Source organism: Gossypium hirsutum, chromosome A08 (assembly GCF_007990345.1).
Source record: "Gossypium hirsutum isolate 1008001.06 chromosome A08, Gossypium_hirsutum_v2.1, whole genome shotgun sequence".
Lineage (NCBI taxonomy): Eukaryota > Viridiplantae > Streptophyta > Magnoliopsida > Malvales > Malvaceae > Gossypium > Gossypium hirsutum.
The window spans coordinates 79,371,076-79,443,164 of record NC_053431.1 but is presented as its reverse complement, the minus strand read 5'-3'; the positions used below and the strand labels follow the sequence as shown (position 1 = coordinate 79,443,164).

General features: G+C 34.5%; 2 protein-coding genes and 1 long non-coding RNA gene across 5 annotated transcripts; 1 reads left to right on the top strand and 2 right to left on the bottom strand.

Moving 5' to 3' along the window:
- Positions 1–26,133: 26,133 nt before the first annotated feature.
- LOC107946879 (luminal-binding protein 5) lies at positions 26,134–29,772 on the top strand. Its single transcript, XM_041074483.1, has 8 exons — positions 26,134–26,349; positions 26,940–27,207; positions 27,296–27,510; positions 27,605–27,847; positions 27,929–28,408; positions 28,500–28,654; positions 28,761–28,843; positions 28,923–29,772. The coding sequence occupies exons 1-8, from the start codon at positions 26,292–26,294 to the stop codon at positions 29,419–29,421; spliced, it is 2,001 nt and encodes a 666-aa protein (XP_040930417.1). The 5' UTR covers positions 26,134–26,291; the 3' UTR covers positions 29,422–29,772.
- Positions 29,773–31,922: 2,150 nt separating this feature from the next.
- LOC107946869 (glutamine-dependent NAD(+) synthetase) lies at positions 31,923–37,519 on the bottom strand. Its single transcript, XM_016881366.2, is given in 14 exon segments — positions 31,923–32,382; positions 32,462–32,590; positions 33,002–33,097; positions 33,222–33,389; positions 33,563–33,739; positions 34,014–34,152; positions 34,670–34,805; positions 34,989–35,157; positions 35,254–35,388; positions 35,738–35,841; positions 36,028–36,204; positions 36,207–36,250; positions 36,478–36,783; positions 37,139–37,519. Coding segments are annotated over 14 exon segments (2,190 nt in total). The 5' UTR covers positions 37,333–37,519; the 3' UTR covers positions 31,923–32,166.
- Positions 37,520–40,764: 3,245 nt separating this feature from the next.
- LOC107946861 (uncharacterized) lies at positions 40,765–48,040 on the bottom strand. 3 transcript variants are annotated; one of them, XR_005899533.1, is made up of 6 exons: positions 47,338–48,039; positions 47,202–47,259; positions 46,759–47,119; positions 46,533–46,590; positions 42,725–44,407; positions 40,765–42,640 (listed from the first exon to the last, which is right to left on the bottom strand). It is a non-coding gene; the product is annotated as an uncharacterized lncRNA (long non-coding RNA). The 3 variants fall into 3 exon arrangements; XR_001697019.2 differs by having other exon boundaries at positions 40,798–42,640; positions 42,725–46,590; positions 47,338–47,537; positions 47,830–48,040; XR_001697016.2 differs by having other exon boundaries at positions 40,776–42,640; positions 42,725–46,590; positions 47,338–48,040.
- Positions 48,041–72,089: the final 24,049 nt, after the last annotated feature.

Here is a 72,089-nt window from a genome sequence, read left to right as displayed (position 1 = left end):
TAATAAATGGTTTAATTGATTTAAACAACGATTTTGGTCCACGTAAATCAAGAAAACAGGTTCGGGAGTCGATTACGCACGAGGAAGGATTAGCACCCTCGTAACGCCCAAAAATTGGTACCTAGTTGATTAATTAATGTCTTAGTGTCAAAAATTGAAAGCTTGAAAGACACTGAAATACGATCCTTCTTCGTAAAAACGCTAATTTGAAAATGACCAAATAAATTAAAACAAATGTTAAAGACTTTCTCATCTCGAAGTAATAAAATGTCACGCCCAGTAAGTTAGGACACTATATCTCAAACTTCGAGAATGAGCTTGCCTTTATTTAAAATTCATATATTCTAAAAATTTTTAAAGGTTATTCGGTCATTTAGGATAAACAAGAAAAGTCGAAACCCAATAAGTTAGGGCACGTTTTCTCGAATTTCCTAATACCAAATATTGCATTTATTTTAAAACAAATTCTTACTTCGAGGTGACAAAGTGTCATACCCAGTAAGTTAGGGCACAACACCTCATACTTCCGAAAGTAAGTATTATTTATTTTTTTTAAAGAAACTCGTATAGCGATTTAAAAGAGTATTTTGTTATTTAAATTTAATGAGAAAAAATCGAAACCCAGTAAGTTAGGACACAATTTTCTCAAATTGTCTAAATACGAAACTTGTTTTGTTTTAGAAAACACAATTATATGCGTCGAGTAAAGGACCAACGTAATCATAATCGCATGGTGAAATAAGAAACGAGTTGCAGTATTAACATGCATAATAATAACAAAGGTGGTGATATAAACAACAATTATAATGACAAAATAATATGGATTCGCAGATATATTGAGACATATAAGAATAAACGAATAAACATAATGAAATAATGATAATGAGAACAAAACGAAATAAAAATACAACGATAAAGGAAATAACAAAGCAAATTATAGTATAAATTAGATTTTAAATCGGGGGTAAGCAAATAAACATATGAGTAAGTAAACAAACTTATAATAAATAAAAAGCATAAAATAGTAATAAATGGTATTAACAAAATATATAGATATAATTACAATAACAATAATGGTAATAAAAAATAAAAAAAATAGTAATAATAGCACGTTAAGTTGTAACAGTAAAATAATAAAAATTGTGATAAGAAAAACATGATAGTGAAATAATAATGTAATAATGTTAATAAAGATACAAAATGATAATAAGTAAAAATGCCAATGAAGATAATAATAAAAAAAGCAATAGTAGAATAGTAATGTTCATGCGTAAATATAAAGATAGGTATAATACATAAAATATAAATATAAATATAAAGAGAGAAATAAAATTAGATAAGACGAATATAAATTAAGATATAATAGCAATAATAATAAATATTGATAATAAACAATAATAAAAGGAATAAAAATAATAGTAATAATAAGAATATTTAATAATATAATAATAACAACAATATAATATATACATGAAAAATACTGATAATAGTGCAAATAATAACAAAAATAATGAAATTAACTAATTTAACAGTAAAATAGTTAAATAATAAAAAAGGATTAAATTGAGGACTGAAACAAATTATTAAGTATAAATTTAGATAAACAAAAAATGATTGCAAACTGAATTAAAAGTGGAAGGACTTATTTGGCAAATAACCCACTATAGCAAAAACGCGCGGATCTTAGGTAAGGCGGGTTGGGTCGCACGGGTATGGCCATTGCTCCGGCGAGGTTTCAGTCCGGTCGCCACCGTGGACCACCGCCATCGCCGCCGTCGCCGGCCACCGCACACAGTGGCCAGAAAATATAAAAGGTACGCTTCTTTTTTTATATATTTTTTTTAAATATTTTTTTGATATAATCTAATATATTGTATAGGATAAGATAGATTCAAAAATAGAAAGAAAAAAAAGGAAAAGAAAACCTTAGCCCGATTTTGAACCTCCTTTCTATTTCAATTGCTTTCGTTGTTCTTTTTGCTTTGAATTGCTGCTGTTTTTATTTAATGTCCCCTCTTTTTATTGATGAAGAAAAAAAAGGGTCTTTTACATTGTGTTTTGATGGCTTTTATAGCCTTGTTACATGATTTATTTTATATTATCTTTCTTCCTTTTCTAAGTGCAAGTGGAGTGGTGGCATAGTGGTGTAGGTGGCCAAGGTGGGTGGCCAACAAGGGTGGTGGAGTAGGTGGGATTAGGGTTTTCTTTTTCTGATTTTTTTTTGGGGGTTGGGTTAGTGTTTTGGGCTAAGTTTTGGGCTAAGAGTTTTGGGTTTGTATTGGGTTTTAATTGGGTAGTTGGGTTATGTTTATTTGGGCCCAAAATTGGGCTTGTACATTGATCAATACAAAAAGCACTAGATTTTAAAGCAAAACAACATCTAAATATGAAAGAAAAACAGCAAGCAAGCAGATCAAAAATAAATTCATCGTGCAAAGGTCTTATTTTTTTAGTTTACTTTTCTCTTCATTTTTTCCTTCGAATATATATATTTCTTTTACTTTTCTTTTTAAAAAAAATAGCATATATATACAGACATATATAAAAATATAAAAGAAAATAAAAAAACGTACCTTTTTTATTTTTCGGCCATCGTGCGCGGTGGCCGGCGACGGCATTGACGACAACGGGGCTACGAAGGAGGCCGGCCGACTCCCTGGCCGAATTCTGGGTTTACCCAGAGAGAGGGGAGAGCATTCAAACTCTTTTTTTTAAAACACCTAAAAAATGAATTTTTTTAGAAAAAATTTTGATTTTACAAACCTCATGAAACGGCGCCGTTTTGGACTTAATCCCCAGTGCTAAACGACATCGTTTTATCCCTTTACCCATGCACCGACCCGACTTGACCCGACCCGCCTCAGGATCCTCATGTTTTTGGAAAAGGGGGAATTTGCGCGCGTGGTCCTTCCTCCTTTTTATTACTTTGTAATCAAGTATTTTTATTTTTCAATTTTGGCCTCGAATTTTGCCTGGATTTTGGTTCGGTCCCTACCGAAACTGAGCGTTTTGGGGGGTGGGAATTATTTCCCTTTTGGTCCCTCCATGTTATTCGCGTGTTCGGATAGGTCCTCTCTTTTTTTTTATTTCGAAATCGCCCCTAACTTCATTTTTAGATTTAATTTAGTCATCTTCGTTACTTTTATTATTTTATTATCAATTATTAATATTAGTATTATACTTGTATTTACATTTATTTTATTCAATTATTATTATTACTATTATTATTGTTATTATTCTTATTATTATTACCACCATTTTTATTTTTTTTACTATTATTATTATCTTAGTGTTAAACTAACTGATTTCATATTATTATCATTATATATCTTCTTCTTTTTTGCGTTTATTTACTTATTACTTTATTATTAATTAATTTAGTATTATTATTTATTATTTATTATTATTATCCTTTTTAACATGTCATCATTTTCTTGTTAATACATATGATTATTACTCTTGTTATTACTCTTGTTAATATATTATTTTCTACTTTGACTTGTTGTGTCATTATTATTATTATAATTTTTTTTCACATATATTTTATTATTTATATTATTACTATTATTAACGCTCTTATTATTGCTATTATTATTCCTTTTACTATTACTATTATTATTACTATTATTACTATCCTTTTTATTTTCATTTTTATTAATATTATTATAATCTTATTTTATTACAATTATCATTTTTTAAAAATTATTGTTACTATTATTCTTTTACCATTTAATACATTATTATTACTATTTTTGTTATTATTATTATATTTTCTTTTTTTATTTACTTATACGTTATTATGTTTATATCAACTAATTTAATATATATATTTAGCACACTTATTTTGATTATATATCATTATTCTTATTATTATCATTCTCATTTTTTTTATTTGTCATGTTTTATATTTTTTATGTATTTGCTTATTTCATTTTTCTTATGCATTTGTTTACATTTTTATATTACTAGCCTTGCTTCTATTTCATCTTTTTATAATTGCTCATATTATTGCTATTGACACTGTCATACCTATTATTATGTTATTATACGTATTAGCACCATAATTTGCTTTTATATTTCACTATAAATCACGTCATATTTTCACTCGATACATTAAAATGTTGTTTTAAATAAGCAATATTTCGCATTTTGAGATTCGAGAAAATCGTGCCCTAACTTACTGGGTTTCGATTTTTCTCATTTAACTTAAAAAATAAAATATTCTTTTAAATCGCAACGCGAGTTTTGAATAAAATGCTTATTCTCGGGGATACGAGGTGTTGTGTCCTAACTTACTGGATATGACATCTTGATACCTCGAGATAAGATTTTTGCAAACAAAGGCAATATTCGGTATTTGAAAGTTCGAGATATAGTGCCCTAACTTACTGGGTTTCGATTTTTCCTCGTTTACTCTAAATAATCGAATACCCTTTTAAAAAAGGGTTAAAATACACAAATTTTAAGTAAAATGCAAGCTCATTTTCAAAATTTCGAGATGCCGTGTCCTAATTTACTGGATGTGACATTTTTTTATTTTGAGATGAGAAGGTCTTTAACATCCGAGTGTTTTTTTACAAAAAGAGGGATCGTATTTTAAAGTCTTTCAAATTTTCAAATTTTCGACACTAAGACACTAATTAATCAACTAGGTACCAATTTTGGACGTTATGAGGGTTCTAATCCTTCCTCGTGCGTAACCGACTCCTGAACCCGTCTTTCTAAATTTCGTGGACCAAAATCGTGGTTTAAATAAATCAAATCTTTTATTAAAAACAACCACTTTTACGAGGTAACCGACTCCCAAACCCTATTTTTTCTTTGGCTTTTGACGTAGACCTAAACTCGCCTTCATTTTGTTTAAAAAAATAAATTTTCTTTTAAAAAGGAGGATTTATTAGGTGTCCGATCACACTTAGAAAAAGGACCGGTGGCGACTCATTCTTTTAATAAAACTGAAATTCTATTTTCAAAGTTTTCAAATAATCGCCTCAGCTAGCGACCAAAGCAAAATTTTACGTCGTTACAGCTGGCGACTCCACTGGGGACTTATTTTTGAGAGTCGAGTCGAGTTAAACGCGTGTCGTCAAAATTTTTGAATTTCCTTGTTCAAATTAATATTTAGTTGTGATCTTCAAATTTTGTTTTCAAAAATCATGTATTTGTATCATGTTGTAAATATTTTTTTTTCTAACTTGTTTTATCCTTTTGCTTTTCAGCTCTAAGTCTTTATAGTTTTAGCTTCTTTTAGTTTTAAATAAAAATGAAAAGGTTTGTGAGTTTCTCCCTACACACCAAGCACTTGCATTTTTGCATAACATGAGCTCTCTACCCGAGCTCCGTCCGCTTAAGTGGAAGTAAACGCTATGCCTTCGTGAGTTAACTCGTCCCTCCGCACAGGCTAGTGAATACTTCCGGGTTACATATGACTTATGCTTTCGTGAGTTAACTTGTCCCTCCGCATAGGCATAAGTAAATGTAATCCCTCGAATTGAACTCGTGAGCCTGTGATGGCCTACGACCGAGGCTTTGTACTAGTCTTAGTAGATGATAGTACAAACAATTCGAGTATCTGTCTAAAACTGAAATCGTATATAGTAAATCATACAAGCCACATAACTAGAGCCATGCCGAACCTCCGTCCATTAGTAGTCACCAAAATAAGTATACGAGAGAAATGACTCTTACCTTTCATTTATACTTTGCAAAGGAATCGGGTCTATTGGACCAGGTAACTTAATTTGTTAGATTTTCCATAGTTTTTCTTGAATTCATATTTGTTGTGATTACTAACCAAGGTTGTTTGTCTTTATCTTTATTTTTCATCATGCATTATAGGTATCATATCTGGAGGGTGTTGATTAAAGACCAGTTGCCAAAAACGGGTTTCTAATGGAAGAGTTGATTATAGAAACAACTGAGAAAAACGTTGTGGTCTGAGATTGGTCTCTAAGAACCCAGAAAGAAAAAGGGGACAGTCTAATGGAAGGATGTATTCCCAACCTACCCGAGCACGTAACTGTGAACATTCGTCAGAATAACCTTGATGAATTGACTCAGATTTTGAGATGGTGGGATTTGGACACTAGAGGCATCTTCACTGAAAGGTACGGGGATATAGCCAACCTGATCGCCGTCAACATAGATGAAAGATTGATTCAGGCCATGATCAGATTCTGGGATTCGGCTTACCAGTGTTTCATTTTCAATCAAGAAGATATGACCCCAACCGTGGAAGAGTACGCTGCTTTACTTTGTATTAATAATGTGCAATTCTACAGGATTTATGTAAAGAAGCCCAAGCCGATGACTTTAAAGAAAAAGCTGGTAAAGTTGACTGGCTTGACCGACACGTGGGTCGAGAAACAAATAAAGAAAAAGAATGAAATCAGCTGTATTCTGAGGTTTTCCCTGTGGGATTTAGTCCTAAATCATCCTGATATTTTGAAGAGAGTAAATCTGTTCGCTTTGGCCATTTACGGATTGGTTGTCTTCCCAAAAGTTCTAGGACATATAAAGGTTGCAGTAGTGGACTTCTTTGAAAAGTTAAAACAAGGAATCAACCATATCCCAACTATTATGGCCGAGACCTTCAGATCCCTAAGCAGTTGTAGGAGGAAAGGGGAAGGACGCTTTATCGGATATGCGCAATTGCTTAATGTTTGGATTTTGAGCCATTTCTGGAAAGTAAAGCGCACATCGTACCACATGTTTTCAAAAACCTTCGCCCCGTTGAAAGCTTATCTTGAGAGAGAATGGCCAAAGGAGTTTTTCAGAACCTTCAAGCTGAAGATGTAACCTAGAGAGCACCGTGGATCCGCCCTTCGGTTCTGTTATACAAGGTTGGAAATCAAGATTGGGTGCCACTGCTCGGATTATGGAAAGGAGTAGGTTATGCTCTGTTATTGGCCCAGAGGCAGTTTTTTTCGCGAAAATTCATACCCGCCACTAGAGGATTAGCATAGTTTGAATTTGCTTTCGCAGGCGAGGGTTATATGAAAAGGGTCCGAGATACGGCGAAGTCTTGGAAGAAAATTCATCTGATGGAATTGGCTCTATACGCTGATACTTTCACCCAGGATTATGATGTATGGAGAAAACAACGAGTGAATAGTCAGCAAGTCTCGTCCAGAAATTATACCTTCCAGAATCCTTTCTCGGAAGAAACACCATCCGAGCTAGAAATGGCAAGACTGGAATTTGAACGAGAAAAAGCCAAGATGTCACGGGACCTTGGGGCTCTTCAAGAGAAAAATTACCAGCTGAAGATTGATGTTCAAATTAAAAGATCCAGAGCCGAGAAAGTTCAAAGAGAAGCTGAGATCGTAAGAAATGATTTAAGAGATCTTCATCTGGAAAATAAGAAATTAAGAGGCACTATAAAGAATAGTGGGTTGGGCAAGTCATTAGCGGAATAGAAAGAAGAATTAAGCAACATCAAAGGCGATATGGAATTCTGGAAAGGGAAAGCGAAGAAAGAAGAGGGAAAAGCTGCGCGGGCTATGTTAGAGCTAAGAAAGAAGAATACAGAATACGAAACTGTGTCTACCGAATTAATAGCTAGTCGATCTGAACGTCGAGAGTTGAAAGAGAAAATATGGGAATTAGAAGAGACGTTGCAAGCTTATCAACAACAGCTAGATACTCTCCTAGAAGCCTTGCAAGAAAAGAATAGTCAGTATGACAGATATACTCGTGCCTACGAAAGAACCCTCTATGAAAAGGATGAGAAATTGAGCTATTTGATCAATGAAATTCGTAAAGTAGCCATGCACGTGGTACAACTATCAGATGAAGCCGAATTTCTCAGTTGCCAGTTCCCCCCGAGCCGAAGATCAAACATATCGAAATTCTTAGAACGAGTGAAGAAATATAGTGATATAGCCAGAAAGTTTGTATGATGACGACAAAATGTTTTGTAAAAGACTCTTTTGATAAATGAAATGCCTAACTAGGGGTTATCTTGAAATCAACACTAAATTCTTGCATATACATTCATGACTAACATTCACTTGACATTTATTCATTCATTCATTGCATGTACATATCACCCTAATCATTCACTGAGGCTAAAATCGTATAATCCGCAGCTGCGACACTACAAGCCTGGAATCACATTACTCATATAGGACGCGTCGACAAGTTAGAGTGATGGAGGTTGAATTTAACGAAAGGATTGAGAGGATGGAAAGAATACAAAGAGAATTATAGGAACAGTTGGCAAAGTCACAAAAAGAAACCAGAGATCTGATGGTGAGATCTCGAGAAGAATCGCTCGAACAAAGGAACCAAATGTCCAGGATGATGGAAATGATGTCGACTCTGGTAAAAGGAAAGGGACCTATGAACCCTGACGTTGTGGAACCACAGTCAAGGGTTAACCTCGATCAGGATCCGCCCCATCCTCCAGGATTTACTCCACCGCACTCCCACGCAACACAAAGAGGGTACGCTCAATGGGAACCTACAGGCCTGGAGTAACGGCCTACGCCACCTGCTAATCTAAGGCAAGGAATGTTCGTATCAAACCCGGGGGCTAGTCCTACTGACCCACCCATTCTAGATTTAGACGATCCAGCAGAGATAGCCAGGTTGAAATTGGATGATCACGATGTAACGGAGAAATATAGGAGCCTAGAGGAAAGGCTCAAGGTGATAAAAGGCACTGAAGTCTTCTCTGCACTGAGCGCTAAAGAGCTCAGTTTGGTACCTGATTTAGTTTTGCCTCCAAAGTTTAAGATACCGGATTTTGAAAAGTACGATGGGACAAGATGCCCAAAAGCACATCTCATCGTGTTTTGCCGGAAGATGACCGGCTATGTGAATGAAGATAAGCTACTCATACACTGCTTTCAGGATAGCTTAGTCGGATCAGCTCTTCGATGGTATAATCAGCTTAATAGAGAAAGGATCCAATCATGGAAGGATTTAGCGTCAGCGTTCTATGAACAGTACAGACACGTATCTGATATGGTGCCTGACCGAATGACTCTGCAAATGATGGAGAAGAAACCAATGGAGACCTTCAGGCAATACGCTCAAAGGTGGAGAGATATCTCGGCCCAAGTGGAGCCTCCACTGACTAAAACTGAGATAACTATCCTTTTCATCAACACGTTGAAAGCGCCATTCTATGACAAGTTGGTAGGAAGTGCCACAAAGGACTTTGCAGATATTGTGATATCCAGAGAACTTATTGAGAATGCCATCAAGAATGGAAGGATGGAAGGTTCTGACAGTTCAAGAAGGGCAGCACCCGTAAAGAAAAGAGAGCCAGAAACCCATATGGTGAGAGCTGAAAGCCGCTATACTCCAAACCCATACTCAAACCAACCACGACCGCGATATCACTCATCCCCAAACGTCTATTTTCCTCTCTAAAACCCTTACTACCAAGCACCACCTCCTTCCTACCCCGTATATGCCACGAACAACCAAAGACCCGTCACCACATTCCCACAAAGTACTGTACTCGCTCAAAGCCAACCTAGAAACGAACCAAGACCAACAAGGCCTAATCCTGAGAGACCGCAATTTACTCCTATCCCTGTGTCGTATGGGGAATTGTATCCAAAACTTTTGGAGAAACAATTGATATCTCCCCATTATATGGCACCCCTGAAACCTCCGTACCTGAAATGGTACGATCCTAACGCTAGTTGTATATACCATGCTGGAAATCAGGGGCATTCTACGGAGAATTGCCTTGCCTTTAAGAGGAGAGTTCAAGGACTCATTGATGCGGGCATCCTGCGATTCGATAGTGCTAGTAATGCAACTGGGAACCCGTTCCCTGACCATGCCGAAGAGAATGGGAACGCGATAACGGAGGAAGATAAGTGGCAAACAAAAAGCTATGTTTCTGAAGTAAGGACGCCTCTGCAGAAAATCTGAGAGGTATTGGTTGAGAAGGGATTACTTTGTCGCACCGACAAAATTCTCGGAGAAAGAGGTCAAGGTTTTTGTGATTTCCATGGTCTTGAAGTGCATAACATTCAATCCTGTGAAAAATTTAGAAAATTATTACAAGATATGATGGATAATAAGGAGATTGGGATCTTTAATAAAAGGGAAGAGGCCGATGAAGGAGAAGCATGCGCCTCTGACAATCAATCGTTAGGTCTCCCGTATAGCGCCGATCGATTATTCGTAATTTATTACGATGCAAGGAAGGAACCGGTGAAACAAAAGATGATCATTAAAGTACCATCTCCTTTTCCTTACAAGGACGACAAGGCGATATCGTGGAAATACGACATCAACATCGTTACATCTGAAGGTGAAAAATATGAAGCCACAACTGGAGATGTTGGGGAGGTAGGCCATTTTACCCGCAGTGGGAGGTGTTATTCTAAAGAGATTGAGCCGATAAAGAAAAACAGTGACTGGAAGCAAAAAGGAAAGACAGTGATGTAGGAGGCCAAAGTCGAGCAGGAAACTCTACCCATGCAAGAAACTAAAAAGCCTATGGATGAGGAGGAAGCACAGGAGTTCTTGAAATTTACCAAGCACAGTGAATACAATGTAGTGGAACAATTGAATAAGCAACCAGTACGAATCTCAATTTTATTTCTACTGTTAAATTCAGAGCCACACCGGAACGCTTTGCTGAAGGTGTTAAATCAAGCTTACGTAGCAAACAACATATCTGTTGAGAAGCTTGATAGGTGAGTGAATAATCTGAACGTTGACAATTTCATCTCTTTTAGTGATAATGAGATACCGCCAAACGGTAGAGGCTCAGTGAAAGCACTGTATATTACGACTCGCTGTAAGGGCTACATAATATCGAACATACTCATCGATAATGGGTCGGCACTCAACGTCATGCCTTTGGCCACGATTTCCAGAATTCTGATGGATCTATCCTATTTAAGGCCCTATCATTCCACAGTAAGGGCATTCGATGGGACAATGCATGAAGTCATGGGAAAGATTGAGATCCCTCTAGAAATGGGTCTCTACATTTATAATGCCGAGTTTCAGGTCATGGACATCACACCCTCGTATAACTGCCTTTTGGGAAGGCCCTGGATCCATTTTGCTGGAGCAATTCCGTCATCTCTCCATCAAAAAGTAAAGTTTATCATGGATGGCTGTTTGGTCACTGTCGAGGGAGAAGAAGACATTGTCGCATCTATCTATGCCGATGCACTGTACCTGGAAGTGAGCAAAGATGCAATAGAATGTTCCTTCCGATCCTTTGAATTTGTCAATGCCATTTTTGTCGCTGAGGGAAATAGAATTCTAGTGCCAAAACTGTCAATTGTGGGAAAAGGAGCCCGAGTAAGGAAAGGTTTGAGAAGGTATCTACAAGGAATAGTCATGGCTCTAAAGCCAGTGCACCACAAGGCCCGATACGGTTTGGGGTTCCAGCCAGACATACGATAGAGAAGAAAACAGTTGCAGAAAGATCGAAAAAGGTGAATTACAAGAGTCTTAGGCCGAGAATTAGAATGAAAGCCCATAACGTACCCTCCTTTTAAAAAAACATTTACATCTGCAGGAATGGTATACCCCGGGCAAGATAATCCATCAAGCACGCTGTTATTAATTGAAAGAGGTCTTTAGAATGTCAATATAAATGTCATTGACAAAGGAAATGACGTAATTAAAGATGTTTCAATGATACGCCCTTGTCCTTCTGGATTTTTTTTGAACAATTGGACTGTTGTGGATCTCCTTGTAGTTTCTAAGTCTTCTCCAGAGTAATGCTCAATGTTAACACTCTTCTTTTTGGGTGCCCCTAAGTAATAGTAGGGATTCTTTTGTAAGAGCTTATGTTTTGGCTCTTTATCATTTAAATGAACATTAATGAAGATGCATTTAGTCATGGTCTTTACATTCTCATTAACTTCATAATTTTCCCTCTTCTCACAGCCTGTCATTGCATATATCTCACGTCATACCATGCTTGTTGGTCCCAATACTTTGATGTTCCTCTATAGTTTTCTTTTCCATTTAATTTTCAGCTGTTCAAATATCAACGATATGAACAAACCCGTTACAAATCTTAAAATCGATTTCGAAAAGGCTATTTGTTTAGGAGAGCTCGAAGCTGAGGAAAATGTTGAAGACTATGTCTCGTCTCCTGACTTACTAAGAATGGTAGAACAAAAAGATAAACGGATTCTACCTCATCAAGAATCTGTTGAGATAGTAAACTTGGGAAATGAAGAAAAGATGCAAGAAGTGAAGATTGGGACCTCCATTTTAGATAACACCAAACATGATTTGATCGCTTTGCTTCATGAGTACAAAGATGTGTTTGCATGGTCATATCAGGACATGCCAGGATTGGATGAGGATGTAGTGGTCCATAGACTCCCACTGAAACCAGAATGCAAACCCATTCAACAGAAGCTAAGACGAATAAGACCTGAAATGTTGTTAAAGATAAAAGAAGAAGTCAAGAAACAATTTGATGCTGGCTTCCTACAAGTCTCCAAGTATCCATAATAGGTAGCTAACATAGTCCCAGTACCGAAGAAAGACGGTAAGGTACGAATGTGTATGGATTATCGCGATTTGAATCAAGCAAGTCCTAAAGATAATTTTCGTTTGCCACACATCGATATATTGGTGGATAACATAGCCAAACATTCATTGTTTTCGTTCATTGATGGATTCTCGGGTTATAATCAGATAAAAATGGCTCCTGAGGATATGGAGAAAACTACTTTCGTAACGATGTGGGGAACATTCTACTATAGAGTGATGCCGTTCGGATTAAAAAACGCTGGGGCAACATATTAAAGGGCCATGGTGATGTTGTTTCATGACATGATGCACAAAGAAATAGAAGTCTACGTCGAAGATAAGATCGCCAAATCCAAGGGGGAAAGAGAGCATGTTGGGAACCTCAAGAAGTTGCTCGAAAGACTAAGAAAGTCCCAGCTAAAGCTTAATCCAGCCAAGTGTATGTTTGGGGCTACATCAGGAAAATTGCTAGGCTTCATCGTCAACGAGAGAGGTATTGAAGTGATCCAGATAAGATAAAAGTCATACAAGAACTACCACCTCCGCGCACGTAAAAAGAAGTCAGATTAGGGAGGTTGAACTACATCACTCGGTTCATTGCTCAACTTACCAACCAGTGTGACCCAATTTTTTGACTCCTTCAAAAACATAGTCCGGGAGAATGGAACGAAGAATGTCAAGTGGCTTTTAACAAGATAAAACAATATTTGTCTAGTCCCCCGGTGCTGGTACCGCCAACTCCAGGAAGACCGTTAATATTGTACCTGACTGTGTACGAAAATTCAATGGGTTGCATACTGGGGCAACATGATAGTCAGGGAAGAGAGAAAAGGCGATTTACTATCTCAGTAAAAAGTTCACAGAGTATGAAGCAAAGTACTCGCCAATTGAAAAATTCTGTTGCGCTTTGGTTTGGGCAGTTCGGAGGCTCAGGCAATATATGTTGTATCATACGACATGGTTAATTTCGAAGCTGGACCAAATAAAGTACATGATGGAATCACCTGCACTCTCAGGAAAAATGGCACGATGGCAGATCTTACTATTGGAGTACGACATCGTCTATGTGAGTCAAAAGTCAATAAAAGGAAGCGCAATAGTTGACTTCTTAGCAACTCGAACAATGGATAAATATGAGCCATTGATATTTGATTTCCCGGATGAAGACTTGATGTGCATTACAGAAAAAGAGGGCGAGTCATCAAAAGAGAAGTCATGGAAGATGAGCTTTGATGGTGCATCGAACGCATTGGGGCATGGGATTGGAGCAGTCTTAGCATCACCAGAGGGAAACCATTATCCGTTCACTGCTAGGCTGAATTTCTTCTGTACCAATAACATAGCAGAATATGAGGCCTGTATCATAGGACTTTGTGCAGCTATTGAACGAAACATCGAAATCTTAGAGGTGTACGGGGACTTAACGTTGGTGATATACCAAATCCGTGGAGATTGGAAATGAGAGATTCGAAATTAGTCAAATATAGCAACCTAGTGGCAAGACTGATCAAAGAATTTAAAGAAATAACTTTTAATTACTTCCCACGAGAAGAAAACCAATTGGATGATGCCCTGGCCACTTTGGCTTCAATGTTTAAAGCAAACAGAGAAATAGAAATAATACCTCTTCAAATGAGCATATATGAAGTCCCTGCACATTGTTTCAGCATTGAAAAAGAGCCAGACGGACGGCCATGGTTCCATGATATATTAGAATATGTCAAGAATCAAAAGTATCCTGAACAAGCAAACGAGAACGATAAAAGAACAATCAGAAGAATGGCAGTAGGATTTGTTCTCGATGAGGGCATTCTGTACAAAAGAGGAAAAAATCAAGTGCTCTTGAGATGCGTAGATGCTGGTGAAGCCAGAAAAATACTTGAAGATGTCTATGAGGGAATCTGTGGGACACATGCCAATGGTTTCACTATGGCCAGGAAGATTATGAGACTCGGTTACTACTGGTTGATGATGGAAAGCGACTGCATTAGTTTTGCAAGAAAATGCCACAAATGCCAAATTTACGACGATAAAATTCATGCAGCCCCTTCGCCCCTTCATATCATGACTTCTCCGTGGCCTTTTTCTATGTGAGGCATGGATGTTATACGGCCAATTTCCCCAAAAGCTTGTAATGGACACCGATTCATTTTTGTGGTTATTGATTACTTCACAAAATGGATAAAAGCCACTTCGTTTGCCAATGTGACGAAGACTGCAGTTTGCAGGTTTTTGAAAAAGGAAATCATTTGTCGATATGGTTTTCTTGAAAGAATCATTTCAGATAACGCCTTGAATCTAAACAACAAGATGATGAAAGAAGTGTGTGAGCAATTTCAAATAAAGCATCATAACTCATCACCCTATCGCCCGAAAATGAATGGAGCTGTTGAAGCGGCCAACAAGAATATTAAGAAGATTATTGGGAAAATGACCGAGACATATAAAGACTGGCACGAGAAGCTACCATTTGCTTTGTATGCATATCGCACATCTGTATGGACATCTACGGGAGCAAATCCTTTCTCTCTAGTCTATGGAATAGAAGTTGTACTACCTATCGAAGTTGAGATCCCTTCTCTACGAGTCTTAATGGAGTTGAAATTAGAGGAAACAGAATGGGTTCGAGCTCGATATGACCAGTTAAACCTCATCGAAGAAAAACGTTTAAAGGCAATTTTTCACGGACAGATGTACCAGAAGAGAATGACCGCGGCCTATGACAAGAAAGTACGGCAAAGAGAATTCTACGAAGGAGAACTCATGCTGAGAAAGATTCTTCCAATACAAAAAGACTTCAGAAGAAAATGGGCACCAAATTGGGAAGGACCATACGTCGTCAAGAAGGCATTCTCGGGTGGAGCTTTGATTCTCACTGAGATGGATGGGAAGGAGTTACCAAATTCAGTGAATTCAGATGCTGTGAATAAATATTATGCTTGAAAAAAAGAAAGTTAAGATGAAAATCGAAAAGGGCATCTTTTAAAAAAAAAAAAAGATCAAGGTGAAAACCCGAAAATGGCGTCTTGATTAACACAAAAGATTAGGATGAAAACCCGAAAGGGCGTTCTAATAAAGCAAACACTGGGCTTAAAAAAAAGAAAAAAAGAGAGAAGCAAAGCGTTTTGAACGGTGGGTCAAATAGTGATACTACAATATTTGAAGCATTTCTGAAAGCTCGAAATCTTCTACACAAGAAGCCACACTTGAAAGAATTCTTGATTAAGAAACATGAAAGAGTTCATGTGTTGAATAACTAGAGCATTTGTATCCGTTGAATGTGATCCCCTTTCTCTTTATGATACTTTTACTATCCTTGGTTAACTTTCTTTGTTTGCTACCTTTGAAATAAATAAATGTGAGGTATCCCTTTCGTCCCTGCTTGACCATTTTCATACATCTCATTATTTGGTTTATTTAAATGATAAATAGTGAAATGACATACTCTAGACAAAAGAAATGTTGAGCATTACCCGGATGAAAATATGATAAGTACAAGAGCCTCAAAGTAAAGACAAAGTTCAACAAGGGGCAAAAGAGTGGTATCTGAGAAATACAAATTACTCATAAAGCTGGAGAATAGGTACTAGGCCTAAAGAGAAAGTCAAGAATTGCAGCAATGAATGCAGATCATCACGAAAATCGTGACAAAAAAGGACATACGACAAACATGCCTAAGGCGCATAGCATAATCATGTAGGCATAAAGCCATTTAAGACAAACATGTGCATATCATGATAATGCCATGCATGACATATACAAGTACTCCAGTAGAGCAAGAGGATGTGATGATAACTGTACTGAATCAAAGGAAAAGACACCTGAGTTCCACCAGATGACATGTTTTGGTATTCTAATGTTTTTATTTCGGTTTTAAAAAATCAACTCATATTGTGAGAGCTGAGTTGAGCCTCAAGACACGTTGAGGTATTTTCAAATTCTGTCTTTCAAAAAAATCAACTCATATTGCGAGAGGTAAGTTGAGCTTCAGGACACGCTGAGGTAATTTTAATTTCTATTTGTCAAAAATCAACTCATATTGCAAGAAGTGAGTTGAGCCTCAAGACACGTTGAGGTATTTTCAATTTCTTTCTTTCAAAAAATCAACTCATATTGCGAGAGGTGAGTTGAGCCTCAGGACACGCTGAGGTAAATCATCAAAAAAATCAACTCATATTGCGAGAGGTAAGTTGAGCCTCGGTTCACATGCTGAGGTATTTTCAATTTCTGTTTTTCAAAAAAATCAACTCATATTGCGAGAGGTGAGTTGAGCCTCAGGACACGCTGAGGTAATTTTAATTTCTATTTTTAAAAAAAACTCATATTGCGAGAGGTGAGTTGAGCCTCAGGACATGCTGAGGTAATTTTAATTTCTGTTTGTCAAAAATCAACTCATATTGCAAGAAGTGAGTTGAGCCTCAGGACACGTTGAGGTAAATCATAAAAAAAATCAACTCATATTGCGAGAGGTGAGTTGAGCCTCGGTTCACATGCTGTGGTATTTTCAATTTCTGTTTTTAAAAAAAATCAACTCATATTGCGAGAGGTGAGTTGAGCCTCAGGACACGCTGAGGTAATTTTAATTTCTATTTTAAAAAAAAAAACTCATATTACGAGAGGTGAGTTGAGCCTCAGGACCCGTCGAGGTATTTTCAATTTCTACTTTCCAAAAATCAACTCAGATTGCAAGAGGTGAGTTGGGCCTCGGGTCTCACGTCGAGGTATTTCAATTTCTGTTTTTCAATTTGTGTTTCAAAAAAGTCAACTCGTATTGCGAAATGTGAGTTGAGTCCTAGGTCACACACTAAGTTCGCAGGCCGATCTATTTTTGATTCTCAATAAAGAATAAAGATTGGAGCTGATTGAAGACACCAGATTCTGCCTCCCTAAAGTTGCAGTGGAGCAGGTCGAAGTTACAAGTTTCATTTTCCTGAAGTCGTAGCGGAGCAGATTGAAGATACCAGATCTCATCTCTCTGAAGTTATAGAAGAGCAGATCATAATGAATTTTATATCCCTAGAGATGCGAGTAGATTGAAGCTACAAGATGCGGTGGACCGAAAAGAGACTACCTGAGCAAGAAGAGCACCCAAGAAGAGATGAAATTTAATATTTTTATTATACGTGCTTTTTGTATTTTGCTATTATTATTATTAATATTATTATACAATAGCGTATACTTTTTATTATATATGTATATATATTTGTACATAGTCTTATCTTTTTTATTACTTTATTTCAATTTTTTTATTGTATTTGTTTTTTCGTATTTCAATATTATTATATAGTAGTATATATTTTTTATTACCTATGTACATGAATGTATATAGTATTATTTTTTAATTACTTTATTATTTTTATTATATTTTATTATTCTTTTTTTATTTTAATATTATTACTATTATTATTATCATTGTTAATATAGTGAATATTTTTGTTATGTATATATATGTATAAGTATTTATATAATAGTATTTCTAATTACCTTATTTTAATATTATTATTATATTATACACTTCCCTTTTTATGTTTATTTATTTATTTATTACTTTATTACTAATTATTTTAACTTATTAATTATTATTATCATTATCGCTATTGTTATTACTTCACTATCATAATATAATGTATCATTAATATTACTTTTATTTTCATTATTTTATTATTACTATTATTCTTTATTGTCATGGTTATTATGTTCATTTTTTATAGCTATTATTTTTATCACTAATATTATTATTGTTATATTTATTATTTTTTACTTTTATTATAATTACTATTGTTATTATTATTGCTTTTCTTTTATACATTTACGTCTTATATAATACATTGATTTTATTATTTATTCGTTTATACTTTTATGTAATTTTAAACTTTGGATTTTATTATTATTATTATTATTATTATTATTATTATTATTATTATTATTATTATTATTATTATTATCATCTTGTATCATTATTTTGTTTCACATAATACTTATCTATATTTATTCCATTATTATTTTATCATTTTTTACTTAAATTATAAGTTCGTTTACACATATTACATAATATTTGTTATTTTTATTGTCATTATCATCATCATTAACATACATATATACGTGTGTATTTTTCATGTGCATATTAGTATTTTTACTATTACTACGAATACTATTCCTTTTATTATTTTAGAACATTATTTTTATTGTGAATATTATTGTTATTTTTATGCTAATATTATATTTTAATGTTTTTCATTAATTGTATCATCGCTTGCATTGTTTACGATTTCCTATCGCAAATGATATTTTTTATGTTTTCTAATCAACTTCAAAAATAAATAAGGCAACGTACCGATTTAACATTGAGTCGTCGGTTTCATCGATATGTTAGGTGAATATCAATCGGCTTGTGTTAAAAACGGAACATCCTTCTCAAAAGAAATTGAGATTGTAAAAATTCTCATGTTTTGATCGGATCATGATTAAATATTACATTGAACTCGCATTTTTGAAAATTAAGACAACACATGCTTAATGAGATACCAATTTTGGGCGTCGCGAGGGTGCTAATACCTTCCTCGTGCGTAACTGACTCCCGAACCCTATTTTTTCTCTGGCTTTTGACGTAGACCTAAACTCGGCCTTCTTTTTGTTTAAAAAAATAAATTTTCTTTTAAAAAGGAGGATTTATTAGGTGTCCGATCACACCTAGAAAAAGGATCGGCGGCGACTCCCTCTTTTAATAAAACTAAAATTCCATTTTCAAAGTTTTCAAATAATCGCCTCAGCTAGCGACCAAAGCAAAATTTTACGTCGCTACAGGGCTTAGTTGGGTTCGGGTAGCTGACTTGGTTATTTGGGTCTGGGTCTGTTTAGTTGGTTTAGGCTTAAGGCTAGTTTAGTTTAAGGTTAGGAAATTTGAGCTTAAGTTTAATTGGTTGGGGTTTTGAGGCCCAGGTGAAATTGGGCTTGTACAATAATAATAATAATAATAATAATAATAATAATAATAACCGATATTTTAGACCTAAAATCTCAATTAGTTTGACTTTGTTCATAACTTACCACGTTATTATGGTAATTGCAAGTTCTGTAAGTATTTAAAAATAACACTTACTTAAATCAATACCGATAAATATGCATATTTCTAATAGTTAAAATACTTAATATTTGATGTCACACAATATATTGTTTATAAATTCTCTGAGTCTCCTCCAATCTCATCTTAACACATTCACCCTATTACTCTCTTCAAACCTCAAGCATATAAACTTTAATGTTTTTCATAAATTTGTATAGGTTCTTTTATCTTCAAGCTCTTACTTGGGCATCACAAGCATTTCAAAAATTGGTTCAGAAGAAAACAAAATAAATAACATATAAGTTAGAAATATGTGTCTTAACGTTACCTACATAAGAGTACAGAGGCGTAGTAAGCAAAGCTAGACACGGAGGGGCTAAATTACGTAGAGTTCCCATTAACCAATTAGGGCTATGTTGGTTAGCTGCCTATAGTCTAAAAATCTAGAATTAATAATACGAAAAAATCCTAAAAATCTAGACTTGACCTCATCACCAAATTTCAGGTTTGGGAGTACGATTACGTATGGAGAAGGTTATAGCACCCCCACAACGCTTATCCGAGGATAGTCCTACGGGGCCTTAAGAGCTAGATTTTTTTTATGTAAGCACATTAATGTCTTAATCTAAGCTAAAATCTAATGGAAATCTTAAAAAAAAAACTCTAAAAGAAACGCCTCTGTTTACTTGTAGCTCGATTAAGATGTGTTCACCAAACTTATCTAATTTGAAACTTAAATTAGAGATTTTTCCTTTTAACGAGAACCTTAAAGGATACCTAAATAATTCTAGTAAAATTCTTAAATTCCTAAAATTAATTCTATTTTAGAATTCTAAAAAAAAACCCTAGAAATTACCAATGAAGTAAGAGAAATATTAAAATATAACTACAACTTATTTGATCTTTTATTATTATTATTATTTTAAAAGATTTAATTAATAACGTTGAACCTATTAAGATCTTACGAAAGTATCATATGTCGAGTTTATGATTTATCTTACTTTAAAATTCTTAGTCTAATATTTAAATTCGTCAAAATCCTAAAATAATAAATCTTAAATTATATTTATTAGCTTTCTTAAAAAAGTTTCTAAAATAAAATATTTAAAAAGACCTACTCATGATTTGCAATTCACCTACAAAAATCTTTAGTTTTAATCTTGAATAAAGTTCTAAAAAATATTTATATATTAACTTAAGATTATAATCCTATACAATATTTGAAACTAATTTAATACTCTAAAAAATATCTTACATATTATTTATAATTTTTCTAAGGTAAATGATAGGTAAGATCTTAAGAACTAACCTAAATCCAAATGTAAAAGTCTTATGGTTTCATTAAAATATAACACCTACTTAACTAACTTCATGTCAACAATTATAGGATGAAAAAATGACCTAAAGTTCCCTCTTTTAAAACAAATAGTAATAAAATAGGAAAATTAATTAAATTGGCTAAAAGTTAATGAAAAGTTAAAACTCTTTCAAAATGACAATAATAAAAATTAAAATTAAAATTAACATGATATAATAATAACAATAATATATCTTATTCATAATACAACAAAAGAATCAAACTAACATAAATAAATAATATTAAAATGCATGTAAGGGAAATGTGTTAAAAATATATATAAATAGACATTAAAATAAATAAAACGAAGTAAGAATAAATAAAAATTATATAAGTATGAATAAATATAAAACATTAAAATAAAGTGCATAATTAACATTAAATATATAATGTATAAATGCAAGTGAAATGGAAGATATAAGTGTAAATTATTTATTAAAGATGGAAACAAAATGACATAGCCTGATTTTAGGACTAAAAGATAAAAAAATGTGAAAGACAGATGACTGATGTAACAATTAATTTGCCTTTAATTTTTAAATTCTGGATTAAATCGCATGTTTAAATAAATAAAAATATTGCGGGTGTAAATAGGTTAGAGAGCGAGGATGATGCTACAAAAAAGGGGTATTTTTTGTAAATTTAAAAAGTAAGGGGGTGAGAATAAATTACCCATTTTTAGCACCTATAAATGAAAAAAATTATTCATTCATTCATTTTAACCTCATTGTTTTTCAAAAAAAAAAAACCTCTTCCTCTTCCTTTTCCAACTTCTATGTTGGCCATGGCTCCACCACCGGAGAGCCTAACGGCTCTCCGGCCTCTGGTGGTGGGCCGTCGTATACGGTGGCCAGAATTTTTTTTTTTTGCAAAATCAAAGTTTTATTTAGAAAAAATCATTAAACTTCTTAAAAATCAAAACATTATTTTGAAATAGTTAAAAAAATCAAAACTTTGTTTTAAGAATTTAAACTTTCTAAAATGATTTAAAAAAACAGATTTTTATTTTTCAAAATTTAAACTTTCTCTTTTTTTTTAAACACTATTTTTCTTAAAGATTAAAGTTTTTATTTTGAAGTAATTGAAAAAAATCAAAACTTTGTTTTAAAATTTTAAACTTTCCTTTAAAATAACTAAAAAAACAGAATTTTTTTTTTCAAAATTTAGACTTTTTACTTTTTTTTAAAAAAAATACTATTTTTCTTAAATATTAAAACTTTTACTTTGAAATTGTTGAAAAAAAATCAAAACTTTATTTTAAAATTTTAAAATTTCCTTTAAAATAATTAAATTTTTTTATTTTTTAAAATATAAACTTTCTCTTTTGTAAAAAAAAATCAAAACTTTTCCCAAAAATCAAACCTTTAAAAAACATTTATTTTAGAAAGGGGAGGGAAAAAAGGGGATTTTTGGGGGCTCCTAAGGGTGAAGGACTGATGGTCCGGTGACGTCTCCTTTATCGGAACTCAAAATCCGATCCCTCATGACATGCCTATGACAAAAAAAAAGGATAGAAGAAAAGAAAGAAAAAAAAGAAATAAAATACTTGTAGTTGTTGTGTTCTTTTACCTTTTTTTCTTTTAAGACCAAAAATAACGAAAAGCCTTCTCTTTTTCATTTCATTTCATGTTTATATATTGTTTTTTTAATCTTGCTTATTTATAAAAAATGATAATAATAATATTTACTAATAATAATAGTAATAGTAGTGATGATAATAATTTGGGCTTTTGATAGGCCCAAAAAAAAAAAGAAGAAGAAGAAAAGAAAAATAAATGTCTCAAATCCAAAATTGGGTGGACTTGGAACGACTTAACAGAGAACAAAAATTTAAATAGGCCCTCAATCAAACTCGAATAAAAATGGGTGTCTACAATATGTTTTTGTTTTATAACATGTTTTAGTAATCATTATTTTTTAGAAGATTGACTTTAACATCTAAATCTATTACTTACACATATTCTTTATTTTCAAAAAAGTTTCTCTTTAAAAAAAAATTATGAAAATTATTTAAAGACTTGAAGAGAAAGATAAAATCCAGAAGTTTATATAAGAGGCAAGCAAAAACATATTGATTGCATAAAAATACCACTTTAATAGTGGATTATAAGTAGTAATGGTTGTGAAATGGAAAATTTTGATTATTTACAAAAAGAATATTGAGTTACACAAGAATGCAAGGATGAAGCAAACAAAAACATTGATATGTCTTTTAAATATTTTGAAAAATATGTTATACTAATATTAATTATTAACTCTAATTGCGTGTAAGCACAATTTTTTACTAGTACTACTATACAAATCCTTTTTTATATTTCAAGTTAATTGAAAAATCATGAAAATTAATTGGAATTAATATATAATTATAATCCAAACTAATGCAATAATCCCCAGTGGGTTGAATTAAAATTCTTTAAATTTTAAAAACTTAAAAACGTATAAAAGATACTGTAAAAATATTAATTGTACATAATCTATTTCATCTCTCTTCTTTATCTCTCTAATCTAATTACTCTTACAACATTAATGCATCACATTTTATCTCTCTTCTTACAATTTTCTTTTTTTAAATTCCACCTAAAATGCATTCATTAATCATATTTTGCATTTGACCATCTTCCATATAATACAAAGGATGGTACCACAGTATTTTATGCTAAGATTAAGTTCTAAAATAGTTTTAATTTAACTCTTATTTGTTTTAAGTTTAACATTAAATTGATTTTTTTTATATTTTTGGGATATTTTCATACTTAGTCCTTCAATTTTTTACAATCTTATAATTTAACTCTAATTAGTTTTATTTTTTTTCCAATTTAGTGTAAAATTTGTCTTCTTAACCCTCAACTTTTATCAAGCTTAATTTGTTCATATAAATAGGGATGAGCAAAACTCGATTTGACTCAAAAAAATAGAAAAAAAATTGAATTTCGAGTTAAACGAATTCAATATTCGAAATAATCGAGTTATTCGAGTCAACTCGAATTTTTTTTTGAATTTCGAGTTTGAATCGAGTTTGGTTTTTAAATTCGAAAAACTTGAATAATTCAAATAAATTGAATATTAAACTATAATAATTTACACAATTACCCCAAACTCCTAAACTTCTTCACTTTCCTCTCAAAACTTTTACTCCGTCTCACTTTTCCCCTATAACTTTTGCTCCTCTCCCATCCCACCCCATTTCTACCCCAAACCCATTTCCCCCCTCTCTTTTTTTTTTTTGAATATTTCCCTCCCGAAATTTTACTCCTCCCATTTATTGCTCAACTTTCAAAATTTTTATTTTTACCTTAAATTTTTACTTCTCACCCTTAACCCCAAATAAAAAAAATTAAAATCATCCAAAAAAAATTCCTAAACCTAAATAATAATTTTATTTATATTTATTATTTTATATTATTAATATAAAATTTCACATTTTGTACTATTTGTATTATTGAATTGTTTTATAATATTGAATCTTTATAAATTTTTACTAAAATTGAATTATTGATGATGCCATAAAATATTCGTGTTAAAATTTTATGTTGTATCAATTTCACATTTTATCTTTAAGATAATTTTTATTAAAAAATCTCATTTTTCACATTTAATATATAAATTTTTTAGTTTCAAAATACATAATGACAAGGATCAGAAGATAATTGAAGCAACTAAGCAAGTAAAGAAGTTAACTCGTATATAAAAGATTAATAAATAAATTATAAAGAGATAAAAGTTAATAACAAATTTGATTACGGTGAGTATAGTGATTACAAAGACCTAAAATATTTTTTTAATTTAACTTGAAAAAATATATTCGATTCTATTCGAATTCCATCTCACTAGACTCGATTCGATAAAATTTCAAATCGAATTAGGATGACAAAATATGATTCGTTAACTCGATTAACTCGAAATTTTTTCATTCAATTCGATCGAACACTCACCCCTATATATAAGGGACAAATAATTCCATTTTAGCTCATTCTAGGGGCAAAACCAAGGGCTGGCAAGGGCCCCTGGCACCCCCCCAAAATAGAAAATTTTTCATTTATGCCCTTTGAAAATTTTAAAATAGTAAAGGGAAAATTACAATTTATCCCCTAAAAATGATAAAATTTTAATTTAATCCTTTAATAATTATAAAGATATAGAATGATAAAATGATAAAATTATATTTTTATTATTACAAAAATTATAATTTAATTTCGCACCCTAAAAAAATTTCTAACTTGACTCATTACATGAATTATAATAAGTATTAAACTTTATTTATAATCATTTTTAAAATAAACATGCACCTTTTTTGTTCGCAACAATCATTAAAAATTAAATATAAAATGTTAAAATTGATACATAAAAGTTTCTTTTTTTTTTTTGAAACAGATACATAAAAGTTTCACTCGTGCATTGAACGGGATAAAAAAATTAGTGTATATATATATATATGTATATATATGTTAAAGTAATGTTTTAGAGAAAAAAAAAACTGAAACAAATTTAGGTGGTGGGCTTCAATATTTAGCAAGTGGCGCCATATTAATATGGCACATTAACATTTAGTGTATTAATATTTTTATGGGTCTCATTAGATGCTTAGTGCAAAAATGAAAAAAAAAAAGAGTTTTATACGTTATAATGTTTAAATATTATATACTTGTTATGATAATAATTATATAAAAAAAACCAATCGCTTAGGATATGATTCTTTTGATTTTTGTAGTAAAGAAAGTAGTAATTTAAGGAATTTTAAATAACTTCATATCCTTCAATTATTATATTATTTTCATTTTTAAAAATTAAATCAACTTAAAATCGATACAAATTGATCATAAAAAAATTATGAAGATTATAAAAAATAAAATACATATTATTTTATAGTATTTTTACTTTTTCAAACAATATATTTTTGATTGGTTATAAAATTTACAACAAATTTTTAATAAATAAATATAATATGAATGTTTCTACTTCGCATTTGGAAAAGCCCAAAACGATAGAATGTTGGCGCGTTTTGAATCAATTACCGGAATACTGGTCAATTGTCATCCTATTTTATTAATAGCTTGAATCGAAGAAAGCAAGCGAGAAGGAAGCGGACACAAGGACATTTGGGAAATAAACGGCCAAGATCTTCCCAACCCAATATCTAATTTCATTGGCTCAATCATCCCTTCCTTCAAACTTGATTGGCCCACGTCAACACTATGACATGTTCTCTCCTGTTACTCACCTGAGAAACTTCCGTCAAACGTGGGACACAACAAATATAAAATGCTCGACCCGCGACTCTTTCTTCGAAAAATGCTCATTTCATTTTAAACACTACAACCATTCCACTTTCAGAGGGAAAAAAAAAAAAAAACTCAAAGAGGCTTCTCCACAGATAAGTGTTGAGGTGGAGTGATGGCTGGCTCATTCAGAGCGCGCGGCTCTTTGGTGGTTCTAGCGATAGTCTTGTCCGGTGAGTATCGTGCTGTTCCTCATTTGTTAATTCCGCTTGTTTCATGTGATTCCGTGTTCTCTGATTCTTTAACTGTTTGAGACGAAACGTGTTAGATCTAGTTTTGTTTGATGATGTTTTTCCTCCCAAATCGGTGCATGCTTAGATCTGATTTAGGTTCTACGGATTCTTGTAATGCATTACATCATCAAATGAGAGTTTCGGCGATCTCATATCATTTGTTTTTGCTCCATTGATTTCAGAACTAGAAATTTCTGGATTATGAAATTAATGTCTCGGAAATTAGTTTGATTCGAACAAAATCATGTGTTTTCACGTATTTTATTTTAATTTTCCATTTGTGGTGAAGCATTTCTAAGATGGAAGTTGCAATGTTATGAGCGTAAATATTCTAGAACTTGGTTAGGATTCTGTTCTATCTTGATCTTTCCACGTGGCCGCTTTACCAAATTTGATATTTGATGTCTAATTCAATGGATAGTGACTTTAAATAACTTTGGCTAACATAATGATTGAGTTTAAAAATGACCATAGAGTGATATTGAAAAAGGACTGTATAATGGTTAGCATCGTGTTAACTTTTCAAACAGGATGTCTTTTTGCACTCTCGATTGCAAAGGAGGAAGCCGCGAAATTGGGGACCGTAATTGGAATTGATCTTGGCACAACGTATTCTTGTGTTGGTGTATACAAGAATGGTCACGTGGAAATTATAGCCAATGACCAAGGAAACCGTATCACACCATCATGGGTGGGTTTCACAGACAGTGAGAGGCTGATAGGTGAAGCTGCTAAGAATCAGGCAGCTGTTAACGCAGAGAGGACCATCTTTGATGTCAAAAGACTTATTGGAAGAAAGTAAATCTCATTCTGCCATGTTTCTTGTTTTACATTGTAGGGGTTGGTTGGGAAATAATGCTTACTGCGGGGGCTTTGTTCTTTGCAGGTTTCAAGATAAGGAGGTCCAGAGGGACATGAAACTTGTTCCCTACAAGATTGTCAACAAGGATGGAAAACCTTATATTCAAGTAAAGATTAAGGATGGAGAGACCAAGGTTTTCAGTCCTGAAGAGATTAGTGCTATGATTCTGGGTAAGATGAAGGACACAGCCGAAGCTTTCCTTGGGAAGAAAATTAAGGATGCAGTGGTCACTGTTCCTGGTGAGTGCACCATAAGAAACAATGTTCTCAGCTCAAAATGGTTAAGTTTGTTGGATCCTTGATTATGCTCATATTATCTCTGTTTTATTTGCAGCTTACTTCAATGATGCCCAGAGGCAGGCCACCAAGGATGCTGGCGTTATTGCTGGGCTTAACGTGGCAAGAATTATCAATGAACCAACTGCAGCTGCCATTGCCTATGGTTTGGACAAAAAGGGTGGAGAGAAAAACATTCTTGTTTTTGACCTTGGTGGTGGGACATTTGATGTCAGTGTCTTGACTATTGATAATGGTGTATTTGAGGTTCTTTCCACAAATGGAGACACTCATTTGGGAGGTAAGCATCTTTATTGTTTTCTTATAGGATTATAAAATTTTTTCAACACTGGATCTTTGTTTACGGTCACTTTTCTTGCAGGTGAGGATTTTGATCAGAGGGTTATGGAGTACTTTATTAAACTGATCAAGAAAAAGCATGGAAAGGATATCAGCAAGGACAACAGGGCACTTGGGAAGCTTAGGAGGGAAGCTGAGCGTGCCAAAAGAGCTCTTAGCAGCCAGCACCAGGTCCGTGTGGAGATTGAATCACTTTTTGAAGGTGTTGATTTCTCTGAGCCACTGACCAGGGCCCGTTTTGAGGAGTTGAACAATGACCTGTTCCGAAAGACAATGGGACCTGTGAAGAAGGCAATGGAAGATGCTGGTTTGGAGAAACGCCAAATTGATGAGATTGTTCTTGTCGGTGGAAGCACTAGAATTCCAAAGGTTCAACAACTCCTTAAGGACTACTTTGACGGAAAGGAGCCCAATAAGGGTGTTAACCCAGATGAAGCAGTTGCTTATGGTGCTGCAGTGCAAGGAGGAATCTTGAGTGGAGAGGGTGGTGATGAAACCAAAGGTACATTTCATCTCCCGTGCTTATAGCTCATGAAAGTGTTATAATGGAATAAACTATGGCTGATATTTGTGTATAATGTTTTTATGGACAGACATTCTTCTCCTTGATGTGGCTCCGCTTAGTCTCGGTATTGAAACTGTCGGTGGCGTCATGACAAAGTTGATTCCCAGAAACACTGTTATCCCAACCAAGAAGTCTCAAGTTTTCACCACTTATCAGGACCAGCAGACCACCGTCTCCATTCAGGTATTTACAAATGCTATTAAAAATACTTGAGAATTGGATGTTTCTGGCAATGCTAAGAACTGGAAGTCTTTGAACCTTATTTGGATTTGTTATGGACTGATGTCAGGTGTTTGAAGGCGAAAGGAGTCTCACGAAGGATTGTAGGTTGCTTGGGAATTTTGATCTTACTGGAATTCCTCCAGCTCCAAGGTTTGCACTCTCCCTTTGTCAATTCTGCACTTGTATATTGAGTGTATTGACTTAATGTTGTGACAACTCAACTGCACAGGGGAACCCCTCAAATTGAAGTTACGTTTGAAGTTGATGCAAATGGGATTTTAAATGTGAAGGCAGAAGATAAGGGCACACATAAAACAGAGAAGATCACTATTACCAATGATAAGGGTCGTCTGAGCCAGGAGGAGATAGACAGAATGGTTCGCGAGGCAGAAGAATTTGCAGAGGAGGATAAGAAGGTGAAGGAAAGAATCGATGCCCGCAACAGCATTGAGACTTACGTCTACAACTTGAAAAGCCAGATTAGTGACAAGGATAAGCTCGCTGACAAGCTTGAATCCGATGAGAAGGAGAAAATTGAAGCAGCCGTGAAGGAGGCCCTTGAGTGGCTTGATGACAACCAGAATGCTGAGAAGGAAGACTACGAGGAGAAGCTCAAGGAGGTTGAGGCTGTCTGCAACCCCATTATCACGGCTGTTTACCAAAGATCTGGCGGAGCCCCAGGGGCTGGAGGATCAACCGAAGAGGAGGATTCGCATGATGAACTTTAAAAATCTCTTAGCAATATCGAGGGTTGGTGATGAACAAGCAAGAGTGAGGATGAGGAGAGCGTAGGGCAGTTAAGACGAGGATTTTTGTAAATTTTTCTCATGGTATATTGCCCCCCCGCCCCCCTTCTTTGCTTGTCTTTTTGTTTTTGTTTTTCTTTATTTTATTTTATTTTATTTTTGGTGAAGATAGAAGATACAGTTGAAGGGATGTTTTGTTTGCATTACTTTGTATTTTTGCTTATGTTATGTTAAACAACTCAGTCTTTCTCATCGAATAATTGTGAACTTGTGAAGGACCGAAAATCAGAAAAGTTGATTAAAAATTATCATAAGAATATGATATTTAGGGAATTTCTTTGTTTTCTTTGCCCGCCATTTGCTACTCTTCTGGATTTGCTGCCAGATATCGCAAAGGGGTTGAGGCATTATCGCCTTGATTGAGATTGAAGAACAACCCTGCTGCATTGGAGAAGCTAAAGCAAAAGAGGAATTAATAATAGTAAAATTATTTTATTTTATTTTGATTAAACTTTCTATTCGGGTTACTAAATGAGTTGAAATGCGCTTCCTTAGAGGGGGGAAAGAAAGGATTGTTTTACTGTGACCTTAATTAGGTGAAATGGTGGCCTGATCATCTTCATTAAGAATCAGCTTGGCTGCTGCATAAAATTGAAACATCACGGGTGTGAATTTGGGAGCAAAATGCTTGAAAAGGTTTACCTCCTTTTTCAAGTTATGGTTCTAAAGGATATTGTGTCAGTCAGCCTTGAGTTTATCAGAGCTAGCTTTCAAAGAATCGTAGTCCTTTTCCAGTTGTTTGTTCTTAAATGGAGCACGCTGATTTTGATACCAAGGGCTGTTGTTGGCCAAGTTCTTTTGTTAGTTGTGACTTCCTCTCCGATTCAAGTTTCTTTTCAACCCAAAGACTTCTCAAGAAACTGAGCTTGAGTCGCCGTAACCCTTCTTTCTTTCCAACTCACCATCTCTATCTCCATTAACATTCTCATACTCCATCCTACACTTCTGACCTGATTACCATCACCAATATTTGCTGGATCCATGAAAACATTCCTTTCACCGCTATAAAAGAAGCTCTAATCATATCAGTGTACGAGTTACCAAGTATTGTTTGTTTACCGCATGAACGAGGTAGTGGAAATACGAATCCCACATTGAGAAGGAAATTAAAATGCGAATTCCTTTTAAAAAATGGAGGGAAGCTTAGGTGCCAATGGGTGGAAAGAGACTGTTGTAGCCTCGATAATTTCCAACCCTAAACCCGCCTTGGTTTGGGTAAACATTTGTGGAGGTCTTTCTCTAGTGTTTCCCTCGTGTGGCAAAAAAAAGAAACACTAATGCCCAACGAGTGCTGTCTCGCAAGAGGAGTAGAAGGTCGGGTTGGGTATGCTTAATGTGTGCTAACAGCTATCAGGTCCTCGCTTCTTGGCCACCTCAATATTTTTGTTTAATTTCTATTTTTATAAATGGAATTGACAATTCCGTTAAGAATTTAATTTATAAAATTTTTATTTGTAGAAATTTAATTTAAAAATATAAATTCAAATGTTAATTCCATTAAAATAAATATGTCAAGTATCCTAAATTGACATTTTGAAACAATATAAATTAATCTTGACATTTGTGGGAGTTTAATTCGAAGGGATAGTGATATATAAAATTAAATGATAAAATTATAAAAATTCTTCTACTACAATATTGAATAAGGATGGAAGAAGGAATGAATGTTAAAATTTAATTCTAAATATTAAAAGAACATTTTAAAATTGATATTAAAGTTGGATTTAATTTCTAGGCATATACTAATAATGGTTAAACTTAGTATGACTTTATCCAAACATAGGGTAATATTGAATTAAATTTAGCAATTATCGATAAAGAAACTATAAATTAGTTTAAAATAGAATTGGTTAAACTTTATAATATATCTAAATGTATTCTAAAAAATCAACATTCTAAAACCAATGAAAACAAAGTTGCATTTAAACAAATTAAAAATCCAACTCCTTAAAAGAAATTAAAATTTAATTTAAATAATAAATACTAAAGTAAAAGTTATATAATAAAAGTAAAACAAAAGTAACAATGTTTCATACATCTAAAACACATAAAAGGATAGAAATTGGATTGTGTCATTGGCTAATCTTATACATATCCAAGTTGGTCGTCGCTAGAATATATGAACTGCAATTAATTACAAAGTTTCACTCGCAAAATACATGACTATGGTGTTATACATATGATCAAAAGCAGATAGAAGATTGAAATTTTATGTAAATATCTTAAAAATTAAAACAATAATTTGCGATTAAAGTTTAATTTAATATATATGTACACTAAAAATAGAGAAAATTAACAATAATGAACTATTATTGTTTAAAAATTGATGTGAAGAGATTAACATTTAATTATATTTAAGAAACCATAATTAAAATTTTGGAATATCTCTAAAATATAATATATAATAAATTTAAAAACAAAGGAAGAAAATCAACTTTCTTATTTTGTGTTTTGAACACTTCAATTTCCACTTTCTATCGAGTAATTTATTATTATTATTGTACACGACATCTATTAAATTAAATTGAAAAAAAGATAGACAGATTGGGGCTGGGGGTGAGCTGACTGCGCCAATAACAGGACAACTAAAAACAAATTTGTGCTACTACACCATAAATAAAAATTGTAAGCAATCGTTATTTCTACTCAACTCCCCAATAGTTTTGATTAAAATCCAGCTTTGGGGTTGCCTGAGGCAGCTGCTACAACTCCCATCCCACCACCACCTGCTGCTGTACCACCATCCTCACCTGTTTCCTTAAAAGCAACTCTGTCACCATTCATCTCTTGCACCAGTTCATCCATCTTCCGAAACTGATATGGCCATCTCGCATTGTAAAGGAACTGACGCAGATCAAACCTATTATCCTCCGGCGAATAACTCTGCAACACGGAATGCACCAAGATTACCAGGATTTTAATCGGGACCATAGATTATTGACGCCTTTTAATGTTTACATACCTCGGCATGATATGAAGGTGTCAATACAGTCATTTTGTGTCGGTTGATGGAATAGTATTTGAAGAAATGTTTTACTTTATCAGCCACCTCTGATGGAGTTAACGTTGCACCCCATTTATAGCAAAGGTTCTGCAACAAATAAAGACAGTACCCGAAAAACTGAGTATCTGCTACAGAGCAACTGATTTATGAATGTTTCAACTTGTAGTTTCTTCGAACCATGCCAACACTCGGATTTTAGATTTTCTTCATGCAGTTACTCCACAAGCTGGAATTAGAAATTTCAAGCTCACGGAAAATACATGGTCTATGGTATTTAGCCATTTTCAAGTAAACACAATAATTTGAAATAATATTCTAGAGATATAAAAGTATTCAAGTGGAAGTTGAGTCCACAAATATAAGATCTGAAGAGAAAAGGTCCCCTCCCATAGGAATTATACATGGCTATCTAGATATCTACAGACCAGAGAACATTGAATGAATGCTATCTAGAAGATAGAGTCTAGTAAATAAGCGTTACGAGTTCAATGATCAAACCTTGAACATTGATACTGGACCACACCGGAAAATTTTCCGCAGCCTCCCGTAGACTGATAGCTCCTCATATGTCATTCCCATGTCCACTTCATCCAGCTGTTTCATGCAGATAGAATTAAATTGCCCATATTTTAATTAAATTTTATGATAAAAAAACCGAACAGAAAAGAAAAACTTTTAAGAAATTTAATAAAATTATTAAGGCCCAGGGGAACAATACCTGGCTGTAGTTAGAACGAATGGGCTCCAGTTCAGCGGTGGGTGGAGCAGCTTCGATTTCTGCCAAGGATGAGTAACCAAGATGATTGGCAGCCCACCGCAAAAATGTCCGAAGGTCCTGTTTGCTAATACTACCAATTGGGTTTATATCTGCTGCACTGCAGTCATACTGTAAAAGTTATTAAACATTAATTCCAGTCAGATTTCTTTTTGTTGTTGCATATCCTGCAAGTGCAGAGAGTTGTTAGCTGAGCTAACTATTGGATAGAATCATATGAATAAAACATTAATTATATATACCTAAATATGAGGAGAAAGAAAAGAAAAAGGTAAAGTATAGACCTTAGTAAGGTAACCCCGTAAGGCTTCATCTACATTGGAGCTACCTAAAACAAGGTAAAACCCTTTTTTGTTGTGAACCCAGGGCAATAATGATGCTAACATAAAAGCTAGCACCATTCTAATTCGAGCTTGAATGTTCTGTAATCCCAAGTTCTCAACATTGGACCCCCCATCAACCTGCAAAACAGAAAATGATCATTTCAGTCACACATCTATATAAAAAGATTGACTAAATAGTTTTCGCTGACAATATATTTCAAGAAGAGAAATAAAAGACATTTCCAAGAGCTGATGATGGCAATAATCTTTATACTCTTATCGTTAATTTTGGTACTCGTGGACAGCATATATTAGCATTTTGCCTAAGATGCCATTGAACGGCTATGGTATCTGCTGGGACAGTTGACCCTCCGGAGGAAATTAGAAAATAACTAGTCATTGCAAAGCTAACCTTATAACGTGGTCTTTTTCCAGTAACAGTCTGAAACAAGGATAGCAGAGATGAAACAACACCATCTATGCAAACATCAAGATGCCATGAACCAATCTCATCTGCTAATACCTTAGCCCGTGTTTTCGTGGCTTCGGAACTGCAACAAAAGGACGTTCTTAAAATTATAATGTAAGATTTCTAGAATGTAAAGCTGCAATCAATCTGAAACAGAAAATATTTTCCTCAAACAGAAAGATCAACCTGAACCAAAAAGAATGGTCTTTAGGTGATATTTACTACTAACTAATATATATCCAATTCTCTAAAGAATTTGAAAAACCTTTTTAAGACACTTTTCTTGACAGCAAACATGTAGATGGAAGGGTTCTCCTTAATTTCTAGTAAAATCAATAATCGATCTGAAGAAAGAACATTGGGATGGCGGCGCAAAAAATTCTTCAAGGGCAACCATAAAGGGGACTTACTAGAACTATAGAAGTTAATAGCAATGATTCATACTGGATTAAGAAATTTTATTGTACAGTGTAATGCTGTTCTCCCTCTGTAGTGTTAATACTTAGTACCATATGTATTCTCAGTAGTCAGCTCAAGAAAGTCAAGCCTCACAACCAGCTTGAAGAAAGAATAGCTATGGATGTATGCTGTGACCTGACCTGTTTTCAGAACCCATGTAGACCGTATAGAATATACGTTTAGCAAATTCCTTGCTGTCAGCTGGAAACTTTCCATCAGTGTAATTCCCGATCCGCATTGCATCAGCTTTAACTTGTTCGTCTCCATTTGCAATTTCTGAAACACAGTATGTATGCGCAAAATTAATTATTAACAGAAAATATGATGCAGAAGACTCGTCAGTAAGGGTTTTAGTGACAGGAAAAGATTCTTGACGAATTGAAGTTCAAAACTCCAATAAAAAAGCAGAAACGAAGCAGTGCTACTTGGCAGCAGGATACAATGAAATCATAAATTAACCTTTGACAACAAGTTGGCACATGCATCCAACTATAGCAGCTACACAGGAACTGTCTGCGCCACCAGAAAGAGGAAGCAAAAAACCAGAAGCTCCACTTCTTCTTAAATAGTCCCATAGCCAACAGCCAGGACCAAATGCTATTTCTTCCTCAGGAGAATGGTACATGATCTTCAATTCATAACATAATGCAGTTAGGTAATAAACAATCACTAATACAGAGAAGCTTTTTATTTTCACAGCAATGTCTTCTGAGCAAGAACGAACCTTCTGTGGACTAGAAAGTAACATTTTCAGGTTAAAAGGTTTGCAAATATTGTAAGGTACAGTTACAGATGAGACTTTGGTTTTGCAACTTGCTTGTTCTTGAAAACTACTTATGGATCCTCTTAAACTAGCAACCTGTAGTTAACAAAGAAATGCAAAAATTTCAGTATAATTTTTCATATGCATAAGTATTGGAAAATGCGGCAAACCCTAACTTGCCACCAATTTGTATAAATAGAATCTTCTTGTTGTGACCATTAGGCATTAATAGTATTTTGTCTTCAATAATTGCCTTCATATTATTTATTTATTGGACTTCTTGTGGCAGAGATTCTCAAAATAGGAGATCATCATTTTCCCTTCTCTTTTATGCAAAAAAACCTTAACAAAAGGTAATACATTAATAGCATTCAAGCTTCAAGTAAGAATACTTTTCTAATACCCAACAAACATAAAAATATTGGAGTGCAAAGTTACAACATACCGCATCTAAATCTACTTGAGCAACCACAACCTCAACATCCTTCAAGGAGAACTGTGAGCCTTGAGCAACCACCTCTCCGTTCACAACAACACAGGAACACCCATCTGAAATAAATAAATTAGTGCTCAATAAACCAAACAATATTTTTGCACGAAAGACAACACATTTTCTAATGGTGCAGAAGCACCAAAGCAAGATTACTACTTAAATCATATTGCTAGTTAAATTTATGCTGGAACCTAGAGTAAAGTTACCATGAAATAAAGTGGGAAATAAAGCATGTTATTTACCATAATACAGCCGTGCACCATCACAGCCCTGGTGGTTACTGTACATGTAAACCCCTCCACGAGTATAAGTAGCACCTATAAAAGCACGAAGTCGAAGGTCTAGCTTTCTCAATTGATGGTGACTCCCACTGGCATTCAGGAAAACTTCAACCCCATTTAATGCAAGCTCGGTATGGGAGGATTAGGAGTAAAAAGCTCTTCACAAATTTCTGCCGCAACAGCTCTAACAAGGGATCAAATAGGTTCAAATATTAGTGTTTCATCAAGAACCCATGACAAACTTTCATATGACGAGCGATGTAACCTATTTGCATGTTAAGTTACATTTGCATCATTACATAGAGAAGACATGATCTTATGATGATCGATATTGGTTATGACATCATTATGAGCTAAGGCATAAAACTTAATGGAAACTAATAAGAGAAGAACCTGTAGTATTAAGCTTACGTGTCCAAAAACTGAATGTATCCGTAACCAAAAGGCACTAAGTTCTGTGATAAGGCCTCAGAAATTTCAGGTGGGATCTGAAATTCTACAAGCTGGTCCTTTTGCTTCCATGTGGTAAACCAGCGAAGCTCCCTGTAATTGCCATCATTTGCAAGCCACATCTTTGGTCTTATCATGACAATTTTCCGGTTAAAACACAAAACTTGACAATTATAACGCTCTGATCCTCTAATGATGGGCATTCCTATGCTGCACAATATGCCGTCCGTCCAATCACCAAGAAGTATTTCTTTCAAACACTCCCACCTGCAAACAAATAATCCCAACTGTCATTTCAGAGAAGCAAAATATTAGTTGTGTCATTCAAACAACCAAGCATTATCCAGAAAAAAAAAGAAAAAAAAAAGGGGGCACTTTCCTAAATAAAAAAACCAAATGTTTCAGTTTATACTGTAAATTTAGAAAAAAAAAAGAAGAAGCAAAAAACATACGCTGCATTCCATAAAGAAAAAACCAGTAATCACTACAATTCAATTCTAATAACCAACAAACGACTGATGACCCAAGTTTTAATAACCTCACAAAGCAAAGCAAAGCTCCAAGAATCTCTCTTCTTCTTTTTTTTGGGGGGGGGAGGGGAATAAAAAAAAAGGGAACTTACGCGTGATTGACTGTATCGAGTTCCAAGAAATGATCTTCACAGCCATAGCCAGTGATTTCAAGCTCGGGTCCGAGCCTGATGACAGCACCAACTTCTTTTGCCCTTGTTATGGAATCCTTAATGTGCTTCAAATTGCAATCAAAATCCATCGCCCATTGGTTCAAATTACAGGTGGCGACTTTCAGCAGTCTCATCTTTGAGGGAATCTCTTAAAAACAATTAAAACACCCAAAAATTAAAATCAGTTCACTCAAAATCACTTGCAAAGAGGAAGAAGAAGAAGAAGAAGAAGAAGAAGAAGAAGAAAGGGAGGCGGACGGGAAATACGAGGTGGGTGTTTCGATATGGGACAGAGAATTAGCGGCCTTGTATTTGGCGCATCAGATTCGGTTTTATACAGGACTTTTAAGAAAGGAAGACAGAGACTTTGAATTCAGGTTAACGGGTTCAAGGCTCCAGGATCCTTGGACGGGTTTAACTGCTGTTTTGGTTTTGACTTTTTTTAGTTTGACACGTACAATTACAAAGTGTCTTACTGTCTATGAAAACACGTCGTTTGACGCGTGTCAAATGGGATCCCCTTTTTTTTTTTTTGCTGCATTTTATTTATTTATTTTTCTTAATTTATTTATTTTTCCGAAGAAATTCTTATTTTTCTTTCCAATTTCCTATTGCAGGATTTGGGAACATAAATTTAGATTTATATTTTCAAATATTTTTATTTAAAAATCAAAATGCTTAAAATTCAAGATTTTAAATTAATTGAAATTTAGTATTTCAACAATTCAATTTTAGTTTTGAATTTCTAATTATTTTTAATCTTCAAAAAGGGTTTTTTACCTATATATTATAAAAATAAAAAAATTACTTAAATGGTATGTTAAATAAATTATGTTCCAAAATGGTACGTCCAAACAAGTGGAAGGTAGTGTATAGGCGGCATCACTCTAAAATATTGACACATTTGACTGAAAAAATTATTAAAAAATTGATAATGACAACTAAATAGGTGATACCTAAAGAAATACGGGTCAAATATGACCCGTATACGAACAAAACCTGACCTGCTGTTACAGATGGGACACGACAACTAAGCAGCACTGGTCATGCCTACTAGAGAGGCAGCACTGACTGGTCATGCTTACTAGAGAGGCGGCACACCTATAGCTTGTCAGTGATTGGACGAGTCGGATGGCATGCCCGTAAGTTGTGTTTTTGGGGACCATTATAAGATCCCCAATGTCCTAATTTTTGCTGGAAGAGAGAAGAAAATCTTTGAAGAAGAGAAGAAGAAGAAGGAGAGAGCGGGAAGGGGAAAAAGAAAGAAAAAAAGAGAAGCAAAATAGAGAGAGGAAAGGAGAAAGAGAAGGAAAAAAAATAGAAAAGGAAAAGAGACATTGTTGTTTAGGAAAGATTTGATGTTTAAAAGAATAGTAAATGATAATTTTTTTATTTAGTAAGTTTTTTTGTTATAAATAAATGTTAATTATTTTTATTTTTATTGTTGATTTAATTCGAATTTAATTTTTAATTTAATTTTTATAAGGTATTATTTAGTTAAAAAGAGCTATTAAGGTATATTTGTATTTATTTTATATTTTCATTCATTCATAAGTTATTTTTAATGTTTATTGAAGTAAAAAAGCCTATTTATGTTGTGTGTAAAGAATGTTTTATTTTTTATATAATTTATTTGTTATGTGTGTTTTAGGTTGATTAGATTTATTTTTTATGTAATTTATTTGGCATGTTATTTTGATTATTTTAATATAATTTTATTTTTATTTTTTATGTAGGTAAAAGATGAGACCATTGAGTTGGAATTTATGAGATAAATTAGGAATAATAGTTTACAAGTTCTAATTTTTTAAGATTTAATAATTGAGAATAAGAGTTTATGTTTTTAAATTTTATTTTATGTTTTTTATAAATATTATAAATGAAATTTCTTTCGAATCCTTCTATGCAAATTTTTTTTATTATATTTTTTGACAATAATTAAGTTGGCATGTTATTATATATATTATATTTTAAACTAATACATTTTACTTATTATCATTTTAAAATAATAATAAAAATATTCGTATTTATTATGTTGAGGTAGTTTATGTTATGTTTTTGTTATATATATATTTTTTATTGGCATATTATTTTTATTATTTTAATATAATTTTTTTGTTTTTTCTGTAGGTAAAAGATTAAACCATTGAGATGAAATTTGTGAATGAGACCATAGAGTTAGAGTTTGAGTTGGAATTTATAAGATGTATTTATTTTGTTAATGTAGTATAGCAAAAAATATGATGTGGACAAAACTATTTGGTATTTTTTGTAATTAAAAACAATATATAAAATTTAAGTATTTTGATAAATATTTAAAATGCATCAAACTTAGAAATTAATTACCGAAATTTGTTTTGAAATTGTAGATATCACAATGGGTTCATTGATTAAGAATGATGATCACATATCAAACACAATTAATAATATGGTAATATATTGTTATTTGTTAATCACGGGTTCCCTTAAATAAAGTTCTACGTCATTTACGGAACTAAATTATGTTATAATAACTATTTTCTGTAATTTAATAGTGTTAGGGCTCATACAGTGCATTAAAGGGTCAGGTGAATTGTTTAGGATATCCCCCAGATGAATGACTGATGCCATACTTGGAGTTAGCCAGATTCGGGTCAGTAGTATTGATCCAAACGTTTTATTTTGTGGTACGATTTAATATCCACATTGGTCGAGCGTTGGAGCCCGGAGACCTACACTTTTCATTTACCACTTGGGGAGTGCATTGTCACTTTGGAGGATGTTGCATTGTAACTTGGGCTCCCAATCTACGGAAGTGCCGTAACAGGCGTAAGTACGATAGCTGAGCCGATTTCCATTTGTTATAGCCTACTAGGAGTCTCGCCCAATGATGTTGAGTCCAAATTTACGGGTTTGAGATTTTTATGGCTGAAAGCCAATTTTGAACATTTATCAATTAATGCCACTGAGCAGGAGGTGATGTACGTAGCTCGAGCGTACATTATGCATATTATAGGGGGTGTAATGATGCTGGATGTAAACAACAACATGGTTCATTTGATGTATTTACCCCTATTAACTGATTTACAGAATATTCGCACGTATAGTTGGGGTTCCGAAGTTTTGGCTATGTTGTATCGTGAGCTTTGTCGAACGACAAAGCCTGATGCCGTAGATATAGGCGGATGCCTCATATTGCTGTAGTCATGGGCTCTTTATCGGATGCCATTCTTAGCATCGGTTAGGCACCAAGCATACATATTTCCACTAGTGAACAGGTGATAAAATTTAACTTGTTATAACAATTAATTGACATTTTTTTTCTAATGATACTATTCTAACATGTAATTTGCTTTCGTAGATAGAGTACCAATCTAGGTATCGGGAGGTTATATACTGTCCCAATATATTGTTTAATGATTGAACAACACGCCGGGGAAGGGGTAAGCTATTCCAATATTCGTAACATGTAATTACTTTTTATATCTTACTCAAACAATGTTAAATTTTAACCATGTTATTAATCGTGCAATTTATCTGGATGATGTATCGGAGACCAGAAATTGCGGCTGTTATACCCTCGTCTGTCCACATTCATTCTCACCTGTGGTGCATTAACGCATCAATTATCAATTTCCTGACGGTCGAGTGGTATAACGAGGATCGAGTACTCCGACAGTTTGGTTACATCCAGTATATTTCGACTTCGTCAATGCAGTTGGGGAAGATTTACGGGATTAACAAGAGAGGAAAACATGGAAATAATTGGGAGGTTGTGTACCAGAAATATATTGTAGTGTGGGATAATTGGATGGCGCGAAGACCTCAGATGGATATTTCTTTCAATTTGCAACCTTTGTTAGAGTACATAAATGGTACTCTAGTACGGAAAAACTATACGTACTTGGTGGGCAGTCGATTGTAGTCCCCCGCACATGTATCGGCTTGAGGCATACGAGCTAGAGCCAGAGCCCGAGCTAGAGCCCGAGTCCAAGCCCGAGCCCGAGCCTGAGCCTGAGCTAGAGCCTGAACCCGAACTGTCGCATACACATTCCTGGGAAAGTTCTTATCATCTGAAGTTGCAGGTCAATGACTATTTCCCAGGCTTGTCAGGACACGGATACCATTCTGGGTTTGATATCTTCAGTTTAGTACCACTGTAGTACAGCACTCCTCCCGGCTTGTATCCACCGCATTACTCCACTCCTCTTGGGTCGTTTCCATTGCAGTACAACTCTCCTTTCGGGGCATATGATTTGTCTTCCGTGTTTTGTACACCCCACCTACGACTGAAGAGGATGTTGATCGCTGCAATCACCCACAACGTGAACGCCAACCCTCGCAGAAATATACCCCTAGGACCACATCATCAAACCATCAATTTTAGGGGTTTCTTGCAATTTAAATATTATAAAGTTTGTACTTTTTTATTCTAAAAAAATATAAATCAAGAAAAAGATAATATTTGTATTTATTTAATTAGATTAATTGCAACATTAAAACTTGGAACAAACTTTGTAATATAAATTAAATACATTAAAACATTAAAACTTGGAACAAACTTTGTAATATAAATTAGGTACATTGGATTACATAAGCTCAATTCCTACCGATCGTGACGGTTATCCAATATGGTAGTTTCGCTGCGGGCATTTACTTTGATTATGATCAGCTAATTTGCATAATCCACAATGCTTACTGTCGAATTTCTCCTTAATGTCCATTTCATTATGGATTCTGGATGATTGCGGATGACCTTACAGATTCTTACGCAACCCTTTGTCTGGGACAAGCTTGAAAGTCGTCGGAGGCACCTTCCGCGTAGACAGGTCAAGCAGGACGAGAAACTCATTCTCCCAGACACGAAACATGCGCTCGAAGGTGTACATATCATCAATAAATTGTTCAACATTGAGCGAAACTTTAGTACACGTTGCTACGACATGCGCACATGGATAGTAAAGTGTTTGGAACCTCTTGCAATCGTACCGTTTATTTCAGAGATCAACTCCATATGACTTAGGTGATATACCAGGTCGACGACCGATGGTCTCCGTAACTCAAAACATTTCAGGACGTCGTGAATATACTTCTAAATTCATCGACCTTATTATCCGACGGTTTGCAACCATTGCATCCTTGACATTTTCGACAAACATGTGTCCCGCCTTCATTTTGTTGACTTGTTGCTAACCCATTCTTGGTATCAAGGTAGCTAACTTGTAGAATGTAGCCGAGAAGACAGATGAAATCGGAAGATGTGTTTCAACAACACAGAGTTGATCCCCTCTACCAAGTTTGTGGTCATATGACCATATCAAAAACCCTTGTTAAAACTTTGAGCCCCTTACCACGGCTTAATGGTACCCAACCATTATCGAAAAGAGGTGTTTGTTTGAAATTTTATGTCACTCTCAAGTCGAGTCATTCTTTGGTAGAAAATGTATGACTCTAGCTCGTGTGCTGCATATGTATTAAGAAAAGATAAGTTACATTATTGTCCTAAAACATTAAGACTTATATTAAAAAGATAAGGTTATCATTTACCTATTCTCACAACTTGTCTTCACCAGTCTGCATTCTTATAATCTCGATAGAAGTTAACCACGATGTGACGGATGCCGTAAATGGATCTCCATGGCACACCGGAATGCCTAATGGCGACAATTAATCCTTTCCCTTTATTGGAGATGAAGCAAATATTATTGTTGCTAATAACATACCTCTGTAGGATGGTAATGAAGAATTTCCACGATTTCATGTTCTCATTATCTACGATGGCAAATGCTATTGAGAGCACGTTCTTGTTCTCGTCTTGACCAACCGCAAGAAGAAGAATTTGTGTCTATTTTTCATATAGCCAGGTCACATCTACTTGCGCAAATGGCTTGCAGTAACTTGGATCAAACGTCCAAAACATCCGATAGAAAATTCTTTTTCCCTGTTGTAGTTGGTCATCTGGGCCGTAATAAGGTCGTATCTGTAACTCAATGACAGTCCCCGGTACGTATTCACGCATAGCGGCTATCCATCCCTGTAGCTCATTGTACGACGTATCAAAATCCCCATACAATTGCTTCATTACCATCTGTTTAGCTATTCACGCTTTTCGGTATGATACTCGATATTGGAATCGTGCTTGCATTTCGGTAATCAGTATCGAAACTTTAGTGGTCAGCATGTCCTTCACAATTGGCATGATACACGTACAGATAGTTTTTGAATTAATTTTTTGATGATCTTTTGTTGTACGTGTTGATGTACATGTGTGAGGCCCAACAAATTTTCGTATCTTCCACATCTGCGACTTTTGATTAAATACAGCTCGTACCTGCTAATTGCAGCCTTCCTCCAACTCCCAACACTCCCTAATATATAATGTCGATTTAAACACTGTGACTTTGTAGTCCACTGATATATTCATGTTATACCGCTTAATGATAAATACGCAATTTTCCTTATTTTTGAGTCTCTAGCCTATGAACAACTCCTCAGGATCGGAATCTACGGCCAGCCAGTGAGCATATAATATTTTAGGGTACTTCAAGAACTCGGCTACGTGTGCCGTGTCGAGGTCTATGAGCGACATGTGTGGCCTAGGATTATTGTGTATCATAGTACATCGAATCTGGTTCCCGACTGAAGATGCGTTAATCTTTTCATCTTCATTCACGTCTTCGTCGTCAATATCATATCACGTGATCACAAGGATCACTACTATAGTATCCATCATAACCAACCACATCAATATCAGGTGCAACATTAAAATCGATATGATACTGCGTATAGTCGATTCACTATCAACGTACGATATTGGAGCCACCATACACGAATCTTAAGCTTCATGTTCTTCACCTAATGCAGTGAGATCTTCAGTTGACTCCACACCAGCTAACTCAGCAAATAACTGAATCGGTGTATTTTGATCACTTCGATTCCCACAATAAATAGCCATTATTGTCTCCACATATTTATCGTCTACAAGTTCCATTTCGATAAATTTGATGGGATCTGTCGAAATTGAAAACTTGTAGAAAAGTTTTGAGATCCTTCTCCCACAATGTCTAACAATTTTTGCGCTAATCCTTTCCTTCATATCATCGAACGAGACATTTGTATTAAATCTCATTTGTTGGCGACATTCAAATATACATCCAACGGTTGTTGTCAAGATTATTCCATCGAAATAAACGCATATGAAAAACTGATTATCCATCTTCAATACTCAATCTGTTAAAAAAATAAACAAAAATTCTCAAAACAATTTCAAACAATATAAAAATACTTATATAAAAAATTTAATGAATAAAAAGAGACTAAAGTTATATCAATATGTAATTTTTTCATTCATAAGCTCAGACTTTTTCAATTCTCATTTTGTATATGAACAACATTTATCTTTACATTTAACCACTTAAATTCAGTTCTACATTTTCTTCCATCTCCAATCTTGTATCTTCCTTTGGGAAATTCTCTATATTAAATTCTGAATTCTCTTCAAATTCATCTTTTATAATCCAATTTAGAAATTCTTCAAGATCTTCTTCCTCTTCAATCTTTATAACAGGTATTGAATTTAGAAATTCTTTTGGTAATTTCCTAACAACTAATTTATCCATCCATGGTATGTCAAACACATTTTGCTTCCCAATCAACTTTCGTGAACCTACACTTCGTCTCGCTATTTTCCTTGCTCCATAAGAGATTATAAACTTCACGAAGTATATAGCTAGGTTCCAATAGGTTCGTGGTACCAATGTCTTCTAAAGTTGGTCTAAAATGATTTGATGCTCCCGTTCTATTAATGTCCCTCTAAGAGTTAAGTATTGCACTTTTTTCTTTCTAATCAGTTCATGACCATTCCATAACACTTCTTGCATCTTTTGATTTACGGTAATAAGGTGTTGAACAATATCTTATTCTGGTTTCATTCTGTAATCTTGCAATTCTCTCATCATCTTATCAACTTTCTCCTTTTGTGCTGAAGTTATTATCTCATCAGGTAATATCAAATTTATTGCCATTTCTAAAAATATCTATGACATAAATATTTTCAGTATTTATCTATTTTTTCTATTGTTATCACTAATTAACAATTACTTTATAATAGTTACTAATATAAAAACTTTCAAATATATTAAAAAAATTTAAAAACATAACATTCATAACCCGACAAATCATAATAAACTTTAGACAAATAATTAATCTAAACACAAAACTTACTAATAAATCACAATAAACAAAATAACTTTAAAACAAAACATAAAAATAACATTAAACAAACTATATAATACTAACAAAATAACATTTTCTTATCATAATCTATTCTATTTGAAATAACAATAAAAATAAAAATATCATTTCTTTCTTCTCTTCTTCCTTATGTTCTGCTATTTTTTTAACATATACTTATATTGAGCTGGATGGGGTGGGGGGAAATGGTACTGGTGCCTCCTATCAGATAGGGGTCACCATTGCCGCCTATCAGATAGGCACCATACCCCTTTCGTATAAAGTACCTTCTCTATATCATTCTAAACAAAGTAGTGCTGCTTATCAATTAGGCACCACTATTAAAATATTATTTTTTTAGTCAAATGTGTCAATATTTTAGAGTGGTGCCACCAATGCGCCACCCTCCACTTGTTTGAATGTGCCATTTTGGTACATAATTTATTTAACATACCATTTAAGTAAAAAAAATTATTTTTATAATATATAGGTAAGAAGGGGCGCAATCTTTCAAGTTGATTCTAAAAGAATATGAAATATGTTCAGGACAGTGTGTTAATTATGAAAAGTCAACAGTGTTCTTCAGTTCAAATACACAAGATGGGGTTAAAACATCAGCCTCAAGCATCCTAAGGGTACGAAGATCAACAGATCCAGAACGACATTTAGGGCTTCCGAATTTGCTGGGGAGGAAGAAAAGATCGTTTTTCCAAGCTTTGAAAGATAGATTTAAACAAAGTATCGATAATTGGAGTATAAGACATCTTTCACAAGGAGGAAAATAAATCTCCATTAAAGCCATTCTACAATCTATCCCGACTTACACAATGGCTTGTTTTTTACTCCCTAAATCCTTGTGTACTGAGCTAGAGGGAATTATAGCTAAATTCTAGTGGCAAAGAGGTTGAAATAAAAAAGGCATTCATTGGTGCGTTTGGAAAGAATTATGTTCGCTAAAAGAAGACGGTGGACTTAGTTTTCGTGATCTTGCAAAATTTAACATTGCGCTGTTAGCAAAACAAGGTTGGCGTCTTGTTAATTTTCCAGATTCATTATTAGTGCGTGTTTTAAAAGCAAAATATTATCAATACAGAATTTTATAAAGCTCGGTTAGGGAATTTACCTTCACTTACCTGGAGAAGCGTTTGGGCAGCACGAGGTCTCTTGGAGAAAGGCTTATCCTAGAGGGTTGGAACAGGTGATAAAATTTCAGTATTGGGAGATTTGTAGATATCAGAAAATGAAACAAATCATTTGCAACATCATGGAAATCAAGAAAATATCAAGTTATATTCAAATATAATAGAAACTAACAATAGAAGTTGGAATACATATGTTGTAATGGCTACCTTTCAACCAAAAATTGCGAGGAAAATTTTGCAGATTCCACTCGCAGAGCTAGCACACGAGGACTTCCAAGTTTGGAGGAGGGAGATGTCAGGGGAATTCTCGGTAAGGAGTGCCTATAAACTATTACAAGAGACTAGCGAAGATCCTAGCAATATTAATTTACAGACCGAAACTAATAACTTTTACAGAAAATTGTGGAAGCTACACATCCCTTCAAAGGTTACATTAACAATATGGAGAATATCTTGGAATTTCATTCCTTCATTAGTCAACCTCAAGCAGAAGAAAGCAGTAGCTAATGCCCTTTGCCCTCGATGTCGACAAAACGAGGAAGATAGTTATCATATTTTCAGCAGTGTCCTATGACAAGAGAGGTTTGGAATCATTTAAAGCTCTCATGGGTACTTAATTGTAATCACCAGAATATATGGGAATGGCTTACCTAGGTCTTTAGCAAAGGAACGACTGAACAAATTCGTTATTTTTGCTGCGGCCTTTGGCTAGTTTGGTTCAATAGAAATCGGTTAATATATGATAAAATAAATGTATCAGAGAGGGACATTGCGAAACAAACTTACAATTATATTTCTGAGTTGAACGGGATAAAAGAGAAGAGACTTATCATTCAGTCTAATGGAAGCGCTGTACAGGAAAGGAGAAGATCATGAGTCACAATTTACTTTGACGCGGCCTTTGACCAACAAGCCTTCAGATCGGCATTAGGACTGTTTGTACGAGACAAGGAAGGACGAATTCTCGCATCAAAAACGACCATCCACTCCGAAATTGCAAATCCATTTGTAGCAGAAGCGCATGCAAGGTTACAAGCAGTCAAGTTAGGGTTATTAATGGGTTTAAACAAACTGGAAATTGTGGGAGATTCAAAGACAGTAATTAAAAAATACCAAAACACAGAGATAGACAAATCGAGCATCGGTGCGATCATCAGAGATATTCAACATAAGAAAGGAAAATTTCAAGAGATAAAGTTCCATTTCATACCCAACATGGAAAATTTTTATGCTCATGCTCTAGCAAAAGAAGCGCTGAAGAGAGGAGTTAGCCATTACCTAGTAGGAGGGCTTCCAGATTTTGATCGTCAAGCATCGGAGGAGAGGAGACCAAGAGAACCAGATTGAAAGAAAATGAAGGTGCAGGACCGTTTGAAAAGGTAGTAGGAAATAAATTGCTTCCTTTGGAAACTGCTACAGTCATAATGCTGGAGAGGATGTGAAACGACAACACACTAAAGACCCAGTTGGCGATTTGACTGGATAAGATACTGTTAGGTTTCCTGTTTTGATTTTATTTTTAAGATTCATGGACCAATTTTTTATTAGGCCGGCTTTGCTATATGTGCAGGCTTGGAATTTTAGTAGGGCTTCTATTATGGACTTAGCCCAGTTCTGTTTGATAGTTTATTTATTAATAAAACTCTAGTCAAATCTTTTAGTAAAAAAAATTTGACGATTTCATTTCTTTTTTTTTTTAATAAAAGAAGATGTTAAGCATCCAAATTACAATCAACTTCTTCTAATACACTTGTGACCTAACCTATCTTCTTGCAGTAGAAATTCAATCATAGAAGGTGGTAAGGGAAAACGAACTAGACCCAAACTAGCTTGATATCCTAATTTAGCCATGAAATTTATAGTTTGGTTGGCCTTACGAAATTAACGCCCCACTCCCTTTTGGTAAGATCTGCAATGTTCCTTGTTATAGGCACAATGCCATCGTCGATATTCCTCCTATTGATTACAAGTATATGACTTCCTTGTTGATACTATCCACCAAAAGTTTTTGAATTCCTAACTCCCAAGCTATCAGTAAACCATCAAATATAGCCCAAACTCCATACTGAGAATGGAGATTATACCAAGATTTCTACATAACCCCATCTTCAAAAAAGTATATATAATGTATGGCACTACTTGTGAAATATCCTGATGAGCAAAGCTCCATCAATATTCAATTGCATCAAGAGAGAGCTGGGTTGGGTGGATTGTCTATTTTTTTTTAGATTAACTAATTTAATTGTGAGTTCTAATTTTAATTTGGATTGACTTGTTTATTTGGGTCTTTTAATTATTTATAAGTAATTGGGTTTATATTTTTAGTTGAGTTGGATTTTATATAGGTGTTGGATATTTAATTATTTGAGCTTAGTGACCGCATTGTCAACTTTCAGCGTCAAAGTACCGTGATTGAATAAGAATCAACACTAAAACAATACTCAAATTTAAATAATTATGTGCGGTACCTGCAAGTGTGACAAGTTAATTTTAATATAATTTGTATAATGGAATGCACAAGTACGCCGAGGGTCAAACCCAAAAAAGCCAACGATTAAGTGAATTCTAGCTACAAACATGCAAGTAAAAAGTCTAACCAACTACTTGCTATGTAAGGCCCCGAAAATAGGTCTAGTAGCTTCAGGTAAGTTTATCGAGTTTCAAGTGAAAATTGGGAATTAATTGGGTTAATTAGTGATTTATATTCTTAATTAGTTAGCTTAATTTCATCTAAAAATTGGTAAATAATATTTCAGAAAATAAAAATATTTATAGAAAAATTATTTTTAAGGTTTTAAATAATTTTTGGTAAAAATAAATATTTTGGATTAAATTGGAATTTAAAAATAATTTAAAATGGGGGTTTAATTGGGTGATTTAAAATATTAATTAAATGAGACTAATTTGAAAAACAAGAGAACTGTGTAAGAGGCTTTATAGAAAATAAACCATATTTTTGGAATTTTGGAGAGAAATGAGCAAATTGTATAACAAGGAAAAATGGGGAGTGGCTTGAAGGCAAATTCCTCAAATTTTGAACATCAAGTGGGGGTTTTCAGTTTTAAAAAGTCTGAATTACCCCACTTTTCACTCATTTTTCACCCGAATAGAGAGCTCTCTCTCTCTCTCTCTCTCTTGCTTGTTTTCATAAACCAAATATCAAAGAATAGATTTAAACCTTTTCTCTCCCAAAATTCTCTCTAAAATATCTCGAAATAATTTTCAAAGTTGGGCAAAAAGTTATCCGAATTTCTTCAAGCATTTTGATTCAAACCTCCAAATCAATGTTTTGAGTTCAATTGAAGGTAATCCTAATCTATAAACTTGTTTTTAAGTTGATTTCAATAATTATTTGTTAATTAAAGTGATTATAATGGATTTTCAAGTTTAATTTCTTCTTTCTTGAACTTGAGGATCAATAATGGTGGATCTTTAATTTTGAGTTAGAATCCAAATATTAATGGATGTTTAAGCTCAAAATAGGTCTAATAAGGGGTTTTTAATCTTAAACCAAAAGATCAAACACGTTTTATGGATCAATTTTGAGAAATTCGAATTTGATGAAGAATATGGATGATTTTTTTGGAAAATTATGAAATGGACTAAATGATGAAATTAACACTTAAAATACATGTTATTGGACTAGGAATGAAGATTAGAAGTGGTTTGAGGTGCTGAAAAGGGAGTTTAGTTGAGGAATTCCATATTTCGACATCAAGAGGAGGAGTGTGCAAATCAGAATTGAAGCTCAAACTTGCTTGGTTGAACACATTTTTGCTTAAAGAGCTAAGTGTAGAGGTGAGTGATATTAAGGGCAATTTGTTAAATTGGCCTGATTATGTGTTAAATTAAGGGTTTAATTGGTGTTATTAATGACTTAATTACATATGGATGGTTGGATTTGCAAAAATAGGTTTTATTTTATAAAAGAGCAAAATGGCAATTGGTTTGGTAAGTTGCGTATTATGCTTTTAACATGATTAAATTGTATAGAATAAATTGATATTTGGAGCATGAATTGTTGATTTATTGAACATTTGATAAATGTGTTCTAATTGGTATATGAATATGGGGAAAATGATTTTGCTATACTTAATTTTATTGATCTTAAAATTGCTTAGCAATATGCTTTTACTTGCATTTTAACATCCTAAACTAAGTAATTAAATAATAGATTTTATGCCTTGCATGTATGATTATATTGACAACATTTCATATAGGATCCATTGGATATAGTTGGCATATTATAGGATTTGTGAGTACTCACCATTATTTGTGATATTGTGAGCATATGGCTCTTAGTGGACTGATTTGTTTAGAGTAGACAAGGGAGTGTTGAGCTTGAGTCTCCAATCATCAGGTTATTTGAGGCATTATAAGGGAGCGTGTGGCTTCGAGCCGCTCAATTCAGAGGACTGTATTTGATTTGTGGGAGTTCAGGGATTCGTTTATCCAATGTATGTGTAGAAGCCCAAAATTTGCCCACCACCCCAAAACCTATTTACATTAAACCCCAAAACCCAACAGCAAGCCCAATACATACCTAACCCAAAACAAAAATAAAACCCTAATAGCCCAACCCGAAAATAAAACAAAAAAATGAAAAAGAAAACCCTAAAATAAACCTAGTGCCGCCCCTAGTCTCTGACCTCTGCCATGCCACCACCGTCGGCCACCTACCCTCTGCCACCACCTGCTCCTCCAAGTTGCACCATCTGCAAGGGATTAGAAAGAAAAGACAGAAATCATAAAAAATATACATGTAAAAGGGTTATAAAAACCCAAATCAAATTTTGTAAAAGGGTTTTTTTTTCTTTTTTCAACAAGTTTTAATACATACACTATGTTTTCAAACACAAAACAGTGAATCGAACAACACCCAAAAAAGAATCGAGCATCTAAGGTGATTACATTTCTTTTACATATTTCATTTTTATATTTTAGAATCTGTTTTCTTTATTTTTAAAAATATTTTCATATAAATATTTAAATAAAAAGGGGAATATATTTTTTTTAAAAAAAGAAACAAATTACCTTTTTTGAATTTCCGGCCACCGTATGCCGGCGGCGGAGGACGGCGGTGGCACGTCACCGGAAGTCTGGCCGGAGCATGGCCTGAAATCGCCCAGGCCAGAGAAAGAGGAGAGCTTTCTCTTTTTTTTTTTCAGAAGCAGCAGCAAAAATGGAAAAAAAAGGGTCAAATTTTTACTTTTATAGCCGGCCAAAACGACGCCGTTTTGAGCCTTAACCCCCATGGCCAAAACGACGTCATTTTGAGCCGACCCGGGCAAGGACCCGACCCGCTCCAGAGGATCCGCGTGTTTTCAAAGGAGGGGCTAATTGCGCTTTTAACCTCTCCGCTTTTTATCACTTTGAAATTAGATTTTTTTATTTTTATAATTTAGCCCTGTAATTTATTTTTATCTGCAATTTGGTCCCCCGTGCTGCACTGCATTTTAGGGGGAAGGAATAATTTCTATTTTGGTCCTCCCAGGTTGCACGCGTGTTCATTTTGGTCCTTTTCCCTTTATTTCTTTTTAAATTTACCCCAAAACTCTGTTTTTAGTTCAATTTTAGTCCTTTTTTAGTTTATTTTCGTTTTTTATTAAATGTTCTTGTTATTTTTTATATTATTAATATTATTACTGTTATTTCTATTATTATTATTATTATTATTATTATTACCATTAGTATTATTTTCACTATTATTATTTTTAATACATATTATTACTAATTTTTACCATATTATTATTTTTTATATTATCATTGTTACTAACATACATTATTGTTATCAACGTACTAATATCTTCTACTTATTATTATTACTATAATTATTTACTATACCATCTAAATACATTATTATTGTCACTGTTATTATTATAATTATTATTTTTTATTTTTTTACTATTATTACATATACTCGTTAGTATTATTATTAATTTTACCTTCATTTCCTTTATTATTATTTATTCTTATTAATTTTTTTTATTTCTACCATTATAAATACATTATTATTATTATTTATTTATTCATTATTATTGTTATTATTAGTATTTACATGATTATTATTCTTTTTACCATTACTGTTATTACTATCTTTATTCCTATTATTATTATTATCATTAACATTATTACTATTTATTATTATTATATACATATATATTTTTACCATCATTATTTTGCATATATATATTATTATTCATATTATTATTATTATTATTATTACTATTTCTTTCGTGTCTATTTTTTATAATACTATTATTATAACCTCATTTTATTATTATCATTCTTATTAATACATTAGTATTATTATTACCATCATTATCATTATCAGTATTATTGTGTGTTTTCATTATATATATATTTTTCATATCTATAGTATTATTTTAATATTGTGTTTACTATATATATTTACCCTTCTTATTATTATTACCTATTACTCTATTTTTAATATTATTAAGTTATATTTGTTTTTTTATATCCTTTTATTATTATTATCATTATTAACTTATATATATACATATATATATTTTTATGTACATATTATTATTTTAAATTATTATTACCAAATATATCATTTTTTTATTTTACTATTTGTACATGATTTGTTTTTATTTTTATTTTTATTTTTTAAATATCATTGTTATTGTTATTCTAATATTCTAGTATTCCATGTTAATATTTTTCGTTAACGATATCATTGTTTGCGTCGTTTATTTATTTTAAATTCTTACTTCAGAAATATTTTTTACCATGTTTTAATTAATTTCAAAAATAAGGTAATGTACCGATTTCAACGTTAAGTCCGTGATTTCATCGCTATGTTGGGTGAATCATGTTGGCTCGTGTAAAAAAAACGGTACATCCTTCTCAAAAGAAACCGAAAAACTTGAAATTTCTCGTGTTTTAATCGGATCACGACTAAATGTTATATTGAACTCGTATTTTTGAAATTAAGACAACACATGTTTAGCAAGATACCAATTTTGGGCGTTGCGAGGGTGCTAATACCTTCCTCGTGCGTAACCGACTCCCGAACCCTATTTTTCTCTGGATTTTTGCGTAGACCCAAATTCAACCTTCGTTTTTGGTTCAAAAATAAATTTTCTTTCAAAAGAAAAAGAGGATTTATTAGGTGTCCGATCACACCTAGAAAAAGATCAGTGGCGACTCCCTCTTTATTTTAAAATCAAACTTCAGTTTTCAAGTTTTCACTAAATCGCCACATTTAGTGACCAACCTAAAATTTTATGTCGCTACAGCTGGCGACTCCACTGGGGACCCATTTTTGAGAGTCAAGTCGAATTAAACGCGTGTTGTCAAAATTTCCAAAATTCCTTGTTCAAATTAATATTTAGCCGTGATCCCAAAATTGTGTTTTTGAAAAATCATGCATTTGCATCGTGTTGTATATATTCTTCTAACTTGTTTTATCCAGTTGTTTTTTCAGCTTTAAATTTTTATAGTTTTAGTTTTGGTTTAGTTTTTAAATAAAACGTAAAGGTTTGTGAGTTTCTCCCCACACACCATGCACTTGCATTTTTGCATAACATGAGCTCTCTACCCGGGCTCCGTCCGTTTAAGTGGAAGTAAACACTATGCCTTCGTGAGTTAACTCGTCCCTTCGCACAGGCTAGTGAATACTTCCGGGTTACATATGACTTATGCTTTCTTGAGTTAACTTGTCCCTCCGTATAGGCATAAGTAAATATAATCCCTCGGATTGAACCCGTGAGCCTGTGATGGGCTATAACCGAGGCTTCGTACTAATCTTAGTAGATGACAGTATGAACAATTCGAGTACTTGTCTAGAACTGAAACCGCATATAGTGAACCGTACGAGCCAGCTAATTAGAGCCATGCTGAACCTCTGTCCGTTAATAGTCACCAAAATAAGTACATGGGAGAAACGCCTCTTACCTTTTATTTTTTTGACATTTACACTTTCTATTTTGATTTTCCGTGATTCATATTTGTTGTACTAACCAAGATATTTGTCTGTGTTCTTATTTTGCATCGTGCATTATAGACATCATATTAGGAAGGTGTTGACTAGAGATTGGTTGCCAAAAAACGGGTTTCTAATGGAAGAGTCAATTATACAAACAACCGAGAAGAATGCCGTGGTTCGGGACTGGTCTCTAAAAACTTAAAAAGAAAAAGGGGATAGTCTAGTGGAGGGATGTATTGCCAATCTGCCCGAGCACGTAACTGTGAATGTTCACCAGAATAACCTTGAAGATTTGGTTCGGGTTTGGAATCAGTGGGACTCGGACACTAGGGGTATCTTCACCGAGAGATATGGAGACATAGCCAATTTGATTGCTGTCAACGTAGACGAACGATTGATCCAAGCCATGGTCAAATTTTGGGATCAGGCTTACCAATGTTTTACCTTCAATCAAGAAGATATGACTCCGACTATAGAAGAGTACGTTGTTTTGCTCCGTGTTGAAAATGCGCAATTCCATAAAGTATATGTGAAGGAGCCTAAGCCGATGACCTTCAAGAAGAAGTTAGTAAGATTGACAGACATGACTGACACATGGGCCGGAAAACAGATAAAGAAGAAGAATGAAACCATTTGCATCCCATGGTCTTCCCTACGAGATTTGGTTCTGAACCATCCCGACATGTTGAAAAGAGTAAATCTATTTGCTTTGGCCATTTATGGTTTGATCATCTTCCCGAAAGTCCTTGGACACATAGAAGTTGCGGTGGTGGATTTCTTCGAAAGATTAAAACAAGGAATCAACCCTGTCCCGACTATCTTGGCTGGGACCTTTAGATCCTTAAACAGTTGTAGGAAAACGGGGAAAAGACGCTTTATTGGATGCGCGCAGTTACTAAATGTCTGGATTTTGAGCCATTTTTGGAAAGTAGAGCGCATATCGTACCACATGTTTTCAAAAAATTTCGCCCCGTTGGAAGCGTATATTGAGAGAGAATGACCAAAGGATGTCACTAAAGAACATTGGGTTTCAGTTTTTCAGAACCTTCGAGCTGAAGATGTAACCTGGAGAGCACCGTGGATCCGCCCCTTGGTTCTGTTATACAAGGTTGGAAATCAAGATTGGGTACCACCACTTGGGCTATGGGGAGGAGTTGGATATGCCCCGCTATTAGTCCAAAGGCAATTTTCTTCGCGACAATTCATACCCGCCACTGGAGGATTAGCACAATCTGAGTTCGCTTTTGCGGGTGAAGGGTATATGAAGAGGGTTCGAGACACTGCAATGTCTTGGAAAAAAATTCATCTGATGGAATTGGCTCTATATGCTGATACCCTCATTCAAGATTACGACATCTGGAGGAAGCAAAGGGTGAATAGTCAGCAAATCTCGTCAACGAACTACACCGTCCAAAATCCTTTCTCGGAGGAAATGCCGTCTGAGCTAGAAATGGCAAGACAAGAATTTGAACGAGAAAAGGCCAAGATGTCTCGGGACCTTAGTGCTCTTCAAGAGGAAAACTACCAATTGAAGATCAACGTTCAGATTGAAAGATCCAGAACTGAAAAAGTGCAAAAAGAGGCTGAAGTTGTAAGAAATGACTTAAGAGATCTTCATTTGGAAAATAAGAAGTTAAGAGGCACAATAAAGAATAGTGGGCTGGACAAGTTGTCGGTAGAATGGAAAGAATAAATAAGCAACATCAAAGGTAGGATGGAATTCTGGAAAAGAAAAGCGAAGAAAGAAGAAGAAAAGGCTGCGCGGGCTATGATGGAGCTAAGGAAGAAGAACACCGAATATGAAGCTGTGTCTGCCGAGGTAATGACTAGTCGATCTAAACGTCAAGAACTAAAAGAGAGGATACGGAATTTAGAAGATATGCTGCAAGATCGTCAACAACAACTAGATACTCTCTTGATGGCTTTGGAAAAAAGAATAGTCAGTATGATAGAGACATTCGTGCTTACGAAGAGGGCCTCCAAGAAAAAGAATTGTAACTTAGCTATTTGATCAATGAAATTCGTGAGGTAGCCATGCATGTGGCACAACTATCAGAAGAAGCTGAGATTCTCATTTGCCAATTCCCTCCAAGTCGAAGATCAAACATATCAGAATTCTTAGTACGAGTAAAGAAATACGGCGATATAGCTAGGAAGTTTGTGTAATGGCTGAATCGAAAATGGCAAAATGTTTTGTAATGAACTCTTTTGATGAATGAAATGCCTAAATAGGGGCTATCTTGAAATCAAAACCAATTTCTTGCATTTCCTTCATGATTGGCATTCATTTATGCATTCATTCATTCATTCATTCATTGCATATCCCATAATCATTCGCTAAGGTTAAAACATACAATTCGCAGTTGTAATACCACAAGCCTGGAACCACGTCATTCGTATAGAACGCGTCGACAAGCTAGGGCAATGGAGGCTGAATTTAATGAAAGAATTGAAAGAATGGAAAGAGTCCAAAGGGAATTACAAGAGTAGTTGGCCAAGTCGCAACAAGAGACAAGAGACTTAATGGTGAGATCTCGAGAAGAATCGCTCAAACAAAGAAACCAAATAGCCAAGATGATGGAAATGATGTCAGCTCTAGTAAAAGGAAAAGGACCTATGAACCCTGACGTTGTGGAACCGCAGTCAAGGGTTAACCTCGATCAAGATCCGCTCTATCCCCCAGGATTCACTCCACCTTATGCACATGTAATGCAAAGAGAACGCCCTCAAGGAGAACCTACAGGCCTGGAGCAGCGACCTGTACCACTTGCTAATCTGGGGCAGGGAGTGTTCGTATCAAACCTGAAGGCTAGTCCTGCTGATCCATTCATTCTAGATTTGGACGATCCAGCAGAGATAGCCAGGTTGAAAATGGATGATCATGATGTTCAGTATAAGTATAGGAGTTTGGAAGAAAGACTCAAAGTGCTAGAAGGTACTGAAGCCTTCTCTGCGTTGAGTGCCAAAGAGCTTAGTTTGGTGCCCGATCTGGGACTACCTCCGAAGTTCAAGGTGCCTGATTTTGAAAAGTACGATGGGATAAGATGCCTAAAAGTGCATCTCATCATGTTCTGCAGAAAGATGACCGGCTATGTGAATGAAGATAAGCTACTCATATATTACTTTTAAGATAGTCTAGTAGGATCGACTCTTCGGTGGTATAACCAGCTTAGTAGGAAAAAGATCCGATCCTGGAAGGACTTGGCATCAGCATTCTGTGAGCAGTACAAGCATGTATCGGATATGGTGTCTAATCGAATGACTCTACAAATGATGGAAAAGAAACCAGCAGAAACCTTTAGATAGTATGCGCAAAGGTGGAGAGATATCTCGGCCCAAGTAGAGCCTCCACTGACTAAGTCTGAGATAACGGTCCTTTTCATCAACACGTTGAAAGCGTCATTCTACTATAAGTTGGTAGGAAGTGCCACAAAAGACTTTGCGGATATTGTGATATCCGGGGAACTTATTGAGAACGCCATCAAAAGTGGGAGGATGGAAGGTTCAGAAAGTTCAAAAAGGGCAGCGCCCATGAAGAAGAAAGAACCAGAAGCCCATATGGTGGAAATGGGAAGCCGTTATACCCCTAATCCATATCTAAACCAACCCCGACCTCGAAATTATCCACCTCTGAATTTTTATTATCCTCCTTAGACCCCTTACTACCAAGCACCACCTCCTTCCTACCCTGTATACGCCACAAACAACCAAAGGTCTATCACCACATTCCCACAAAATATTCTACCTGCTCAAAGCCAACCAAGAAATGAACCAAGACCAGCAAGGCCCAATCCCGAAAGACCGCAATTTACCCCTATCCCTGTGTCGTATGGGGAACTGTACCCAAAACTCTTGGAGAAGCAATTAATATCTCCCCATTACATGGCACCCCTTAAGCCTCCATACCCGAAATGGTACGATCCAAATGCTAGTTGTGCATACCATGCCGGGAACTAGGGGCATTCTACGGAGAATTGCCTTGCCTTCAAAAGAAGAGTTCAGGGACTCATCGATGCGGGCATTATGCGATTTGATGGTATTAGCGGTATAGCCGGGAACCCATTCCCAAACCACACCGAAGGGAATGTGAGCGCAGTGGGAGAAGAAGACAAACGGCAAAGTAGAAAATGGGTTTCTGAAATAATAACACTTCTGCAGAAAATCTGGGAGGTACTAGCTGAAAGGGGGTTGCTCTGTCATCTTAACAGAATATTCGAAGGAAGAAATGCGAAAGGACAAAGTTTTTACGAATTCCATGGTATTGAAGGACATGACATTCAGTCCTGCGAGGAGTTCAGGAGATTATTGCAAAACATGATAGATAATAAGGAGATTGAGATCTTTTATAAAGGCGAAGAGGCCGATAGAGGAGAAATATGCGCCTCTGACCATCAATCGTCAGGTTTCCCATATAGCGTCGACCGATCGTTAATAATTTATTACGACGCGAAGAAGGAGCCGGTGAAACCAAAAGTGATAATCGAAGTACCATCTCCTTTCCCTTACAAGGACGACAAGGCGGTGCCGTAGAAATATGACGTCAACATCGTCACACCTGAAGTTGAAAAGTCCAAAGCCATAACTGGAAGTGTTGGGGAAGTAGGTCATTTCACTCGTAGTGGAAAATGTTATTCTAAAGAGATTGAGCCGACAAAGAAGAATAGTGACTTGAAACAGAAAGGAAAGGCACCAATGTATGTGACCGAAGATGAGCATGAAACTGTGCCTGAGTAAGAAGCTAAAAAGCTTGTGGACGAGGAGGAAGCACAAGAATTCTTAAAATTTATCAAGCATAGTGAGTACAACATGGTGGAGCAATTGAGTAAGCAGCCAGCACAAATCTCAGTATGATCTCTACTGTTAAATTTAGAACCACACCGAAACGCCTTGTTAAAGGTGTTGAATCAAGCTTACGTGGCAAACAATATATTCGTTGAGAAGCTTGACAGATGGATGAATAACCTAAACGCGGATAATTTCATTTCTTTTAGTGATGATGAAATACCACCCAATGGTAGGGGCTCCGTGAAAGCATTGCATATCACAACCCGCTGCAAGGGTTATATAACACCGAACGTGCTCATCGACAATGGATCGACACTCAACGTCATGCCTTTGGCCACACTTTCCAAGATTCTGATGGATTTTTCCTATCTAAGGCCTTGCCATTCTACAGTAAGGGCATTCAATGGAATAAGATGAGAAGTCATGGGAAAAATCGAGATCCCTCTAGAAGTGGGTCCCTACATATACGATGTTGAATTTCAAGTCATGGACATTACACTATCATACAATTGTCTCTTGGGAAGACCTTGGATCCATTCTGCTGGAGTAGTCACATCATCCCTCCATCAAAAGGTGAAATTTATCATGGATGGCTATTTGGTCACCGTCGAGGGAGAAGAAGACATTGTCGCATCTATCTCTGCTGATGCGCCATACACTGAAGTGAGTAAAGATGCTATAGAATGTTCCTTCTGATCCCTTGAATTAATCAATGCCACATTCGTCGCTGAGGGAAACAGAATTCTCGCGCCAAAACTGTCAAGAAATACTAGGATGGGTATCAAGATGACTGTGGGAAGAGGAGCCCGAGCAAGGAAAGGTTTGGAAAGGTATCTACAAGGAATAGTCAGGGCCTTAAAGCCGGTACATCACAAAGCTCGATACGGTTTAGGGTTCCAACTAGATGTGCGTCAAAGAAGAAAATAGTGGAAGAAAGATCAGGAAAGAAGAATCTCAAGAACCTTAGGCCAAGAAATAGAATGAGAGCCCATAACGTACCCTCCTTTGTCAAAAACATTTACATCTGCAGGGATGATATACCCTGGATAGGATAATACACAAAGCACGCTGTTAATTATTGAAAGGGGTCTTCAGAATATCAGTATAAATGTCATTGAAAAAGGAAGTGATGCAATTAAGGATGTTTCAACGATACGCCCGTGTCCCCTTAGATTTATTTTGAACAATTGGACTGCTGTGGAGCTCCTTGTAGTTTCTAAATCTTCTCCAGAGTAATACTCAATATTAGCACTATTCTTTTTGTCTGCCCCTAAGTAATAGAGGGATTCTTTTGTAAGAGCTTATGATTTGCTCTTTATCATTTAAATAAACATCAATGAGAATACATTTTGTCACGATCTTTCGCATTATCACTAATTTCATAATCATTTTCTTATTTCATAGCCTATCCTTACATTTGCCTCATGCCATGCCATAGCATTTCGTTTGTTGGTTCCAATACTTTGATGCCCTTCTATAGTTTCCTCTTCCATTCAACTTTCAGGTGCTCAGATATCAATGGCATGAACAAACCTGTTACAAGTCCTGAAATCGATTTTGAGAAGGCTATTTGTGTAGGAGAATTCGAAGCCGAAGAAAATGCTGAAGACTACGTCTCGTCTCCTGACCTGCTAAAAATGGTGGAACAAGAGGATAAATAGATTTTGCCTCATCAAGAATCTGTTGAAACAATAAATTTGAGGACTGAAGAAAGGAAGTAAGAAGTGAAGATTGACACCTCTATTTCAGAGGGCACCAGGCACAATTTGATTGCTTTGCTCCGCGAGTACAAAGATGTATTCGCATGGTCATATCAGGATATGCCAGGATTGGGTGAAGATGTGGTGGTCCATAAGCTCCCATTAAAGCCAGAATATAAACCCATTCAACAAAAGCTAAGACGGATGAGACCTGAGATGTTGTTGAAAATAAAAGAGGAAGTCAAGAAACAATTTGATGCTGGCTTCCTACAAGCCTCCAAATATCCAGAGTGGGTGGCTAACATAGTCCCGGTACCAAAGAAAGACGGCAAAGTACGAATGTGGGTGGATTATCGTGACCTGAATCGAGCAAGTCCTAAAGATAATTTTCCCTTACCACACATTGATACATTGGTGGATAACACAGCAAAGCATTCATTGTTTTCTTTCATGGATGGATTCTCGGGGTATAACCAGATCAAGATGGCCCTTGAGGATATGGAGAAAACTACTTTCATAACAATGTGAGAAACATTCTGCTACAAGGTAATGCCGTTCGGATTAAAGAATGCTGGGGCAACATATCAGAGGGCTATGGTGACGTTATTCCATGACATGATGCATAAAGAAATAGAGGTCTACGTGGACGATATGATTGCTAAATCCCGAGGGGAAGAAGAGCATGTAGTGAACCTGAAAAAGTTGTTCGATAGACTGAGAAAGTTCCAGCTAAAGCTCAATCCGGCCAAATGTACGTTTGGGGTTACCTCAGGAAAATTGCTAGGCTTCATCGTCAGCGAAAGAGGCATTGAAGTTGATCTTATCTCCGCGCACGTAAAAAGAGGTCAGAGGATTTTTAGGGAGGTTGAACTACATCGCTTGGTTCATTGCTCAACTTACCAACCAGTGTGATCCAATCTTTCGGCTTCTTCAAAAATATAACCCGGGAGAATGGAATGAGGAATGCCAAGTGGCCTTGGACAAAATAAAACAATATTTGTCTAGTCTTTCAGTGCTAGTACCGCCAACTCCAGGAAGGCCATTAATATTGTATCTGACTGTGTTCGAAAATTCAATGGGTTGCGTGCTGGGGCAACATGATGAGTCAGGGAAAAGAGAAAAGGCGATTTACTATCTCAGCAAAAAGTTCACAAAGTATGAGGCAAAGTATTCGTCAATTGAAAAATACTGTTGCACTCTGGTTTGGGTAGCTCAGAGACTCAGGCAATATATGTTGTATCATATGGCATGGTTAATTTCAAAGCTGGATCCAATAAAGTACATGATGGAATCACCTGCACTCTCAGGAAGAATGGCACGATGACAGATCTTACTATCGGAATACGATATTGCCTATGTAAGTCAAAAGTCGATAAAAGGAAGCGCAATAGCTGACTTTTTAGCAACTCGAACAACGGATGAATACAAGTCATTGAGATTTGATTTGCTAGATGAAGACTTGATGTGCATTACAGAAAAAGAGTGCGAGTCATCAAAAGAAAAGTCATGGAAAATGAGCTTTGATGGCGCATCGAATGCCTTGGGGCATGGGATTGGAGCAGTCTTAGTATTGCCAGAGGGGAACCATTATCCATTCACTGCCAGATTAAACTTCTTCTGTACCAATAACATAGCAAAATATGAGGCCTGTATCATGGGACTTCGTGCAGCTATTGAACGAAACATCGAAATCTTAGAGGTGTATGGAGACTCAGTATTGGTGATATACCAAATCCGTGGAGAATGGGAAGTGAGAGATTCAAAATTAGTCAAATACAATGATCTAGTGGCAGGACTAATTAAAGAATTCAAAGAAATAACTTTTAATTACTTCCCACGAGAAGAAAACCAGTTGGCTGATTCCTTGGCCACTTTGGCTTCAATGTTCAAAGCAAACAGAGAAACAAAAATAATGCCTCTTCAAATGAGTATATATAAAGTCCCTGCATATTGTTTCAGCATTGAGGAAGAGCCAGACGGACGGCCATGGTTTCATGATATCTTAGAATATATCAAGAATCAAAGGTATCCCAACAAGCAAATGAGAACGACAAAAGAACAATCAGAAGGATGGCAGCGGGATTTGTTCTTGATGGGGACATCCTGTACAACAGAGGAAAGGATCAAGTGCTCTTGAGATGCGTGGATGCTGTTGAAGCTAGAAAAATACTTGAAGATGTCCATGAATGAGTTTGTAGGACACATGCCAATGGTTTCACTATGGCCCGGAAGATTATGAGACTCGGTTATTACTGGTTGACGATGGAAAGTGACTGCATTAGTTTTGCACGAAAATGCCACAAGTGTCAAATTTATGGTGATAAAATTCATGTAGCCCCTTCGCCCCTTCACGCCATGACTTCTCCATGGCGTTTTTCTAAGTGGGGCATGGGTGTTATAGGGCCAATTTCCCCAAAAGCTTCTAATGGACACCGGTTCATTTTTGTGGTAATTGATTACTTCACAAAATGGATAGAAGCTGTTTCATTTCCCAATGTGACAAAGACTGCAGTTTGTAGGTTTTTGAAAAAGGAAATCATTTGTCGATATGGTTTGCCTGAAAGAATCATTTCAGATAATGCCATTAATCTGAACAACAAGATGATGAAGGAGGTGTGTGAACAATTTCAAATAAAGCATCATAACTCATCACCTTATTGCCCGAAAATGAACGGAGCTGTGGAAGCGGCCAACAATAATATTAAGAGAATTATTGGGAAAATGACCGAGACATATAAAGACTGGTACGAGAAGCTACATTTGCTTTGTATGCATATCGCACATCTGTGCGAACATCTACGGGCGCAACCCCTTTCTCTCTGGTCTATGGAATGGAAGCTGTGCTACCTATTGAGGTTGAGATCCCCTCTCTACTAGTCTTAATGGAATTAAAACTAGAAGAAGCAGAATGAGTTCAAGCTCGATACGATCAGCTAAATCTTATCGAAGAAAAACGCTTAAAGGCAATCTGTCATGGACAGATATACCAGAAGAGAATGATCGTGGCCCATAACAAGAAAGTACGGCCAAGAGAATTCCATGAAGGAGAACCCGTGCTGAGAAAGATTCTTCCAATACAAAAAGACCTGCAAGGAAAATGAGCACCAAACTGGGAAGGACCATACGTAGTAAAGAAAACATTCTCGGGCGAAGCTTTGATTCTCACCGAGATGGATGGGAAGGAGTAACCAAATCCAGTGAATTTAGATGCTGTGAAGAAATATTATGCTTGAAAAAAGAAAATCAAGATGAAAACCCAAAAAGGGTATCTTAAAAAAAAGGGGGGGGATCAAGGTGAAAACCTAAAAAGGGCATCTTGATTAACACGAAGGATTAGGATGAAAACCCGAAAAGGGCGTTCTAATGAAGCAAATACTGGGTTTAAAAAGCAAGGCGTTGTGAACGGTGGGTCAAACGGCAAGGCTATAGTATTTGAAGCATTTCTGAAAGCTCGAGATCTTCTACACAAGAAGCCATGCTCGAAGAGATTCTTGATTGAGAACGTGGAAGAGTTCATGCGTTGAATATCTAGGGCATTTGTATCCATTGAATGCAATCCCCTTCATCTTTATGATACCTTTTACTATTATTGGTTAACTTTCTTTGTTTGTTACCTTTGAAATAGATGAATATGAGGTACCTTTTTGTCCCTACCTGACAATTTTCATTGCATCTCATTATGTGGTTTATTTACATGATAAATAGTGAAATGACATACTCTAAACAAAAGAAACGTTAAGCATTACCTGGATGAAAATTTGACAAATACAAGAGCCTCAAAGCAAAGACAAAGTTCAATCAGGGGCAAAAGAGTAATATCTGAGAAACACAGATTACTTGTGAAACTTGGAGACGGGTACAAAGCCTGAAGAGAAAGTCAAGAGTCAAAGAAATGAACGCAGATCCTCGAAAATCATGACGAAAAAGGACATATGACAAACATGCCTAAGGCGCATAGCATAATCATGTAGGCATAAAGACATTTAAGATAAACATGTGCATATCATGATAACATCATGCATGACATATACAGGTACTCCAGTAGAGCAAGAGGATGTGATGATAGCTGTATTGAATCAAAGGAAAAGACACCTGAGTTTTACCAAATGATTTTGATGTTTTTATTTCTATTTTCAGAAATCAGCTTATATTGCGAGAGGTGAGTTGAGCCTCAAGACACGTTGAGGTATTTTCAATTTATGTTTCAAAAATCAACTCATATTGTGAGAAGTGAGTTGAGCCTCGGGTCACATGTCGAGGTATTTTCAAAATCTATTTTTTCAAATTTCTGTTTGTCAAAATCAACTCATATTGCGAGAGGTGAGTTGAGCCTCAGGATATGCTGAGGGATTTTCAATTTCTGCTTTTCAATTTATGTGTTTCAAAAAAATCAACTCATATTGCGAGAGGCGAGTTGAGCCTCGGGTCACACGCCGAGGTATTTCCAATTTCAGTTTTTCAAAAAAATCAACTCATATTGCGAGAGGTGATTTGAGCCTCAGGACACGTTGAGGTATTTTCCATTTCTGTTTGTCAAAAATAAACTCATATTGCGAAAAGTGAGTTGAGCCTCGGCTCACATGCTGAGGAGTTTTCAATTTCTGTTTTTTTTTCAATTTGTATTTTTTCAAAAAATCAATTCATATTGCGAGAGCTGAGTTGAGCCTCGGGTCACATAACAAGGTATTTTCAAAAGCTACTTTTCAAATTAAGTTTCAAAAAGACCAACTCATATTGCGAGAGTGAGCTCAAGATCACATGCCGAGTAAAGAATAAAGATTGAAGCTGATTGAAGACACCAGATTTTGTCTCCCTCAAGTTGCAGTGGAGCTGATCGAGGATATTAGATCTTGCCTTTCTAAAGTTACAGAAGAGAAGACTACAAACCTTATCTCATTGAAGCGGTAGAAGAGCAGATTGAGGTGGTAGATCTTATCTTTTTGAAGTTACAGTGAAGCAGATCGAAGGCACAAATCTCATATCTTTGAAGTTACATTGGAAGAGATCGAAGCTACAAGGCATATATCAGAAAATGAGGTGGATTGAACCAAAGCTACAAGATGCGGTGGGCTGGAAAGAGACTACCTGAGCAAGAAGAGCACCAAAGCAAGTCAAAACTCGGTAAGACTGGACAAATTTGGTCTTCCTTGAAAATCTTTGCTCTATTCTCGTTGCACGACAATAAGCAAAGAGGGGCAGCTGTAGAAGCCCAAAATTTGCCCACCACCCCAAAACCCATTTACATTAAACCCCAAAACCCAACAACAAGCCCAATACATACCTAACCCAAAACAAAAATAAAACCCTAATAGCCCAACCCGAAAATAAAACAAAAAAATGAAAAAGAAAGACATAAAATAAATCTAGTGCCGCCCCTAGTCTCTGACCTCTGCCATGCCACCACCGTCGACCACCTACCCTCTGCCACCACCTGCTCCTCCAAGTTGCACCATCACCTGCAAGGGATTAGAAAGAAAAGACAGAAATCATAAAAAAATATACATGTAAAAGGGTTATAAAAACCCAAATCAAATTTTGTAAAAGGGTTTTTTTTTTCTTTTTTCAGCAAGTTTTAATACATACACTATGTTTTCAAACACAAAACAGTGAATCGAACAACACCCAAAAAAGAATCGAGCATCTAAGGTGATTACATTTCTTTTACATATTTCATTTTTATATTTTAGAATCTGTTTTCTTTATTTTTAAAAATATTTTCATATAAATATTTAAATAAAAAGGGGAATATATTTTTTTTAAAAAAGGAAAAAATTACCTTTTTTGAATTTTCGGCCACCGTGTATGGTGGCCGGCGGCGGAGGACAGCAGTGGCACGTCGCCGGAAGTCTGGCCGGAGCATGGCCTGAAATCGCCCAGGCCAGAGAAAGAGGAGAGCTTTCTCTTTTCTTTTTTCAGAAGCAGCAGCAAAAATGAAAAAAAAGGGTCAAATTTTTACTTTTATAGCGGGCCAAAACGACGCCATTTTGAGCCTTAACCCCCATGGCCAAAACGACGTCATTTTGAGCCGACCCGCGCACGGACCTGACCCGCTCCAAAGGATCCGCGTGTTTTCAAAGGAGGGGCTAATTGCGCTTTTAGCCCCTCCGCTTTTTATCACTTAGAAATTAGATTTTTTATTATTTATAATTTAGCCCTATAATTTATTTTTATCTGCAATTTGGTCCCTCGTGCTGCACTGCGTTTTAGGGGGAAGGAATAATTTCTTTTTTGGTCCTCCCAAGTTGCACGCGTGTTCATTTTGGTCCTTTTTGCTTTATTTCTTTTTAAATTTACCCCAAAACTCTGTTTTTAGTTCAATTTTAGTCCTTTTTTCGTTTATTTTCGTTTTTTATTAAATGTTCTTGTCATTTTTATATTATTAATATTATTACTATTATTTCTATTATTATTATTATTACTGTTAGTATTATTTTCATTATTATTATTTTTAATACATATTATTACTAATTTTTACCATATTATTATTTTTTATATTATCATTGTTACTAACATACATTATTGTTATTAACGTACTAATATTTTCTACTTATTATTATTACTATAATTATTTACTATACCTGTAACGACCCGAACTTTAGTTAGGGGGTGTTACAATACCATCTAAATACATTATTATTGTCATTGTTATTATTATTATTATTTATTATTTTTTTTACTATTATTACATATACTCGTTAGTATTATTATTAATTTTACCTTCATTTCCTTTATTATTATTTATTCTTATTAAATTTTTTTTATTTCTACCATTATAAATACATTATTATTATTATTATTATTATTGTTTATTCATTATTATTGTTATTATTAGTATTTACATGATTATTATTCTTTTTACGTTACCATTACTGTTATTACTATCTTTATTATTATCATTAACATTATTACTATTTATTATTATTATATACATATATATTTTTACCATTATTATTTTTGCATATATATATTATTATAACCTCATTTTATTATTATCATTCTTATTAATACATTAGTATTATTATTACCATCATTATCATTATCAGTATTATTGTGTGTTTTCATTATATATATATTTTTCATATCTATAGTATTATTTTAATATTGTGTTTACTATATATATTTACCCTTCTTATTATTATTACCTATTATTCTATTTTTAATATTATTAAGTTATATTTGTTTTTTATATCCTTTTATTATTATCATTATTAACTTATATATATACATATATATATTTTTATGTACATATTATTATTTTATATTATTATTACCAAATATATCAATTTTTTTTACTATTTGTACATGATTTGTTTTTATTTTTTTTAATTTTTTAATATCATTGTTATTGTTATTCTAATATTCTAGTATTCCATGTTAATATTTTTCGTTAACGATATCATTGTTTGCGTCGTTTATTTATTTTAAATTCTTAGTTCAGAAATATTTTTTACCATGTTTTAATTAATTCAAAAATAAGGCAATGTACCGATTTCAACGTTAAGTCCGTGATTTCATCGCTATGTTGGGTGAATCATGTTGGCTCGTGTAAAAAAAAGGGACATCCTTCTCAAAAGAAACCAAAAAACTTGAAATTTCTCGTGTTTTAATCGGATCAAGACTAAATGTTATATTGAACTCGTATTTTTGAAATTAAGACAACACATGTTTAGCAAGATACTAATTTTGGGCGTCGCGAGGGTGCTAATACATTCCTCGTGCGTAACTGACTCCCTAACCCTATTTTTCTCTGGATTTTTGCATAGACCCAAATTCGGCCTTCGTTTTTGGTTCAAAAATAAATTTTCTTTCAAAAGAAAAAGAGGATTTATTAGGTGTCTGATCACACCTAGAAAAATAACGGTGGCGACTCCCTCTTTATTTTAAAATCAAACTTCAGTTTTTAAGTTTTCACTAAATCGCCACATTTAGTGACCAAGCTAAAATTTTATGTCGCTACAGTATGATCACACGTTTACTTATTGCCATGGATGTATTATGCCAATATAATTGATTGATTGTGCCAATATAATTGAATGTTTTTGTGTTAAAAGATGATTTTACATGCTGTAGAAAAATTGATTCTTAATTCTTGAAATAACATGTGATGTTATGGTGAAATGTTAACATGTTGTGATTGAAGGTTTAATGCTTAATTGCTTTGGTTATGCATGATTAGGTGCAAATTACTTGATGTTTTTACTATCATTCATTGAGCTTTTTAAGTTCACAACCTCACATTTTGTACAGAGAATTTCTGGGCATAAGGAGTCAAGAAGGGAGAGCAAGGGTGATCCAAGAATAAGGTTTGGTAGTGGCTCAAGAAATTTACGTTAGAGACTATATAGGGGCATTATGATGCTTTTGGGACTAGTGTTATTTTACTTGTAATGGACATTGGACATTATATTTTGGATTTTCATTTTGATGATTTTATAATTGCTTTAATACATGATTTTATGTCTAATTGATGTTTGATTTATGGTATGTTGATGAGTGTTCGTACTGTGGTTGATAACACGGTATATAAAGCATGTATGTTATACTAACAATGTTTAATTGAAGCTTACCATAGAGTGGATTGCTTGCAACTAAGGTATGTAGCTTGTGTGAATTAATTGAGGTTTGCTAAGTATGTAATTCGGTGTTAAATTTTGGTTAATTGTTAATATTTGTTGTAAATAAATTAAATTGGAGATGTGTGGATGTTTATGATAATTAATTGTAGTATTTCAAGTTTAAAAGGCAAGTAAAATATGTAAATTGAGAAATTAAAATGATTTTTTTTGAAAAAAATAGGTGTAGTGGTTTGCACACGGGCGTGTGGGTTTTTGAGGGTTTGATTTTTAGTTTTTGTAATCTAGTATTCTAATTTGCTTAATTTATAATTTAGTCCCAAAACTTGATTAGATTAATTGAAGCCTTTAATGATAGGGAAACTTGGTAATATTTTAGGATTAGACTTGTAACTATTAATATTTGGTAGAAACACTCTTAATTTTTAATTTGGAAAATATAATAAAATTTTGTAATAGTTATGATTTAGTCCCTAATAATAAAACTTGAATTACACATAGTAAATGAACTCAAATTAAGCTGAAAATTTTTCGGCTTGCATAATTTGACTAAAAGAAGGTTGATAACTATTTAGAAAAAAATTGAGATAATTTAACCTTAGGTGGTAAAATGACCAACATACCCTTAGGTTTAAATACTTAGAAAAAGTTTAAAAATGTTTTACAAATTGCTTCCGCATTAATAAATGATAGTTAATTAGTCATAAATGAGGTATTATAAGGTTGGTGTGTGTCAGGTGGTCGTTAGTTGAAGAGTTTCTTTGGTGACTAATGTAACACTTCGAATTTGAGTCGGTCCGTCTCGGTTGGATTTCGGGTGTCACATGCTAGATACTATAGTACGATAGGTTATTCAAGAGTGTGATAACACTAACCAATTATTTAAAATTTAAAAGAACTAAATTGCAAAGCAAATAAACTACACAATTATCAATTACGAACAAATACGATAAGAGACTGGTTGGTTGACTTCCAAATTAAGAATCTAAATTTCTATTACTTCTAAATTGGTTCCATTTTACCTTTCAACCTCAACTTTATCAATTTCGATAAATTAGTCCAGTTTATCTCTCGACCTCACCGACTAACCTGTGACTTATCAAATTGGTTCCCAGTAAGATCTCCTCTTGGTCTTACTTATCTTGATTTTCCCTTAGGGCGTCAATCCTAAGTTTTTAAGTCTATTTGATTTAGTTCAATTTTTCAATTTAGTCCTTGAACCCAAAAAAAATTACCCAACATTTGTATCAACCAACCGTTAAATATTTAGCCACTCGTTACCATATCTAAACTAATAAACAATAAGGAAGAACATATGAAAACCATTGGCATAAAACTAAAACCAAAAGATGAAAGGTTGGATTTTTACTTGGAAAGAGTTGAAAGAAAAACAACTAACAACAAAGTAAATAAGCAAAAACAATAAATATGTTGATCAAGCAAAATTAAATTAATCAAATTAATTAAAATAAAAATGATAATTTTGAAAATTAATTTTCAAGTCAGAAAATTGACCCAATAGGTAATTGAACTTGAAAATTGGACCTTAGATCGAAAATTAGGCCAGAGAACCCAAAATCAAGACTGAGACCCAAAAACTGGTTGAACCGGGTCTGGTATGTGAAATAGGGCTTACGATCCAATCGGTGGCAGGATTGGACCGGTCGGGCCGTCATTGGCCTGAACCAAACTGACAACAGCTGAACCTGCTCGGGGTGTCGTAAGGGTGTCCCACACGATGGCACTACTGGACATGACAGTGTCTACAGCGACAACGATGGAATTCCAATAGGCAGCAGGTGGTCATTTGGTAGTTGAGCAATGGAGGAACCACACTCCTACTCGTAAGGGTGTCTCACTACGACGGCACCACTGGACATGACAGTGTCTACAGCGACAACGATGGAATTCCAATAGGCAGCAGGTGGTCATTTGGTAGTTGAGCAATGGAGGAACCACACTCCTACTGAGACTTTATCTGATAATTTGATTTTAGATTTAACTTTTAACAGTTCGTTTTCTGTGGTGTCAGAAAACAGTAGTTTCGGGACCACAATTCTAATGAGTGAGTCATTATTTTAAAATTTATTTAATGTCCATGGGATTATCTTAAGGTTGTATTAAAGTTTCGTTAAGAAATTTTGAAGTTTAATTGGTTAATTAAGTAAAAAAGGACTAAATTGTAAAAGGTGTAAAGGTTGAATTCTATTAGATAAAAAGGTTAAATGGCTACGGAAAGATAAATCAATCGACTTAAGTGGTAAATATACCATATTTAAAATTAGTGGATGCTTATAGAAAGGTATTATGATAGTTTAAATGAAATATTAAGGTTAAAGTAGTAATTTGGTAATTAAAAGAAAAAAAGTTAAGTAAATAAAAAGATAAAAGAATATGTCATCTTCTTCATCTTGTTTCAAAACCTAAAATAACCATTAGAGAAGGAGGAGAGTTCGGCCAAAGCTTATTTCACATGCATGGTATATAATTTTTGTCCGTTTTTAATGATTTTTATATTTTTGAGCTAGT

Bases quoted from the DNA above. Each gene is read 5' to 3' on its own strand.
- LOC107946879 (XM_041074483.1), top strand. From the start codon at position 26,292: ATGGCTGGCTCATTCAGAGCGCGCGGCTCTTTGGTGGTTCTAGCGATA. The intron at 26,350-26,939 runs GTGAGTATCGTG...CTTTTCAAACAG, and splicing joins TCTAGCGATAGTCTTGTCCG to GATGTCTTTTTGCACTCTCG. The intron at 27,511-27,604 runs GTGAGTGCACCA...TTTTATTTGCAG, and splicing joins TGCAGTGGTCACTGTTCCTG to CTTACTTCAATGATGCCCAG.